The sequence below is a fragment of the Lagenorhynchus albirostris genome, chromosome 15, assembly GCF_949774975.1.
Source record: "Lagenorhynchus albirostris chromosome 15, mLagAlb1.1, whole genome shotgun sequence".
NCBI lineage: Eukaryota > Metazoa > Chordata > Mammalia > Artiodactyla > Delphinidae > Lagenorhynchus > Lagenorhynchus albirostris.
In genome coordinates, this window is record NC_083109.1 from 48,714,275 (window position 1) to 48,775,222 (window position 60,948).

The 60,948-nt window shown below is 47.7% G+C and overlaps 1 protein-coding gene across 1 annotated transcript; it reads left to right on the forward strand.

Moving 5' to 3' along the window:
• The first annotated feature begins 21,592 nt into the window (after positions 1-21,592).
• On the forward strand, positions 21,593-59,312 carry BFSP1 (beaded filament structural protein 1). The gene is made up of 8 exons (XM_060123115.1): positions 21,593-21,966; positions 26,747-26,807; positions 38,601-38,696; positions 41,117-41,209; positions 44,728-44,835; positions 53,366-53,586; positions 56,126-56,211; positions 57,996-59,312. The coding sequence occupies exons 1-8, from the start codon at positions 21,593-21,595 to the stop codon at positions 59,159-59,161; spliced, it is 2,205 nt and encodes a 734-aa protein (XP_059979098.1). The 3' UTR covers positions 59,162-59,312.
• Positions 59,313-60,948: the final 1,636 nt, after the last annotated feature.

The following is a 60,948-nucleotide window of genomic DNA, read 5'->3' on the forward strand; positions in this document are numbered from 1 at the left end:
ACTATTTTATAATGTTAAAAATTGAACAACTATGACGTGTTTTTCAGATAATAGTGCACTATTGATACTTGAGAAATTGGAGTAGGTAGTCTCACAATAACCCCAACCAGTGGTTATTCATCCCCCTTGGGCCAAACGGTCCCTTCGAGATGAAAAGTAAAACAGTCCCTTCGAGATGAAAAGTAAAAAGCGGTGTATTTGTAGTTATATTATTTTCACTTATGTTAGTCTGAACATAGAAAATGGGCAATACTCAACAACTATCTTTGACTTACAAAAACAGGACTTTCTTATGGTTCAATCTAATACACACTAACCAAGTAGGAGTCCTAGCAGCCTGGCCTTTTTAAAGTATGTTTGCGTCATCTCATCTATTTTTACCAACTGAATTTCTCATACGAAAAAGAGGAGGTAAATGTTAAAAAAATGAAAGTGTGTTTGGAGGCGAAACATTGCGTTCACAGTGGGATGCCACTTTGCAAGATTTTTTCAGTTAGATTTGACAGCTGGGTCCCTACTGTGTGGCAGCTGTGGCTGTGTTTGCCACCAGGACAGGAAGATGAATAAGTCATGGGCCCTGCCACAAGGAGATCACGAGTGCAAACAGATCAATGCCAAGGACAACTCCGCCCAGGATCCCTTGGGAATTCTCAGACTCCTACTGCAGGGGCAGATCATAGCAGGGAGATGTTACTGGAGCTTAATGGGTGAGGTATCAGGAGAGGAAGTTCCCCACATGATTTCTCACTGAGGCTGGGAAACACAAGTACGGAAAGGTGGTGAGAGGGGCTCACTCAGAGACAGATGGTTGGAAGGAAAGAACACCAAATGTTTTTACCAAAAAACTAGACTCCGTGGACTAAGATACCTAGGTAGATATAAATGAATTTTGTTTGTTTGTTTGTTTTTGCTTTGAGGGGCTGCTCTGCTGTGCTTCCTACCTTTCCTCTTTTCCCTTCTTCTGGGGGTGGGAGGAGGGGTGTCAAATGATGGTCCAGACAGAGACACCCAGCTCTGCCCAGTGAGGAGCTCAAAGCAGGCTCAAAGACAGCTAGACCAGAAACAGCCAAGGGACAGAGGTTGTGATGTGAAATCCGGGGCCTTTTGCTATAACTGTTTTGCTTTGGCCTCTATTTTGCCAGTATTTCCATCATCAGTCTTCCAATGCGGTGTTTGATACCGCTGTCACCAGTTCCAGCTTTGACTGGCCGTGTAACCTCCTGTACAACATAACTCTCTGGGCCTCCTGTCCTCACCTGCAAACTGAAGGTGTTGACGAGTTTAACCCCTTTAGCTCAAAAATGCACTAAAGAGAAGATTTATTGAGTACCCAGCACAGTATTGGCAATTTGTAGGGTAGCCTATTCTAGTAATACTAAGGAAGACCCTCGAATTTTGATATATAAACTCTAGGCCTTGGGCTCTTGACACAGGGCCTATTTTTACAGCAAAATCAATAAGTTGCTGTAATTGTCCAGGCGGTGGCCTGATGGGGTTCTCTCAGCCACCCACACCTGGGGGAAGGGAGCTGATTGGCACAAAGGGAGAAAATAGGATTCATGTCACATACTCTTCATGTCAGTGAGAGGCTAACATATCACGTCTTACAGTCATTTGTTTATTTTTATTTTTTGGTCAGTAAATTCAGGCTCAGTCATTAAGAGGTGGTCCACTCGCAAGATTTTCCACGCTGGAGTTGGAAGGAATCACTTGATCATTTATGTTTCTCACTCCTGTGGGAAACCTTTCTTGCCGCCCCATGAGCCAGTGAGTCACTTCCTGGCTTCAGACCTCTCCGGCTTCCTTTGTTTCCCAGCCCCGGCCTGGCCCTCCGGAGAGGGGTCTGGGCTGGGAGGCAGGAAGGGGTCAGGCACCAGGCTGCACACCTTCAGTGGCTTTCAAGTCTCAGAGAAGGACTCTTGATGCAGGAGAAAGTATGCATGTGGTCTGATAAATGCTGTGTTGGATTCCAGATTCAGCATTTTTTTTTTCTTTTTCTTTTAAACAGCTCTAGGAAAGAAGTGCCCATAGAAGGTAGAGCGGGGTTCAGGTTTATTTTATGACTCATGGAAATTTCTAAAATGATAAATATTGGCTTGGCAGGAGCCTGACATAAGAAACACTCAACTAAACCAGACTCTATGGTTACAAGAAACAAGAACAGTGTAGTCAACAAATAAACTGGAGCTCCACTCCCAAGCTTTCAGAGAAAAAACAGGAGAAAACACTTCCTGGATGTTGCACGGTGGCCTTCCTGGCCAGCCGCGATCTCATTTGTTTTTCCTGAGTCCAGAAACTGAGATGGTTGCCGGATCTTCCTGGCTAGGAAGCCATTTCAAATGCCTTTGGTTTTATACTTTATTTAGTCCAGACTCTTTTTGGCTAATATAATGAAAATACTTCATGAGGGTATGGTTAGAAATATTTTCCCCTTAGGAAAAAAAAATTTTTTCCTTCCTGAGTAAAAATTCCTCCACCTCTCTGTGTAGAAGAAACTAGGCATTCTGGAGAGAATATTGGGAATGCAGAATATCAGCTTGTTTCAGAGAAAACTTAGAAAGTCTGAGCCATAAATAATGGTTGGGCTTCTCCTGAGTAGAGTTTTTATTTCTCATGAAACAAAGTCAGCATTACCTTAACTTCCATCGGCTGATTTTATTTTCTAAAAAAAAAACAAATATGAATATTCATACCCAATGGAAAGGCTGGTGTAACAACTTAGCAGAACGTAGTAATGAGTAGCTTAAATCTTCATTGCAGCTGCTTTATCCTGTGCAACCATTGTAAGTTTATTAACAGAGCAGCTTTACTTACTAGTAGTGTTCTTTAAGACTGACTTTCCCAACACACACACACACACACACACACACACACACACACACACACACACACACTTTACAGTCTGGAGTCATAGTAAATCCATGGTGAGGAGGACCAATAAAGAAATAAAGTGAAGCTGTGCGGCATGTCCCCCCCCACTCCCCCCCACAAAAGGAAATAAAGTGAGAAAGGCTCAGACCACAGTTCCATGCCTCAAATAAAATGGATTAAGGGACTGTGAAGCCTGTGAGGGGCCCAGGCCAGGCACCCAGAAGAGGCATCAAGTCTGAAAAGATGTTTCTGTCAGTCTGCCAGGTCAGGCCGATGACCCTCCTACAACCAGTCTCAGGGGATGAAGACGTCCATCCTTTGGAAGAGGAGGCCATGTTGGGATAGGTGCAGACCCCCAGGGCCGAGACTCTGGAACACGTTGCAGGGGAGGTCGGAGGGCAGAGAAATGGATAAAGTCGCTCCCCGTGCTCTTGTAAAGAAGCCACCGCCCAGCTGGCCTGGAACACAAGTGCAACCAAACACTGCATCCGACTGCCCTTTGCCCCAGCTGCTGGGAAGCTTATCTCCAGCTTCCCGGAGAGAGAAACTGCGAGATTAACCAGGGGGTGTGCCAGGGGCCCGGTGTGGGTGCCAAGGACCCGGGACTTTGCCTTTGGAAGGCTTGGTCCTCTGTACTTTTCCTCCCTTTGCTTCTTCGCTCATCTTATAGTATTAAGCATTGCAGCCTGCTGGGGGGCTCTCCCCACCCCCAGAGGCCGTGGCAGGAGTGTGTCTGCAGGTGGCCACGGTGATGCTGGCAGCAGTCACAAGCCGTGACACAGGTGGGCCCTGGGTCATCTGCTGGTTGACTCAAAAAGCAGTAAAAATAGTTACAGAGCAGAAATCGCCTTGTTGCATTTTTTTTCCTGGTTATTAAAAAATGCAGGTTTTTTTTAATTCTGAAAATGTATAAGAAAGAAAATAAGTATTCCCCCCTCATTGCCCATTGCCTTTTAATCCAGTCATTTTAAAAGGTGACTTGAAAAAATTTTAATTACACAGATTACCTGGGAGTACTTTCTCTTACTTAAAAACAACAAAACAAAACAGAAAATTTCAACTTCACTCCCCTGCAGTTCTTTGCCCCTCACCAAAATGAAACCCTATCATTGGTTTGAAATGTGTCCTTCCAGAGTTTGTACATTTACACACCACCACCACCCCCCACACACGATTGATCTATCAATAGATACAGTTTTGTATTCCTGTGATTTTTAAAACCATGGCTAGCATCGTATTCTGTCATCAGCATGCGCCCCTGTGCCAGGAAGCCATCCAGATCCTTGTCCCATCACTTCCCTTGGTTCTCTGCTCAGATGTCACCTCCTCTGTGAAGCCTCTCCTGACCACCCTGTCTAAAGTTACCACACAACCCCAGCCTTCCGATGCCCTGTGCTTTTTAATTTTTTTCCATCTTAATATTATTTAATTCTATGGAAACATTTTTTTATGACATTCCTTTTTTAAAATGGGAGAACTCTGTACAAGCAAGCATGATCAAACATCTGTGAGAGCTGGTTAATACCGATCTTATTGTCTCGAAGTCTCTCTAGTAGTGTTCAAGAAATTATGTTTACGGTCCATCTGAAGGGCAAAAGCACTGGAGAGGCAAGAAAGGACTCGGGTAAAAAGCTTCAGAGGATTGCAGGGGGTGTTGTAGCGGGGATTGCAGGGGGGTTGTAGGAGGGATTGCAGGGGGGTTGTAGGAGGGATTGCAGGGGGGTTGTAGGAGGGATGGCAGGGGGGTTGTAGGAGGAGTTGCAGGGTGGATTGTAGGGCAGATTGTAGGGAGGATTGCAGGAGAGATTGTAGGGGGGATTGCAGGGGGATTGCAGGGGGGTTGCAGGGGGATGTAACTTGCTGCTTCAAAAAACTGTGTTGAATTCTGGAGCATCTCCATTCCCTAACACACCTTCCAAACCATTCATTGGGGTAGTTTTACCCAATGCTTAAAGACTCATATTATACGCAGTTTGGGGGCTTTTATAAATTCAGAAATAAATATAAAGAGTAGAGCGTATGGAAGGCTTCTGAGTAGGGCTATAAGAGACTCAATACTGCTAAATAAGTCCCCAAACGAAAATGTTTGGTCCACGCCACCCCAAAACCTATGTGTAATAAGAGAAAATGCACAGCAAGAAGCAACGGTTCCCTCTGCTTCATTCTTCTCCATAGCACCCATCACCCAATCTGGCACAGGGCTTTTCACTTGTTTATCTTACTTACTTTCAGTTTTCCCGCATCTGACTATAAGCTCCACAAGAACAAGGATTTTTATATATATTTTCACGTCTGTATTCTCAGTGCAGAAGAGTGTTGGCACATAGTAGGTTGTGAATAGATATCTGTTGAATAAGTGAATGAATCAGATTCCAAACAGTTGGTGGGGAGACACTGGCAGCAGGCATCTCGTGAGCAGGGGCTCCAGAGCCGCAAACTAAGGTCGGCAGAATGAGAGTGGGGAGGAATCAGGGTCCGCCAACCAGCCCTGACCTGCCTATCTCTAGACCCCATCATATTTGCTTAAGCTATTGGCGGGTGCCTGCTATGTGCCTCTGAATGTGATTGTAGGTGGCCCAGAGGGTGGAAAGAGAAGAGGACTTAGGACAGAACCTGCGGACCCCCACTAATTCAAGGATGTGAATTTGAAGAGGATCCCTTCAAGAGGCTAAGAAGGAGTAAAGAAGTGGAAAACCCGGAAGCAAGTGGAATCTTGGAGCTAAGAAAAATGCTTCAAGAAAGGGCATGTGTGACATGGAAGCAACCTAAGTGTCCATCGACAGATGAATGGATAAAGGAGATGTGGTACATATATACAATGGAATATTACTCAGCCATAAAAAGAATGAAATAATGCCATCTGCAGCTACATGGGTGGACCTAGAGTAAGTCAGACAGAGAAAGACAAAAATCATATGATATTTCTTATATGTGGAATCTAAAGAAAGGCTACAAATGAACTTATCTACAGATGTAGAAAACAAACTTCTGGTTACCAGGTGGTTAAGGGGAGGAAGGAATAACTTGGGAGATCAGGATTGACACAAACACACCACTATATATAAAATCAATAACTAATAATGACCTACTGTATAGCACAGGGAACTCTACTCAATACTCTGTAATGGGCTATATGGGAAAAGAATCTAAAAAAGAGTGAATATATGTATACGTATAACTGAATCACTTTGCTGTATACCTGAAACTAACACAACATTGTAAATCAACTATACTCCAAAATAATTTTTAAAGAAGAGAAAAAAAAAAGAAAGAAAGGTCATGTGGTAAACAGGCTCAAATGTTGGTGAGGAGACCTGGGAAGGGAAAAGGGGTGTTGGACTAGGAACTCCAGGTGGAAGTTCAGAGTGTCTTTTGATGATTCCTGTTTTCTCTGTAAAGCAGCAGGCATGACCATCCGTGGTGGTTAATTTTATGGGTCAACGTGGCTCGGCTGCAGTGCCCAGTGTCTTGGTCAAACACTCCTTGAGGAGTTGATTGCTCTCCCTAATGTGGATGGGCTGTGTCCAATCAACTAAAGGCTGTAACATCAAAAACTGAGGTTTCCTGGAGAGGGATTTCACCTCGAGGCTGTAACAGTAGAAATCCTGCCTGAATTGCCAGCCTGCAGACCTGCCCTGATGGATTTCAGACTCGAAGCTGCAAATCAACTCTTACCTGAATGCCAGTCCGCTCTACGGATTTCAGGCTTACCAGCCCCAACAATGGCATAAGCCAGTTCCTTACTCTCAATTCATCTCTGTCTCTCGCTCTCTCGCTCCCGCTCTCACTCTCAATATATATATAATATTAGTTCTGTTTCTCTGGAAAGCCCAAACTGATACAGCATCCATTGAGAACATGTTCAGACATTTGTCCAATTATTTTCTTAGGCTGAATTCCTGTAAGTAAAGTGGCTAGGTAGAAATTCCTGAGCTATCCAAAGAAATATGCAGTATGTTGTCAGTCTGCCTTCTAGAAATGTAACATTCCTAGGAATAGTGTATGGCTGTCCAGATCCTGGACCCACATCAGTGGTAGGTAGGTACTTAATGATCTTTTTAACCTTCACCAATTAGCTGGGAGGTACCACTTTCTCATTTTATATTTGCAGTATTTGATGAATAATGAGGTTGAACATCTTTTCATGTTTTTTGACCATGCACCTTCCTCCTTAACATTTCATATCAAACTCTAAAGTATAATTATTTGCTTTAGAAACCTGGGCTGCTTATATATGGCTTTTTCTTTTCATTTGAAAATATCGCACATGGTCACACTCTGTAACAGATAAAATTCTCAGTTGCTTTTGTTGTTTGTCCACTTTTCTATCGGATATTTGTCCTTTTGGATTGATTTGTGATCTTTATGTAGTACTTTGTCTTTTATCCAATATGCAAGCCTTCCCTCCGTTTTTGATTAGCATCTAACATTGTTTGGGGGTTGTTGTTGCTCTTAGGTTTTTTTGTTTTTTGGGCTTTATTTTTTGTAGCACAAAAAAGTCTATATAATATGTGGTCAAATCATTCAGTCTTTTTCTCTGAGGCAGTTATTTATTTTGGAAATGTTGGCCATATATACGGACTTTCCTCTTTTCACATGAAAAAGACACAAATGATCAGATTATGTAACAGATAAATTTCTCAATTTAGGAATGGAGTTTATAGGTGTTAATTACCACTTTAGTATCTGAACCTTTGACTCGATGCATGGGAAAGTCTTAATACGTTATTTTTCCTAAAAACTTGAGTGGTTTCAGTTACTGGGGAGGCATGTTATTGCAGCTGTTAAAACTTTGTGATTTTTGGAAAAAGAGGGATTTTTTTCCTTTTTCGTGAAAACTTAGCTATTGCACAGCACTATGAAAAACATTAGATACATTTCTAGCTTCAGGTGGTAGGTACTGAGGAAGAAGTAAGTGATTCAAAGCAGAATTAGGGTTTAAACTCCACATTTTATTCCCAGTGCTGTGTTGATTTGAGGGAAACTTACAAATTTTTTTTGTTACATTATTTCTTCTCTTAGTACCTCCATTAAAACCAGCATAGAATGAATACAGTTTTTTTGTTTTGTTTTGTTGCATTATTATCGCTGTAGGGTTGACCTGTTACATATGTAGAGGAACTTCAGCTCATGTAATGATCAGAAAACAACAATGCAGGTTCTAGAAGCTCTACCAGTGCCCCTCCAGTGTTCCCGGAACACGTTCCTCTAACCCTGAAGGCTGCCCTTGGAGCTGCCTTCAACCAGAGATGGACAGGGAGTTGGTGGATAAGAACCCAGCTTCCTCGCCCCAGGTGGGATGTCTCTGTGGGGCATCCTGCTCTGTCTCCGAGAGGCCCCAGATGCAGTGAGCCCCAGTTGCCCATGATTCACTGCCTTCCCTTCCTGCCCCACATCTCCACCCATCTACTGGTGTCTTGGATCCTCTCCCAAATACACTGCAGTCATCCCTCAGTATACACGGGGTGTTGGCTCCAGGACCCCTCCCCAAGTGCTCAAGTCCCTTCTATAAAATGGTGTTGTGTTTGCATGTAAGCTACGCACATCCTCCCTTACACTTTCAATCGTCCCCAGATTACTTATAATACCTAATAGAATTCTGTGTAAATAGTGGTAAATACAATGTAAATTGTTGCCTGAGCATGGGCAAATTCAAGTTTTGCTTTTTGGAACTTTCTGGAATTTTTTTCCTTTTTTTTTTTTTGACCACACTGTGAGGCTTGTGCGATCTTAGTTCCTGGACCAGGGATCAAACCTGCACCCTCAGCAGTGAAAACATGGAGTCCTAACCACTGGACTGCCAGGGAATCCTCCCCAATTTTTTTCCCCCAAATATTTAAAAAAATTATTATTTTTTATAAATTTATTTTGGCTGTGTTGTGTCTTTGTTGCCATGTGTGGACTTCTCATTCCGGTGGCTTCTCTTGTTGTGGAGCAGGGGCTCTAGGTGCGTGGGCTTCAGTATGGCACATGGGCTTCAGTAGTTGCAGCACGTGGGCTCGGTAGTTGCAGTGCACAGGCTTAGTTGCTCGGCGGCATGTGGGATCTTCCCAGACCAGGGCTCGAACCCGTGTCCCCTGCATTGGCAGGCGGATTCTTAACCACTCTGCCACCGGGGAAGCCTTTTTAATTTTTTTATAAATTTATTTATTAAAAAAATTTTAATTATTATTATTTTAAAAAAATGTATTTCTTTACTTGGCTGTGCTGGGTCTTAGTTGCAGCACACAGGATCTTCGTTGATGAGTGTGGGCTCTTAGTTGCAGCATGTGGGCTCTTAGTTGTGGCATGCAGAATCTAGCTCCCTGACCAGGGATCAAACCGCAGCCGCCTGCATTGGGAGCACACAGCCTTACCACCAGGGAAGTCCCCCCAATTTTTTCCCCCAAATATTTTTAATCTGCGGTTGGTGGAGCCCATGGATGCAGAGCGCCAATGATACTTGTAATTGAACCCTTGCCTCAGGGTCTGCTTCTGGGGACTCCAAGTCAACACAAGTGCTTACAGTAAGTCAGGCTACAGGCAAAAAATAACGGCTGATATTTATTAAGCACCGACCATCGTAAGCACATAATTTAACCCTGACAACATGTTTTGGGAACTAATACATCTCTAGCTTACAGATGAAGCGTGTGAGGCTGAGAGAGATCATCTCTTTGCTGAGATCACATAGCCAATGGGTCATGAAGGATTTAAACCTGGACTATTTAACTCAAGCAGCCATGGTTTTAATGTACATGTCCTATGACACAGTGTATCAAGTTACTTCAAATAACTTCACTGGTACATATTCAATCAGCTTTGGGAGGGCATTCTGCTGATAGCTGAGCTGATATATATATATGTATATATTTTAACAAACTATCAGCAGTAATGTTGCCTAATTTGGATTGTCTGCAATCATCCAAATGAAATCCGAGTCACTGCAAGCAGCTTTTCTTTTTTTCCAACCACATCAAGAAGTGTTCTCCTGGTTCTTCTAAAACACGTCTGTTTTTGCAGCTAACCACTGTTTCTGCTGTTTTCGTCAAAACTAGCGAGCTATTTGCTGTATGATAAAGGTCTCCACTTATGCCCTAATAACCAACTGAATGGATCCAGGATTTTAGCTGGTTGTGTGAGGCGTGTTCATTACTGGTTTGAAAGACAACACTTCACGGGCTTTAGATGACCTTTATTTGAACTGAAATGTTCTTCCAGCCACTGATGTTATTAACTTTTTTTCTGTTTCAAGGCAAAATATTATGCTCTCCCCCTAGTCCCGCTGCTGGTCTTCAGAAAGAATAAAACAAATGTTTTGTGTTTTCTACAAAACGTTATCAAATTGTTTCCCAAGTTAGGTCATTGCAGCTGCAAAATTCTTGTTTGTAGAAAACTTAGCCAAGAACAACAGAGCCTATGGTCAGCTATTATTTCAGGGGGAAAAATAAATCTTGAAATTAGCTAGGGATTGCTATCTCCCTTTCCACTAAAATAAAGACCAATTCCTCCAGCTGGGTCTCAACTATTGTTGAGATAAATCTCTTTCTTCCTTTACAGAGCTACACTTTAATTTACTGGCTGACTTCCCCAGTTTTTGAAATGGCCCCATAACATTTTGGGAGTTATGTTAACTTTATAAGGCAATTTATCATAAATTAATTTTCAGAAACTTCTTGAGCCAACTGGACATCAAAACAAGCCATTTTCTCAGGCTATATACTCTGATTCTAGTCTAATTTTTTTTTTAAGCTGAGCATTTAAATTTAGGGTACCATTTTACATAACATACTTGGGAAGCCTGATTCTCTTCTTTGAGTTTGCAGAGTCTGAAGAAAAGACATCAAAAGTTTCTCTCCCTCAACATCTGCCACTGGAGAGATGGATCTATATTATTTCACAGGTAATGCCATGGCAGTTGAACACCTGACTTTCAAGGGGCAAATGTCCTGAACTGTGTTTATGGTGTTTGTCAATTCCTCTGGTATAAATATTCCCACCTGGCTGATTTCAAGCCACCAGTGCAGTGTCAACCAGCTCCCCAAATTCCTGAAAATTTAACAACTGGGTCTTATTAGGTCCTAAGAGGCAGCTGCAGAACAGCACTGCAAGTGACTCAGCAAACTAGTGCCCCAAATGCAGCCTTGGGAACATCAGCTTGTTAGCTCTGAGATGCCCTGGAATTGTTCTTAGCGTCACACGGACATCACGTAGAAATCCTGGCAAAGCAGCATCTTCAGATCCAGTGTGTGTGTTACCTCCAAACTCAGGTTGCCTTGCAAAAATAATGTGGACTTCCCTGGTGGTGCAGTGGTTAGGAATCCGCCTGCCAAAGCAGGGGACATGGGTTTGAACCCTGGTCCAAGAAAATGCCACATGCTGCTGAGCAACTAAGCCCATGCGCCACAACTACTGAGCCCGTGTACCACAACTACTGAAGCCCGCGTGCCTAGAGGCCATGCTCTGCAACAAGAGAAGCCACCACAACAAGAAGCCCACGCACCGCAACGAAGAGTAGCCCCTGCTCGCCGCAACTAGAAAATGCCCACACACAGCAACGAAGACCTAACACAGCCAAAAATAAATAAATAAAATAAATAAATTTATTTTTTAAAAAATTGTATGTCCATGAAGAACAAGACATAAGTCTCTGGGTGTTAATTCAAGCTCTGGGCAACATCCCTCAACTCAAAGCAGCTAGATCGTATCATTAAGGGTGGCCCCCTTGCCTTCGAGCTGTAGCTGCTACTTGTGACATACTTCAGGAAGCTGAGAAATATACCCTGGGGCAACCTACCGCTGTGTGTGTCCCTCACTATTTCCTTTCTTTACTGGAACAAAAAAGGGGGCTATTGGCTGACCTCTGGGAGAATGGGAAAGTACCAAGCCATTCTCTTAGACAATCCCAGCGTAAGACTCCAGGTCACTTCAGCCCTAAATCCAGCCGCATTGCTCCCGACTGAAGCCACGCAATCCTCAGAGCACGACTGCCTGAACATCATGGACCCAGTGTGCTCTAGCAGACCAAGGCTTGGCCAGCCAGATTTGGAACTGTTCACTGATGGGGACCAGGTAGGCGATGCCCTGGGTACGCAGTGATAACCCCAGAGAAGACTGCTGAGAGGAGAGCCTTGGCCCCAGGGAGCTCAGCCCAAAAGGCAGAAATCTTTGCTCTGACAAGCACCCTCTTTATTGCTGAAGGAATGTGGGTGAATATATACACAGACTCCCGCTCTGCATTCTCCATGGTGCACGCTCATGGGGCAATCTGGAAAGAGAGGGGCCTCCTTACTTCAAATAATAAGGACATAAAACACACTTCTGAAATCCTGTCACTGTTAGAAGCATTTCATAAGCCCTCACAAGAGGCCGTAATGCACCGCCCAGGCCACCAAAGAGGCGAAACTCATATAATAAGAGGAAACCAATTAGCTGACCAAGCTGCAAAGAAGGCGATTATTAAGCCGTGAGAGGGTCACTTCTTCCTCAGCTCCATCTGTCAAAATACCAGCCGGTGTATTCAGAAGAGGACAAAGAAAGGGCTAAAGAGTGAGGATCCACTCTTGATCACACCTCGCCCGGCTGGAAATGTAGTGCATGAGGAATTGTTTTTTTATCCCGAGGCTTGGACCCCATCCTGAGGCACATTCATAATAGTACCCATTACGGGAGAGATGCCACCTCACAATGGATTCAGAAGTATAAAATGGGGCCTAACCTACAAAGGGCCATCCAACGAGTCACTCAGAACTGTATGATTTGTGCTAAAACGAATGCAAAGACCGCTGCTTGATACAGCACCCCCCATGGGAACTCAGTACTTTATACAGGAACCTGCCCCACGGAGAACCTACTGGCAGGTAGATGAGCTGCAGGAAACTGAAGATACTTGTTAGTGTCTGTGGACACTTTTTCAGGATGGGTGGGAGCATATTCCACCCAGACAATAAAAACCTCTGAAGCAGTGAAAGCTCTCCTTAAGGTAATTATCCCCCGATTTGCATGGCCCAACACCCTTCAAAGTGACAATGGGCCTGCTTTTCTCGGCACTATAACCCGACAGGTATCTAAAGCTCTGCATGTTGGTTGGAAACTACATTCATCCTGGAGACCACAATCAACAGGAAAAACTGAGAAAATGAATCATACATTTAAAAAGAACATTGCTGGGAATTTCCTGGCAGTTCAGTGGTTAAGACTCCACGCTTCCACTGCAGCGGGCACGGGTTCCATCCCTGGTCGGGGAACTAAGATCCCGCAAGCCATGTGGTGCAGCCAAAAAACAACCAGTAAAAAGAACATTGCTGGGCTTCCCTGGTGGCGCAGTGGTTGAGAGTCCGCCTGCCGATGCAGGGGACACGGGTTCGTGCCCCGGTCCGGGAAGATCCCACATGCCACAGAGCGGCTGGGCCCGTGAGCCATGGCCGCTGAGCCTGAGCGTCCGGAGCCTGTGCTCCGCAACGGGAGAGGCCACAACAGTGAGAGGCCCGCGTACCGCAAAAAAAAAGAGATAGCACAGAGCAGAGCATCCTGGGTATCCTTATACCAAGTGCTGGAATTTATGTTTATGTTCAAGTGCTTGTCTAAGTGTTGTGACAGGGCCATAAAAAGGGGAGCCATGGTTGCCCAAACCTGGCAATACTTCCTGACCCAAGTTGATCAGTTCCATTCCACAATCACCCCCACATCGCCCCCATTCAGCAGAGCGGTTGTCACCCCTTTTCCCGCAAAATGGTGGAATGGACATTGACAGTGGGGACTTGTACCAGAGAGGAACAAACCTGACTCCATATTGAATCTATTCCTTTAGCTCTAAACTTTGTGCTCTGTTGCCGGGGCTTGGTCATGCAGGCTTTGCACCTTTTGTAAAAGAATGTTGCTATAGCCTGAAATATACAGGAGAGCCCATTCTCAAGGCTCTGACCTTTAAAGGTATTAACACTTTTCCATTCGTATAGAATTTAAAAAGTTGCAGAAAAGAAAATAATTGTCTTGTTGGAGGTTTATAGGAACATTGTGACCAGATGTATCTGGACAGCTGCAAGAACAAATGATTCCGGCACCAGGAAGTGGGCAACAACCAGCCACATCCCCTCCCCTTTTAGTATAAAAGAAGCCTGAACTCTAACTGGGGTAGATGGTTCTTTGGGACACGAGTCCACCATCTTCTCTGGCTGCTGGCTTTCTGAATAAAGTCACTATTCCTTGCCCTAACAGCTCATCTGTCAATTTATTGGCTGTTGTGCGGCAAGCAGTATGTGCTTGGACTCAGTAACACTATATGCCTTCCAAACAATGGCAATCTTCTGCAAACCAGCTATTATTAGAACTTTCATTAGAAAACTTCATGTGGAATTTAGGTCTGAGAGTTGAAAGTTAGGGCTTAAAGTGTACAGTCTTAGTATCCCTGAGTGCAGAATCTGAAAATAGATGATAAAATAGTTTGGGATATCATCTGTCCCAATTTTAGGTCAAAGCTGAGAAGTTGGTAAACTTCAGAAGATAGAACATCTTCTCTTGTGACATAGTTCAATTAGTTCCTCTTGATAGCAATAAGGAAGTAGATAAAGACCCATAAAAACAGTGGGTATACCAGATGTAGGTTTAAATCTGTGACTGTGTAGTTCTATTAGAAATGCCTCCATGGGTGTTTGTGCCTAATTCCTTGCGATCCATTTCCTACTGGTACAAATTGGGGTCTGGAACATCTTCCTTTTAGGGCAAAATGAGCATGCCAGTTGGCCAACTGTGGCTCGATGATACATCAAACCACTTGGAAATCTATTTCCAAAACAAAAGTGGGTGGTTGAGATGTAGGCTGACCCAACTTGAGCATGGCAGTAGGTCTGTTTAATGATATCTTAAAGAGAAGCACAGAGCAGAAATATGAATAGCATGGCTAGAGTGAAAGCCACAAGAAATTATAACTGTGAAAGAGACTTCTCCAGACTTGGTCCTGAGGATGGTGCCTGCTGGGATCATGACTCATTGCTGCATCCCTGAGGTCACAGGCATGACCACTTTTCATGCATAACCAGAGTGAGGATGAATGAGTAGGTGTGACCGTGTCTCAACGACATTCCAAGGCTGTGCCCCGTCGTCTGGTGCTCAGGGGAGGTGAATCCAGATACATCTCAACACCCCTTCATCACTAGTGTGTTAAACTCCTGCCTTGGTCATCAGTGAAATCCTGGTTACCGAGCCCATGATACCATCTGGTGAGTCAAAGGAGCACTTTTGCATTTTCTTGCTATCATTAAGAAGCATCTACTCTCAGCAAAAATTTTCCAGAGGTGGTTGGGATTTTGGAAGGTAGCTTTTTCTTTTGTTATAATTTCAAACTTACAGAAAAGTTTCAGGAATAGTATAGGGTACTCCCATTTTACCCTTTACCTAAATCCACCAATTATTTGCAATTTTCTCTACTTGCTTTACTATTCCATGTTTTATTTATTATTCACATTGATTTATATGTATGTCTATTCCATATGCATATATGTTATTTATTTTCTGAACCACTGCAAGTTGGCTGTTGTGCCTAATCATCCCTTGAACCATCATGTATTTCCTGAGAACAAGGTCATCTTCTCATACGCCATTGAACAATGATCAAAATCAGGCATTTTAACACATAATATTGCCATCTATTCAAATTTCATCAATCATCGCAATAATGTTCCAGGACAGCTATTTTTGTTTGTTTTTTCTGGTCTAGAATCCTATTCAGGATCATGCAGTGCATTTAGTTGTTATGCCTTTTGTTGGTCCCATCAGTCAAAACCCACAAGGAATACATCTGTCATCAAATTTGATATTTGCTTCAGTTACTGTATTGGGCCCTGAGAAAAGCAGGTGGATACTCAGTGCCCTCTGGCTTTGATAGTGAGTGAATCTGTGGCTTCACTTTCCAGAAGGTCTTCAGCGTCCACAACGTACGTGCAGTTGGAGAGAGAGCCTTGCTTTTGAGTGTGTTTCTTCCTTTGTGTCGACGCATCACTTACAGAGCAGCCAAGCCTGCTTTACAGCTGATGGGGAGGCCAGTCTAAGGCAGCCGGCATTGGGGGTGGTCAGAGGTTTGCCCTTTCACTCCGGGGTTTCTGGCCACCTTATTCAACACGAGCCTTTCCAGAGTGACTCGCCTTTTGAGTTGATCCAGTTTGGTTGCAAGGCTTCAAGCTGTGCACCTGTGCACCCAGCTGCCCCCTCTGCTGTCTGCAGTGGCCCTGGGGGCCAGGAGGCACTCTTAGGGCAGCGTGGCCCTCTTGTGGCAGACATGTGTATGTCCTGGGAAAGGATGGACCGTAATAGGAGACCATGCAGGATCAGAATGCTTGGGCAGTCTGTCTACTAGATTGCTAGGGCTGCCACAACAAAGTTCCACAGACTGGGTGGCTCAAGCGATAGAAGTCTATTTTCTCACAATTCTGGAGGCTGGAAGTCCGAGATGTCAAGGTGTCATCAGGGTGGTCTCTTCTGAGGCCTCTCTCCTTGGCTTGTAGACGGCTGTCTTTTCTTTGTGTCTTCGCGTGGTTTTCCCTTCTGCTCCTATCTGTGTCCTAATCTCCTCTTCTTATAAGGACACCAGTCATATTTCATTAGGACCAAACCACATGACTTCATTTTATCTTAGTTACCTCTTCAAAGGCCCTGCTCCAAAATACAGTCACATGCTGAGGAATTGGGGGTGAGGACTGCAACATATGAATTTTAGAGGACACAATTCAGCCCATAACAAGCAGCAAGATGGTAGAGATTCCTTAGCTCAATTCCATCTTTTCAGAAAATGGGTAAACTGAATTGTTCAAGGCCTCACAGCTAGTAGAAAGCAGGGACCCCTCCACTACCCTTTATGTCTATAAAAAGCCCAGAGCCAGCTCAGAATGTATCTGAACTGAAAGGGAAGGCTTAAACCTCTAGAGTATGAAATTGACTAAAAGGCAAACCATCTATGCCTATTTTTTCAGCGGACAAAAGTGTTAATTAAAAAATTTTAAAGTGTCATGTATTGAAACAACTTGAAATGGAAATAAAAAGATGTGATGAACATAAAACCTGGCATATTACACTAATTTCTAATTATCTGTATGTTTTTATATGACTATAATCACTAGGCATCTGGTGTTTTGTTTTATCTGCTTCCCTTCATGTTTGTTATAAACTTTTTCACTTATGTCATCACATATTCCACATGGTTAAAATTGGTCAATGGTTATAGACCATTTTCTCCTATTGTTTTTGCACAGTTGACTAAACCATTTCCCCTCTGTCCCTCTCCCTTTCTTTGCTTTTATGTAGCTAGTCGGCTATAAAGTAAAGCAAGGAATAGTTCTTAGATGTCTACACCGCAAAGTGCTTAATGTATAAGGTGATCACACTTTTCACAAATGTTTTTGAAAATAATCTCAAACTATGTAAGGATGGTACAAACAACACCCGCATACCTTTTACCCAGATTCACCTATTGTTATTATTATGCCCCATTTTCCTTCTCTTTCTCTTTCCATACATTTTAATGTTTATGTTTATGTATATATTTATACATGTAATTTTTAAAAATCATTTGAGGGTAAGTTACATACATCATGCATTTTACCCCTAAATAGTTCAGAGGATATTTTCTTTTCTTTTTCTTTTTTAATATTTACTTATTTATTTGGCTGCATCAGGTCTTAGTTGCGGCACGCAGAATCTTTTGTTGCGGCACGCGGGCTTCTCTCTAGTTGTGGCACATGGGCTCCAGAGCGCACAGGCTCAGTAGTTGTGGCGCACGGGGTTTAGCTGCCCTGCGGCACGTGGGATCTTAGTTTCCCGACCAGGGATCGAACCTAAGTCCCCTGCATTGGAAGGTAGATTCTTAACCACTGAACCACCAGGAAAGTCCCCAGAGGCTATTTTCTAAGAATAAAGATATTATTTTACTTAACAGTGGCATAGTCATAAACTTCAGTAAGTTTAACATTGATACAGGTGTAATCTATTGTCCATCTTCCGATTTTGCCAAAGGAGCTAGTGATGATCTTACAGCATCTTTTCTCCTCCAGCACAGGATCCAGTCTAGGATCAGTAGTGCATTTGGATGTCACATCTTTAATCTGGAATCTTTCCACATCTCTTTTTGTCTTTTATGATATTAACATTTTAAAGAACATTGTTCCCGTCTATTTTTATTAATAATGTTCCTTATTTTGGGTTTGTCTGGATGTTTCCTTATATGGTTAGATTCAGGCTATGCGTCCAGGGCCAGGATGAGATGTTTGTTGTGTCCTTCTCAGACAAACCACGATACTCTTGAGAGTGGGTGCCACCTACACTTACACTGAGATAAAGGGTGTAAACGTGGATGGTCTCAGGTAAACTGGGAGGTATGGTGACCCTCGTTCTGTAAGTGATTATCCCCCTTCTACCAGTGCCCATACTGGGACCAGATGGACTTGCTGGCCCACCTCCCACTGCCTGCAGCTGCCTCTCTTTCCCACCGGCTTCAACTGGCCATCATTCTACCCTTGGCTGTGCCTGGCAACTTGGTCTTGTTCAATTTCGCTGGAGAATAACTTCCAGTCTCCTGTCATGATGGGGGTTGGGTGGTTGCCTGACTGTGCAGGGTGGGGTAGGAGATGTGAAATTCTAACTGCTCCTATGCAGACTCTCAGGCAACCCTCTTGTGTTTCAGCTGTACTGTAACAGAGAACAAACCTGACTCCATATTGAATCTATTCCTTTAGCTCTAACCTTTGTGCTCTGTTGCCGGGGCTTAGTCGTGCAGGCTCTGCACCTTTTGTAAAAGAATGTTGCCTATAGCCTGAAATACACAGGAGAATCTATTCTCAAGGCTCTGACCTTTAAAGGCATAACACTTTTCCATTCATATAGAGATAAAAAGTTGCAGGTGGAGAATAATACTTCTTGAAGGTTTATAGGAGCATTGTGACCAGACCTACCTGGACAGCTGCAAGAACAAAGGATTCCTGCACCAAGAGGATTGCAACAACCAGCCACCCTCCCTCCCCTTTTACTGTAAAAGAAGCCTGAATTCTAACTCGGGAAGATGGTTCTTTGGGACACGAGTCCACCATCTTCTCGGGCTGCTGGCTTTCTGAATAAAGTCACTATGCATTCCCCCAACAACTCTCCTCTCCATTTATTGGCCTGTCGTGTGGTGAGCAGTACGAGCTTGGACTCGGTAGCGCTACCCTTCACCTCCATCTTCTGCCATATCTGGTACATCCAACTCCTAAGATTTCTGAGGTTCTCTTGCATGAACCAGCTGTTTTCCTCTCCCATCCCCCCGAGACACTTAGGTTTCTTAGCTTGCTCCACTGTGCTTAGTCAGTCTCCTGAAAATTTGTTCACATATCTTGTCCACTGTATTCTTTTCTTCCTTATTTTTGTGGAGTTTTAATCTAAAAACATTCTTTGCTGCCATTTTCGGTGGGGCTTGGGGGAGGGAGTAGAGATCATGCCCATGTTCAATCCACTACCACCAATGGGAGGCCTTCGAACTTACCCTTGTGGGACCGTTCTTGCCATGCCCGCCTCGATTTGGCCTCACCATGTTCGGGGAGCACAGGGCTCACACCTCGTTCATGCTGTTCTGCCTGGAATTCCAACTTCCCTACCTGCCCATGCACCGCTCACTGCTGCTGCCTTGATACAACCACAGCGTTTTATTACCATCTCTATTTTAGAACTTATCCCAGATTTCCTTGTGTCTTCATTCGTTGAGTAGGAATTTGTCTCCTGCCCCTTAAAGGTAGGGACTTGACCTTGTTCAATATTTAACTCTTCCAGATGATGCTTTGTGAGTAGATGTTTTCTAAGTGTTTGTTCCACTGGATTAAAAGGAAATAATATTTTTTCTTTTGTTATGTTCCTGGAAGTTTATGTTTTTCTCAAACGGGATTTCTGTGAGTGGTAGACTGGGTTGCTGGTCCCTCCCAATGCTTCACTCCATTGTGACAGAGTTCCACACCCACACCCTCGCCATGGCCTTCTGTGAACCATGCCTCTTGACTGAGGCTGTGGCTGTGGGCTTTGCTTTGACTAATGGGATGTTAGCAGACGCGATGCCAACAAGGGCTTAGAACGATCTTGTGTGCCTGGGCTTGCTCTCATCTTTCTGTCACTGCAAGCTCTAGGAGGATGGCAGACATTTGGAGCAGAGATGCACGAGCTGATCAGAAGACCTGCAGCTTGCAGAAGAGCTATCCAGCTGAGCTGCAGACCTGGGACAGAGTGATAAAGACTTCTTGTCTGCTACTTAGTTTGGGGGTCATTTTGTTCTGTAGCAATAGCTGACTGATACATGATGTCAAAGGGAATGAATGGTTTTTTTTAATAAATTATTCTTGTCCTACGTTGGTTTTGCTCTCTAGGAAGCCTGAAACCAATTTACCATGCAATCAGCATGGTATATGTGCGCCATACCATAGAAAATACTCATTGGTGCTCCTTGATTTGATCATAAAATCTATTTTTAAATGGCTTAAGACAGCAAAATAGAATAATAACCACACTGCCAGCACAACTTTGGCCTTTACATAGATTCATTCCAGACTGAATCCATTATCATAGTCCTTTTGGAGAAAAAAATAAATTCTGAGAAACCAACAAAGATCTGTGTAATTTTCTTGATCTTTGATAACTATGACTTTAATTTGTAGTATACTATGTGCAATCCATAGAGTCAATTAGATGGCACTGCTAATCCTTACTTTTATGAAAACAGGCTTTTGATAATGATTTTTAAAACTGGAGATAGGACAAAATATTTATATTGAGGAACATCCTGATCAGATGCTATTCATTTCTTTCAACACCCACAATTTACTTTTAAGTTTGTCAAAGCCTAGCTTTGTTATTTCCATAATACAAATTAAAATGAAACATAGTGGCCAAAAAAAAAATTCCTTCATATTATGTAATTGAGAATTGGCCAATTTATCAAATCTTTAAGAATTTTTTCTTTGGTTCAAATAATCTATTATGCCAACGTCCTGATGGAGCTCTGCTTGTATCTCCTACTCTGGAAACGTTTTCAGAAGCCATGAGAGTCAGGATAATATTATAATAAGGACAACTTTTCTGAGTTATTGTACAAAGAAGAGATTGGTTACAAACATGCACAAGTATCAGTAAGAACTTACTTGAATAAACCTCACAATTTACCCAGAGGTGCCATTTGATTTTGCATCCACGGTTAAGAACCCCTAATATAAGGAGGGGTCCTGAATGTCATGTTGCAATTACGAAAAAGAATTGCTTAAGTAATCAGAAAAGAAAATGGTATTGTTAAAAAGTTCTGGCATTGAGAGCTTGACTGAAAGAGAGAGAAGAGACAAAGCCAGGGGTCCTTGGGCTCTCAGACTAGTCCAAGTTTAACAAGCTCCCTTGGGCTTCCTTCACAATTCCCAGTGGAAGCAGTCAAAAGAAAGGCATGCCTCTCCTGTCCTCCTGACCCTCCATTTACTCACAAAACAACGGGCTTTAACAATCACGGAACAAAAACCACATTGCCCAATGTAACCTTCCAACCCCCAGAGCTGTATGGGCCGCTAATCCAGCGCACAAAAGCAGGCCGACCGCTCTTTTGTTCTGCCCGAGGCTGGGCGCAGCGCTGAGCAACAGCTGATCGGCTCTGGAACGTCCCAGCGGCGTGCCAGGGGCCTCCGATGTTTATTTAGCGCGCTGCTGTCTCGACGAGGGGCCTCTGGGAGCCGGCTGCACGCTCGCCCGCAGAGGAGTCATGTACCGGCGCAGCTACGTCTTCCAGGCCCGCAAGGAGCAGTACGAGCGCGCCGAGGAGGCGCCGCACCCCGCCGAGCTGGACAGCCTGGTCGAGAGCCGGGCGGCTGCGCCGAGCCTGGCGCAGCTGCAGGGGCTCGGCGAGCGCGTGGCCGCCCACGTCCAGCGGGCCCGGGCGCTCGAGCAGCGCCACGCCGTCCTGCGGAGGCAGCTGGACGCCTTCCAGCGCCTGGACGAGCTGGCCGGCCCCGAGGATGCCCTCGCCCGCCACGTCGAGGGCAACCGCCAGCGCGCCCGGGATTTGGCCGCCGAGCGCACCCGGTTGGAGCGCCAGGGAGCAGAGGCGCAGCGCGCCCTCTGCGAGTTCCGAAGCAAGTAAGCGCAGCCGTGGGAGTAAAGAGGCAGCGCGGGCCGGGAGAGCGCTGCCCCCGGAGGTGGGAGGGCCGTCTCCGGGCCCAGGCGACCGGTGACTTCATCCCGGCAGAGGCACGCACGTGCTGCATCTCCCTAAGATAGGACTAGCTTCCATTTTGGTGGCACGTCACGGTTTGCATGAAATCGTGTAATTTGCTGTTAATGTCTTTTAGAGTCTAGATCTAAGTTACGTGCAATGAAATGCACAAATTTTAAGTGTGTAGCTCAGTGAGCTTGACGAATGTATTAACAGATACCCATGTAACTACTAAAACAAGCAAGATATTCCTCTACCCCAGAAAGTTACCTTCTGCCCTTTCCCAGCCTTTGCTTCCCTCTCCCCAGTCCCCCCAAGCAGAGGCACCCAGCGTTCTGATTTCTGTCACCATAGATTACTATTGCCTGTTCTGGAATCTTCTAGACCTATTCTTATGTGTCTGGCTCCTTCCGCTCAGCACAGTGTTTTTGAGATGTGTCGATGTTATTTAATCCTCACAGCCTCATCCTGTTATAGACGGTACTGCACCCAGTTTACAGATGAGGAGACTGAGGTTCAGACAATGTAGAGATTGGGGGCAAGGTCACTCAGCTGGTGGATCGCTGCACTGGGACTGGAATTCAAGTCTTGAGCATGCTAAGTCTAACGGCCTTCACTGCATCACAGCGGACACCTGGACATTGCTTCAGCGTGTGCCTGCTAGTGTCTGGCCCCTCAAAGTGTGATCCATGGACCAGCAGCATTGCCATCACCCAGGATCTTGTTAAAAATGGAGACTCTTGGGCCCACCCCAGAGCTCCTGAATCAGACTCTGAAAAAGACCCCCAGGTGATTCGTCGTTTAAGTTAACGACCTTGAAGTTTCAGAGGTCCTGCTCCTGGGCAATGTCCCCCCTTTTGACAGACTGAATAATGTGTTAAAATCACCCAAAAAGCTATTCAAAGAAAAAAGATGCTCAGCAACTTGTCAGCATCTTTCCAGGTGATAAAAGGGTGTGCGCTTTGATTCAGCTGGGCACTTCAGGGAATTTACCCTCTGATACTCACTCCAGGAGGTGTCAAAGGGCATGTCCACCAGGATATCCACTGCAGCGTGATCTGCAACAGCAAAGGCCTGGGACCAACCTGAAGGCCTGTTAATAGGAGTCAGATTATAAAATTGTGCTTCATTCATGCAATGGAATACTGTGCAATTGTGAAAAAAAGTAGTGTGTTATCATCTATTTTAAGAAGACGGAGGTCAGAGTAGAGAGGTTTTGCTTGCATAAGAAAAAAGACGACACAAGCACACACACAGAAACCTAATAACACTGGTTACCTCTGGGAATAAGGAAGTAGGAGCAGAGGTGAGAGGGAGACTTTTACCTTTTTCTGTCATTTAAAAAAGTCTCTAACCATGTAAGAGATTTATCTGTTTAAAAATTATATAAATTAATTAAAAAATACAGATGTGCAGGCCCCATCCTGGACCTCAAGTGGGGCCCAGGGTTTTTATATTTAATGAGCTCTACTGGCGATTGCAGTGAACAGCCAGGTTTGAGGACCTCTGGTCTAGGGTAGCCAGAGGGTTTTCTTCAAAAGTGCGTTGTGTTTGAGTTCCACATTCTCAACCCCAGTCGTGGGCAGGGTATTCAGCATTGAGTACTGAGCATATTTATCAGATCATGAGCATTGATTCCATTCCCATCAGTCCTTCTGTTTTTCTTTTCTTTTTTTTTTTTTTTTGGCCAAATTGCACATGTGGGATCTTATTTCCTCGACCAGGGATCGAACCCGTGCCCCCTGCAGTGGAAGCATGGAGTCCTAACCACTGGACCGCCAGGGAAATCCCTGTTTCTGGTTTTGATCCACAGAAATAGGTTTGCAGCTGGAAGAATGCACCTGAAAATCCCTGTGGCCCTTCAAGGGAAAACTGAGGCTTGCAGAGGGCCTGTGGGTGGCAGGACTGGAACTTGGATTTTTCACCCTAGGCCCATACCCTTTCCAGAACACTGTGTCTTAGAGAGAAGCTGTTCTTGGACTCCTGTGGAGTGAGGCCCAAACGTAGGACTTCATTCATACTAAGCTATGTTCCCTAAAGAGAATGGAAGTGAATGCTGTTTGACACCCAGGGCAGTTCCATGGGTCATCAGAGTACCTCCGATCCCCAAATGGCCTTTACCTGGTCCTTGGGCCACAGTCAGCTGTGATCTGGCTGGGCCGGCATGACTCCCAGGAGCCCTCGTTGGAGGAGTGGCCATGATGAATCCTGCTGATTTCACTTGGCTCTGAGTTGTATGTCCATCGTGGAGCCGACCCTTCAGGCGCTGTGATTTATTTGATAATTCTCTTTAATTTATTCCCTCCCATTGCCCCCTTGGAGAAGTTTTGATGTTTTAACTTGAGTAGTGGGACTTGAAAATCATTATAAAAATCATACCCATCTACATGCATGGGTACACACACTGAGTTTGGTTTAATTCCAGAGGTGAGGTGATGATTAGCCAGAACCAGGTGAAATTAATGCAGAAATAGGAAGGTGTATGCAGCCTTGTTAGGTATGTTCTTTACCTGGGTAGTTGAATGATTTCAAAATCAGGTCTTCAGCACATCAAACAAAGGCTAAATAAAATAAAAACTAAATAAAATAAAAACAAAACTACCAAAATACAATGATGAATAGAGTCAATTATCCAAATCGCTGAAAACCAAAAATAATCCTGTAAAACAATCAGGTAATTGAAGCCAAAGTGGTTTTTTCCACTTTATGAATTCACTTTTATATTCACTTCTATGAATATATGAATATATCATGAATTCTTACAATGAACTCTTTATAATGAAATCACTCGTCTGTAATAAAATAGGCTTGTCTAAGCATGAAAATCGCATTAATATGTTGTTTATTAAATATGTTTTTAAGCTACAGAAATTCTTGGATGTTTCTAGCAGGAAGAAGCAATGAGAAAATTAGATTTTGTTAACAGTTTTATTCTTAAAGCTAATTAAACATTAAAAAACATCATTTCTGGCTCCATTAGAGGCACACAGAAAAGAAACTGTTAAATGTGACATCCTGGTGTGAAAGGTAAAACTGATGCAAATATATTTTGCTTACTGGTTATAGCTGAGCTGCTTAGGTGGCTCTAGAACTGGAAACACTTAGAACAGTGTTCCTATACCTCATGTTCTTCCCTGAAGTCAAGACTTTTCATTCTGAGGCACGATTTCCCAGCACCTGTCACAGTATAAAGTCCTTGACTTGACCCATGGCATGGATGTACAGGGACACAGAAAGCGATGCTTTGTGGCATCCCTGTTTCAGGTGCAGGAGGAAGGGATGCAGAAGGACACACCTGCACCATCTTGTACCGCAGATACCTGGAAGGGGCCACAGACATGCTTACATCCCATTGGTCAGGACCACACTGAGCTGCAAGGAAGGCTGGGAAATGCAGTCTCCCTTCTAGGCAGCCCTGTGGCCACCAAACATGACGGGCTCTAAGTCCTATTAGAATGGATATTGGGGACAGCTTGCAGGGAACGAGGTCGGGGGTCATTTGGGAAGGGGCTTTCTCTTTTTCTTCAGGGGGTGAAATTCCCCCTAGAAGGAAACTCATTTTGACCAGAATGATTTCTGGGGTCTCTCTGCTTCCTTGATCTTTACCATTTTTTTTAGAAGTCCAGGGAAGAAGTCGACTAGGAGAAAAAAAATACACCTGCTCCTAGTATCTGCTGCTGTATTAATCTTGTGTATGTTTAACTTTGAGGGTGTCCCTGCTCTACCCAGGCAGCAAGGTGTGGCTGTCAGGACACAGTTTTGTTGTCAGACTCACATCTGAGTCCTGCACCCCTCTCTTAGTTTGGAGTCCTTGAAGCCGAGCCTGAGAAAGTCGCTTATTTGGGAGGTGGCATCAGGGAGCACCAGTTGCCGAGTGAGGAGGTTATAGGCAGCAAGGGAAAGGAGCCAACACTGAGTGCGTCACCCGTCAAGTTACCTGCATGGCCACTGGAGGCCACCTGCGGGGTGGAGAGCACACCTCAGTGATCCCAGCTGAGGACCAGGGAGCCAGGGTGTGTACATACCCACTCGCCCTGTCAGAGCTTGCAGGCTGCTCCCAGGGGCACTGACTCTCTGAGCCGTCCAGCCTGCCCTGCCTGCCAGCCCACAGGAGGCCCCTGGTGTGCAGGGCAAGGCCGCACAGATGCGGGTGAAGTGCCAGGAGCACCTGCGGAGGCCTCGGGCCAGTTTCTCAACCTCGGTTTCCTCGTCTTTCCCGAGGGGATAACAGGAACTGCTGTATTCCAGGATTTTGTGAGGATTAAATGGCGTAACCCAGAAAAGCTGACACGTGATGATAAATACAATAGTATAGGGTATCCGGACCAGGTCAGGTTAGTGCTGTTTGATGTAACAGATCGTTAGTACAGCCTCCCAGTCTCTGTGCTGCCGCCGCACTTGGGGTACAGGTGTGCTGGGATCTGATTCCTGCATCTTCGAGTGGCTGGGAGGGGGCACTGGGGGGCTGGGGCTGGGACTCCGGGCCAGGAGGCTCCTGTCCATCTATGCGGCCACTGGCGGCACTTCCTGCATGTGCAGGGATGTGCAGAAGGTTGGGAAGGAGTGGGCTCCAAAATGCAGCCTCAGCTCCTGCTTCCCTTAATGAGAGGGGGTAGGACTCAGGTTAATTGAATGCTGATTGTGTGACCACACATACCGGATCACGGAAGCTGCCCAACTCTCCCTTCTGTGTCCCATCTGCAGGTATGAAAATGAGTGTGAGTGTCAGCTGCTGCTGAAAGACATGCTCAAACGGCTAAACAAGGTGAGCTGAGCCCGTCCTTGGGTTTGAGTAGATTCATGGCAAGACGGAGCTAAACGGCGGAACGGTTGTTTCACGCGCTGCCTCTTTGTGTTCTTCCAGGATTCCCCTATTTCTTTTGCTGTCATTCTCCTTCTTTCTTAAAAAATTTATTTTAATGAGGTATAGTTGACTTACAATGTTGTGTTAATTTCTGCTGTACGGCAAAGTGACTCAGTTATGCACATATATACATTCTTTTTCATATTCTTTTCCATTATGGTTTATCACAGGATACTGAATATAGTTCCCTGTGCTCTACAGTAGGACCTTGTTGTTTATCCATCCTATATACACTAGTTTGCATCTGCTGACCCCAAACTCCCACTCCATCCCTCCCCCACCACCTCCCTCCCCCTTGGCAACCACAAGTCTGTTCTCTATGTCTGTGTGTCACTCTCCTTCTTGACTTTGTAATTTCAACTAAATCTTTGTGAGTGAATGCACACACCCACACACACTCCTCTACCACAAGCTAAATGAGCTCGTGAGAGATCCCTAGACGGTTAAGCTCATTGGTTTGCTTGGCTATCAAAACGGGCCAGCGTTACAGGGACTGGCTGTTGTCTGCACCTAACTTAGGAGGGAACTTGCTCCGGACGGTGGTTATCTGGATGCAATGCTACCTTATCCTGTTGGCTAAGAGTCTTGAGATTACTCCTCCCCAGGGAAAGTCTCAAGAGAATAGAGGACGAAATTTCCTTTTACCCTCAAGCTCCTCACACTTGAAGCATGAACAGTCGCCACGTGCGAGGCACCAGGATTCTTAGCTTCTTGCTGGAGACCCTCCTGCAGAGGTTGGGTGGAGTTGTTCTTTGCAGGGGCAGTTTCCTTCTTTGGATCCTCCATCCCCATCCTAACTGATTGGATTTTCTGCTGTAGCCAGGAGAACTTGACTACCAGATAGCAGAATAACTGTGGACCACAGAGGTTGGACGAAACCAGGGATGGCAAAGAGCTGTAAGCATTATCCTTTTCTGATTATTTCAGAGCTCAGATTTCAGAGGGGAAGGACCTATGGGAACTGGTTATTTAAAGGGTTGCTTGTTCAGGGTACCTGGCTGCCTTCCCCCTTCCCCGTTCCCCACCCCTAACCTCATTGCTGATAAAATCGATCACCCTTCCCTGCTGCGCCCAGATGTGGCCTTAAGATTCTTCTCCACCTGGTTGCTGTATGATCCAGCAATCCCACTCCTGGTCATACATCCGGACAAAACTCTAATTCAAAAAGATACATGCACCCCAGTGTTCATAGCAGCACTATTTACAATAACCAAGACATGGAAACAACCTAAGTGTCCATCAACAGATGAATGGATAAAGAAGATGTGGTATTTATATACAACAGAATACTACTCAGCTATAAAAAGGAATGAAATAATGCCATTTGCAGCTACACGGATGGACCTAGAGATTATCATACTCAGTGAAGTAAGTCAGAAAGAGAAAGACAAATATCGTATGATATTGCTTATATGTGGAATCTAAAGTATGACACAAATGAACCTATCTATGAAACAGAAACAGACTCACAGACATAGAGAACTGACTTGTGGTTGCCAAGGGGGAGGGGGGTGGTGGTGGAGGGATGGATTGGGAGTTTGGGGTTAGCAGATGCAAACTAGTATATATAGGTTGGATAAACAACAAGGTCCTACTGTACAGCACAGGGAACCGTACTCAATATCCTGTGATAAACCATGAAAAAAATGTGAAAAAGAATGTATATATGTGTATGACCGAATCACTTTGCTGTACAGCAGAAATTAATGCAACATTGTAAATGAACTATATTTCAATAAAATAAATGAAAAAAAAATAAGATTCTTCTCCACAGGAACCCCAGGCAACTTCAGACAGTCAGGGTTAGCTCAGGGTTAGCTCGGAGTGTTTGCCACTAATTTCCTGGCTTCGTCCAACGTCTGTTGTCTAGCATTATTCCGCTAGTCGGTGGGAAAGTCAGAACTACACTCTAGGGACACTGAATATTGCTTTGTGTATGTTACTGACTGTATGATATTTCTGTGACCATCTCTGTGTGACCATCTAATGTATTGTCCAGCTCGGGACACTGTGTGAAGCTGATGCTGTCAGTAATTACGCAGGTCGACTGTTAGAAGCTGGACTGTCTCAGGCCAATGGAACAGATGGGCACACAGAAGTGAGCACAGAGATGGCGGGGAGGGTGTCCTGCAGCGGAGCCCTAAGCACACAGCTCATGACTGGCCGTGTGCTGAGCTGGGTTTCAAGGACCCAAGGCCTGCTGGAAGTCTGCGTGGAGTGGGGCCTTATTAGCATTTGCCCTCACTCAGCTCTCAGCTGACACTTGTGGCTCACCCCCATTTGTGTTTTTGGTGGCGATTCCAGGCTGGCAGGTGGGGCTGCCGTCTTGTCCATCGGCCGAGGCCTTCAGGAACAGGGGCACCTGACACCCTGCGCCTTAGGTGCCAGTTCAGCCCCTCCGCAGCTCACCTCGTTTTGCTTTGTGACTCTTTGTCCTCCCTGCAAGCAGGGCTTTCTCTGGACTGGGCCCTAAGGTTGTTGCTCACGTGGTACCATCCTGGGCATTCCTTGAAGAAGAGAGAGAAAGAACTTAGTCCTTTTTACCTTTGGTGGCAAGTGACACTGGATCTAAAAACAAGCTCAAATCTTCTGGGGTTTTTTTTTTCTCTCTTATTACAAAAGCAATGCCTATTCCCAGTACAAAAATAAGACAGTAGAAAGAAAATGAAAAATAAGGGAAAGGCATTCCACCATTTCCCCCCGTCATACTGTGATGTAGCGTGTGGACAATTGGGGTATGAGTCCCGTGAGAATGTTACGAAGGTTCTGGGGAAAGATGGGACCAAGCACGCGGGCGGGCGGGGGCAGCACATCGGCGTGGCTGTTCCCGGGTCCAAGGAAAGACACTTCTCCCCACAAGAACTGTGCCATCCACAACAGGAGGGTAGCCTGCTAGCAAGACCCTTCACACTGTCGCTCAGTATCCCTCTCTGAGGCTCAGCTTCTTCGTCTGGAAAATGGGAACAATGCTAGTTCCCACCACCATAGGAGCAGGTGTCCGTCTGCATGCCTGGTGAGAGTTAAATGACATAATAATGCACGTGACCTGCCTGTTACAGTTGTTATTACAGGTCACGCGATGTGATGGACGCCAGCTTAGTTTTCTCGGGAAGTGGCTGCGTACCCCTGGTGGAGTGGGAGTGCGTGGAGGAACACCTTTTTTTTTTTTTTTTGCGGTACGCGGGCCTCTCACCGCTGCGGCCTCCCCCGTCGCGGAGCACAGGCCCCGGACGCGCAGGCCCAGCGGCCATGGCGCACGCGCCCAGCCGCTCCGTGGCGTGTGGGATCCTCCCAGACTGGGGCACGACCCCGCGTCCCCTGCATCGGCAGGCGGACTCTCAACCGCTGCGCCACCAGGGAAGCCCAGGGAACAGCTTTTTAATAGCTGTGAATTTATTTTTATGACTACCTTTTCTCTATAGCAGGTGACATTAAAAAAAAAGTTTCTTTTTAAATGCATGTCAATAAACATGAATCAATTTGAAAAAAATACGGGGTGAGTAATAGTAGAAGATTTTGGATGTAGCAGAAATCACAGGCACAGGATGCAAATACAGTGAATCGGGAGGTCCCTGCACTAGCTCACGGGAGCCTCGGAACAGCCTTTTGGATTTTGTTTATTTTACCCTCAGATAACCCGGTCCGATCGCCCCTCTGTCAGGGGGGAACTCACCCTTGCTGAGGCTAAACGACTTCAGAGACCCGCAGCCCACCCGCGGCAGGTGTGGGCAAGAGCCAGGTGCTCTGTGTCCAAGGCTCATTCTTTCCCTCCCAAGGACAGTCAGGGAACCGCTGTCTCTCAGGAGACAGACGCAGAGCCGGAGTCTCTGGGTGAAGGTGGCCACTTCCCATTAGATGTTGGTGCCCTGTCCATCCCCCCAGGCCGCCCTCAATGTCACATAGAGATGCTGAGCCTGCTGGCAGCTTCCTGCATCTGTCTGGCTTGGGAACGTCTGCAGTGGCAGGGGGCACAGTCCAGAAGTGTGGGCATTAGCACCCCAGGGGCGACCCTCCGCCACTGGGGGACAGGAGGGGGTGACTGAGTCCCTGGCTGGCCCACCCTTCGTCCCGACAGTTCAGAGGTGAGTTTCCCAGTCTCCTGGGGGACTGAGCCCATTGCCCACAGTGGGAACCCGCTCATTCCACACCTTTATTGGCTTTGTTCTTTTCCCTGTGTCACTACCCCACCCCTTCCAGTGCTCCTGGGATTACCTCTCAGATAAGGGACCCTTTCCCAGTCCTTGCCTCGGGGTCTGTTTCTGAAAACTCAAATTAAGACAGCCGCTCAAGGGTCAGCCAGCTGGACCTTCAGGTTCTCTGTCCACTGAGATGGTCACTGGAGAAGAAGGAGGTGAAATGGTACAGTAGAATTCACATCTTGTTGGCTGTCGGTCATATCACTGATTTTAGTTGACAAAGCTTTGAATATCTACAGACGTCACATCATCTGGGTTTTGACTGTCAACGCAGCCTAATGTCCGTTTCCTTTGGTCCCTTTGGAAGGGATTGATCCCTGGGTGTGGCCGTGTGAAATGGGGTACACTAGGAATCTCTGACCCAGTCTTTGAGTCTGGCTTGGAAAATATCACAATGTATGGACAGGACTGGTTGCCACCATGTTCATAAAGCTGCCGTCTATGTATACTGCCCAGGTAATTAAACCTCCAGAGCAGAGTGCCTGTATTAACAGCCAGCCGCTCCTTGCTATGCACTTGGAAATGAAATAAATTCCTCAACATACTACTTACATACTCGGGCCAAAGTTATTCAGATTTTCAGCCTTTGGATGTGGTAAGCATTCCTGGTGACTTTTATTTTATCTTTGTCTATTGACATTTTTTTTGTTTTTTATTCTTAATTTTTTATTGAAGTATAGTTGATTCCCACTATTAGTTTTAGGTGTACAACATAGTGATTCAGTATTTTTACAGATTATACTCCATTAAAAGTTATTAGAACTGATGACTTTTTTTAAAAGAAAGTATTTATTTTGGCTGAGCCAGGTCTTTAGTTGTGGCACGCAGGATCTTTAGTTGCAGCATGTGGGATCTAGTTCCCCGACCAGGGATTGAACCCGGGTCCCCTGCATCGGGAGCACAGAATCTTAACCACTGGACCACGAGGGAAGTCCCTAGAACTGATGACTTTAAAATATTTGGGTTTGGCTAATCTCTAGGACTCATCATGTATATTGCCAATTTGAAAATAATGTAGGTGCTAGTCAAATGCTTTCACCAGAAAACAATTTTAGAAAATACCTAAAGCTGCCGTATGTGCTTTTCCATGTAAGTCGTGTATCTTAAACATGCCTGGAAAGGAGCAAGAGGCAGGGGAGTTCAGGGGGGGTGAAAGGATGGGGCACGAAGCTTTTGATTTCAGGGCTACAAGCCTTCATACGTCCAGGAATTCCTCTGAGGCTGGAAATGAACTTCTGGAGAAGAGGAGAGCCATCTGGGGAAGAAGAGTGTAGGAGGAGGCTAGCGGTGGGCGGCTGGAAGAACAGAAGGCAGAGGAAGCGTGAGGAAGGATGCAGAGGGTGAGAGTGGAGTCGAGGAAGGCAAGGTGGTGGGAAGAGGGAGGGTGGGGAGTGGAGGGACGTGCCCAGCTCCTCCAGGTCAGCGTGAGCCCTGGAAGGAAAGCAGCTCTAACATTTTTGGAAAGGTTTTTGGCGTCCAGGATTGAAGTAGGTGTTTCTTTATTTTTTTATTTTTTTGCGGTACGCAGGCCTCTCACTGTTGTGGCCTTTTCTGTTGCGGAGCACAGGCTCCAGACGCGCAGGCTCAGCGGCCATGGCTCACGGGCCCAGCCGCTCCGCGACATGTGGGATCTTCCCGGACCGGGGCACAAACCCGTGTCCCCTGCATGGGCAGGCGGACTCTCAACCACTGCGCCACCAGGGAAGCCCAGTAGGTGTTTTTTTTAATCAAACCCTAATTAACTAGAAATCTTAATGAATTTGAATACCCATTCTTTAGCAGTTGTTTTTTTTTGGTTTTTGTTTATTTTTTTAGTTGGGCTGGATTTGGGGCTGCGTGTGGATACAGACAGTTGGGTTTTTAATGGATTTCCAGCACCTCTGTGACTGGGTTGGCAAGGCTGATTTTTCAAGGGTATATAGGACTCTAGTTATTTCTTCAGTTACTTTCTCAGAAATCGTCTAGGCTAGCGGTTCTGAAACTTCCTGTGCATCAGAATCACCTGGAGGGCATGTTAAAACACAGATTCCTGGGCCTCCACCCCAGAAATTCTGATCCGGTAGGTCTGGGATCCACCAGATTTTTTACGTTTCTAATCATTTCCAGATGGTGTGGTCCAGGGACCACACTTTGAGAACCACTGGCCTCGATGAAACCATACACAGTATCAGGGCTGGAGTGTTTTCTAAAATTAGAATATTGGCCCAGAGTCTCGATTTGGAAAAATCTAGACGCTTCGGCTGGTGGAGCTTTGGAAAATGCAGCTGACAGCATCCAAAAGCATAATAAAAACACAAGCGTCTACACATTTCTGAGTTCTGGTGCAAACAAAAGAAAACCCTTCCAAACGAATGCTTCTCCCCATATCAGCAACTGCACATTCCAGCGGCAGCAACGCACCTTTGGGAGTGTCACTCTTTTAAAGGTTGGCTGATGGGACCTAAGAGTGGTTGTTTGGCTTGACCCTGAGAGGGAGGTGGGGGATGAACAGCAAGCACCTTGCAGGACAGGATCAGGACTCAGCCCTCAACTCCTGACTAGTAGAGGGAAGATCGCATTCCCATTATCTCCAGTTAACCTCTGTTAACTAGCTGAACGGCCCACTGGTGCGATATCTCCCCGTCCGTAAGGTGAGACTCCAGTTTCTGAGCTGCGTTTGTCAGAGTCCTCGGGTTCCATGGATTTGCTGAAGGGCCTCTGAGGGAGGAGGGTTGCCAGCCGATCGGGGTTCCTGTCCCCCGTCCTGTCCTTCGAGAAGCACATCTCTGCTTTCCTTCTGTATGTTGGCTTCCCTGGGATATTTTGTTTGAAGGATGACACATGTGGCTTTAAAAAGTGTGAGGACCAATGACCTTTAGGGTCCCTTTTATTTTTTTTAAAATTAATTAATTTGGTTGCACCGGGTCTTAGTTGCGGCTCGAGGGCTCCTTAGTTGTGGCATGTGAACTCTTAGTTGCGGCATGCATGTGGGATCTAGTTCCCCGACCACGGATCGAACCCGGGCCTCCTGCATTGGGAGCTTGGAGTCTTAACCACTGCGCAACCAGGGAAGTCCTAGGGTCCCTTCTATTTCTAAAATCTTGAGTGTTCGATCCCTTCATAAGTAATAACACAGAAGGTCCTTGAAACCTCACTTTCAGTTCTTCAGCTCCAGTAATTGTGTATCAGTTGTGGGTGAATTTTTCGTAAAAATTAAGATGTTTGAGAATTCTCTGCCCCATTCCATCCTCAGCAATCTTGAGGGGCCGAGGGTGGGGAGAGTAGAAAAGCATCCCGAAAGTGAAGGTGAAGCTCAGGTCTCCACCCCGCACTGCCTCCTCTCTGACCCGGATTTAGCCACGCCCACTCAGCAGTGTCCCATCCCCAGAGCTGAGAATCACTTTCACAAGGAACCACCGTGCCTCAAGGGGGTGGGGCTGATTTTCCTTCCCGTCAGTGTAGTCCTAGTAGGATTGTCCGCAAGACGACAGTCATGTGACCATGTGGGCCAATCGCAGCTCTCTCTCAGAGATGTGACTCCTGGGGGCAGAGATGAATGCCTTTGGAGCTGGGTTATCCCAAGGGCTGTGCCGTGGACCCCAGCTGCTTAGATTGCTGGGACTTCCCTGCTTTCTGTCCTTCCCAAGGCCTGTAAATTACCCAGGATCTATCTGGTTCCTCAGCCCTTTCCCACTGCTGGAAAGACACCCAGGCTTTCTTTCCTTCACCATGTCTGTCATGAAGGGGCTTCCCAGGCTTATGTGACAGTCCTGAGTAATTCAGAAAGCCATTCAACAGGACCTCCGAGGGGCATCCCACCTTCCCTGGGGCGTTTGCACAACAGCATCAGTAATGCTCTGCTCTCCCGGGGGCTGGGGGGGTGGGGAGAGTCGGACAGCACAGGTCTTGAAACAAGGGCAATACTGCTGTGTTTTCATTGTACTCTGTGTGACCATCCCTGTGACACAGGATTTGAGGAGCCATCATTAAGCCCCCAGGATGGTAAACTCCTGAAGGCAGAGCGTATCAAAAGTCAGCGACTGGTTAACTCATTTATCAAAAGAATGAGCCCAGAAGCTAAAACACCCAAAGACGGATTTCACATTATTTTAGTTCAGAGCCCTGTACCTGGTGACATGCATCCCTTTTAATAATTTGGTTCATTCTTTTACTTCTGATTTAAAAATAATACTTCAGACCATGGGTGGGTCCCTTAAAGGGTGTGATTTTCACACACGCTGTTGCTTCTCTCGATGGGCAGCGGAGCTTGGACAGCGGAGGCCCAGCTCCAGGGCTGAGAAGTGGGTGGCACCTCAGGGAAAGCATGCAGGAGAGTCCAGGGGCTGCGGGTGAGGAACCGGCTCTGGGTCTTGGGGTCCTTCCCTTCTTCCCTCCCCACCTGTTTGCCCAGCGTTGGCATCCCTGGTATCCATGAAGGGATTTCAGAGTCTTCAGGGGAAAGGATTTGGTAACTGGAAATTAGAGGCTGAAAGGGCTGTGGGATTCACCCTAGAGCAGGAGACACTGAGGAAGACAAGATGGTCCACGTGTCTAAAATCAGTCCTCTAGACCTTCCGTGTCCAGCGCAGGGGCGACTAGCCATGTGAGGCTGGGGAGGGGTCAAAATGCAGAGAGTTCAAATCGATGTGATGTGTTGTGAGTGTGAAATACACACCAGGTTTCAAAGACCTAGGCTGGAAAAAAGGAAAATATCTCATCAATAGCTTTTAAAATGTTGATGACATGATAAAATGATAAGATTTTGGGTATATTGGGTGAAATAAAATATATTGTTAAAATTAATTTCACCTGTTTCTTTTATTTAATGGGGCTACTAAGAAATTTTAAATTATGCCTGAGGGTTGGACAACCCTGTATTAGAATAACATTTAATTTAAAAAATTTTATTATTATTATTATTTTTTTTTGGCTGCATTGGGTCTTCGTTGCTGTGCGCGGGCTTTCTCTAGTTGCGACGAGCGGGAGCTACTCTTCATTGTAGTGCACAGGCTTCTCATTGCGGTGGCTTCTCCTGTTGTGGAGCATGGGCTCTAGGTGCGCGGGCTTCAGTAGTCGTGGCGCGTGGGCTCAGTAGTTGTGGCTCGCGGGCTTAGTTGCTCCACAGCATATGGGATCTTCCCAGACCAGGGATTGAACCTGTGTCCCCTGCATTGTCAGGTGGATTTTTAACCACTGCGCCACCAGGGAAGTCCCAACTTATTTAATTTTGGCTTGCATACACCTACACAAAAGGCATGTGTGAAGGTACATCGCTAACGATTGCAAATCGACCCATCTGATCTAGCACAACTCTTAAGTTCTTTAAGATAAACTCTGCAGTTCTCTTGGGTAAATAAAATAGTTTCAGAGGTTTGAGTTGGGTGAGAGTTAGCCGATCCCTGACAATCTTGCTGAAGTTTCAGACCAAATTCACGTGAATGGATATTTATTAAATAAGCCTTTTTTCTGATGCAGTCCCTAAGGTTCATACAACCTCTTCTCCAGGCTCCATGAAGTCCCAGATCTCTGCTGTTTTAGGTGCTAAGGCAACACTTTGCATGAAAAGCTCACTCAAGGCAGGTGATACAATAGGGTCAGGATTCTGGTATCCTTGCTGTCAGCGTCAGACAATCATATCTCCCTATACCAGCGGTCTTTTACAGGAACGATTATAAGGAATCAAGTGCCTTTCCTAAGAGTGCAGGCCTAATGCCTCCCTGGAACCTAAACGCTATTAGGACCAGGATGGCGCGTGTCCCAAAATATCTTGGCCTGTCCACATACCTTGACTGTCTTAACTCTGTTCACGCAGTGGTAGGGAGTATCTTAACTATTTTAGCAAACCACATTTCTACCTTTGTCAGTGAGAGCGCATTGCTAACGTTCATCATGCTTTTTAACAAGTCATTAGGAAGTCAGTAAAAATTCACTTAGCAAGCCCTCAGGTATTGGCAGGTGGGCGTGGCAGAGGGGGCAAGGAACTTGGACCTGTAACATTTCGCTGAATTGTTGAAGTATTTAAGTCAGTTCCCGACATCACAGCACTATCTTATGAAGAGCACAAATACTTACTCATACCTATTTGGTTGATCCAAACAAGATCAATGAGATATGGGCTTCCCTGGTGGCGCAGTGGTTAAGAATCCACCTGCCAATGCAGGGGACACGGGTCTGAGCCCTGGTCCGGGAAGATCCCACATGCTGCGGAGCAACTAAGCCCGTGCACCACAACTACTGAGCCTGCGCTCTAGAGCCCAAGAGCCACAACTACTGAAGCCCATGCGCCTAGAGCCCGTGCTCCGCAACAAGAGAAGCCCGCACGCAGCAACGAAGACCGAACACAGCCAAAAATAATAAATAAATAAAACAAATAAATTTATTGAAAAAAAAGATCAATGAGATAAAAGTTGGTGAATTATCAAAAAGTTTGGTGAGAACATTCAATCTTCTGTCCTAAATGTTATTTCCAACTTGAAAGGAACAAACACTATTCACCACAGCAATCATGCTAAAACATGAATTTTATGTTGAAGATACATGGCCTCAAGGTGTCAACAGTCCTTGGGAGAAAACTATTAAAATTAAGGTTTCCTGTCCCATAGGTTGTCTTTTCACTTCGTTGATGGTTTCTGTGCACAGGTGTTTTGAGTTTGATGTAGTCTCACTTGTAATTTTTTGATTTTGTTGCCTGTGCTTTAGGTGTCATGTCCAAAAAAATCATTGCCAACACCCACGTCAGGGAGCTTTTTCCTGTTTTCTTCTTGGAGTTTTTGTTTCCGTATTAAATTATTTAAATCTTTCATCCATTTAGAGTTCATTTTTGTGAATGGTAAGATAGGGGTCTAGCTTCATTCTATTGTATTTGTTTATTTTTAATTTTTATTGGAGTATGGTTGACTTACAGTGTTGTGTTAGTCTAGCTTCATTCTAAAATAAAGGTTTCAGTGTTAAGGGAAAACTGTTTCTTAGTCTTAGAAACTCAACTCACTGATGATAGGATATAGAACAAATACAGATGTAACTTAAATTTTAAGGTTATCGGTGTATAAATGTACTCTTTCCCCCTGATCTTTCTAGATCAAGGCTTCTCAACCCTGGCACTACTGACACTTCGGACTGGAGAATTCTTTCTTGTGTGGGGTTGTCCTAAGTATTGTAGGATATTAACAGCATCGGTGGCTGCTACCCACTAGATGCCGGTAGTAACACCCCCACCTCCCGCCCGCCCCTGCACCCCCCCACCCCCCCACCCCCACCACGTGGTGACAATTTAAAAAGCCTCGAGATTGTGCCAAATGTCCCCTTGGGGGCAAAATCACTCTCAGCTGAGAACTACTATTCTAGACCAGGTCCAATGGGCTAACCCAGTGCTTGGCTAGAAATGCAGAATCTCAGACGCCCTCCCAGACCCACCAAACAAGTCTGCATTTTGGTAAGACCCGGCCGATGTCACACCCACGCCCGTGCTCTCCGCCCCCCGCCCCCCGCGGCCCCTCAGAGTCGATGCCTCTCATTGCAGGAGGCAGATGAAGCCCTGCTGAGTAACCTGCGCCTTCAAATCGAAGCCCAGTTTCTGCAGGATGACATCAGTGCGGCCAAGGACAGGTACAAAAAGGTAACCATGACCCTTCTGTAGCCCTTCCCCCCAAAAAACCAGTTCAGGGCACTCGTGGCTGAAAAAATGGGGTGGCTGGAGTGGGCTGCCCTGTGTGCAATGCCCCGAACCACGCGGGGCTGGGCTGGTCGCTGGACGGCACCTAGTGAGCCAGACCTGCGGGGCTGTGGGAGGGGTGGCAGTGTGTGGTGTGTGTGTGTGGGGGGGGGGCGGTGTGTGTGTGTGTGGTGTGTGTGTGGGGGGGGCGGTGTGTGTGTGTGTGGGGGGGGTTATGGGTCGGGGGGAGCCGGTATCTGTGCAGGACGTCACAGTCCACAGAGTAATTGCACACGGATCCGTCTTGATTAAGCTGTAGCCTGTTGACTGGTTCAGCTCAGAAAATGGAGAAAATGCAAAAATCATAATTTTTTAGCGCTGTCTCTGAGGGAACACATGGCATGCAGGGGCCTCCTCGCATGTAGCGCTGTGCTCTGCCCCCACCCCTGCCAGCTTCTCACAGGCCTCACGTTGGGGGGGTCTTGGTGTTCTGGAAATGTCCAGTCCTGGAGCTGTGTAACCAAGGGCCAGTGGCCTAACCTCTCTGAGCTTCTTCATCTTCGAAATGCAAACGCCAGACTCTCCTTCCTGCACAGCCATGTCATTTGAGCATAGACACCTGTGGGCCTGGCCATGACCCTCAACCCTCGGGGCTGACCTCTCCAGGGAGCCTGGCCTCCCTCCAGCTGCAGTATCTGTGTCTCTGCCTCAGGACGGATGTGCACCAGGCAGCGGAGGGCAGGTCTGCCTCACAGGAAATGTTGGGGAGTTAATGCTGAGGGAGCAGCCTCAGCCAGGGACGGATGGAGTTGGTGGACACATACCCCAGCTCCCTGTGCACCGGCTCCCAGAGAGCCCGCTAGGACTGGTGCCCACAGGGGTCATTCACCTGAAAACACAGCGTCTCACCTCCCCGCTCCACTGCTCATGTTTCCTGACATCTTTGCCCAAGCAAACTATTTGCACCCAGATCCTTCCCCCAGGGTCTGTATCTTACTCAGCTGGGGCTGCTATGACGAAGTACCACAGACTGGGTGGCTTATGAGCAACAGAAATTCATTCCTCTCAGTTCTGGAGCCTGGAGCACCGAGATCAGCATGCTGGCAGGGTTGGGTTCTGGTGAGGACCCTCTTCCTGGCTTGCAGACGGCTGCCTTTTTGCCATGCACTCACCTGGCCTTTCCTAGATCCGTATCCATAGAGAGAGTGACTGCCTTTCTTATCAGGGCACTAATCCCACACTGGGGGCCCCACCTTCATGCCCTCATCTAAATCTAATTGTTCCCCAAAGGTCCCACCTCCAAATACCATCCTGCTGGGGGTTAGGGCTTCAGCACATGAATTTTGGAGGGACACAACTTTTGATCTATAACTGTCTGCCTCTGGGGAAAGTCACACTGAGGCAACGTGAAGTAATATGGGTGAAGCACCTGGTACAACCTGGAACTTGGCAAGTGCTCAGGCAGCATCAGAGTCCCTTCCTGTCTCTGTGGGTGCCTGCTGCATTGTCTCACTGAATCCCAAAAAACAGCCTCAAGAGACAGTGTCCTAGGTTCCCTGTCAGCAGAGCCTGAGGTGCCAATCGGTGGGATGGGGGTTAGGAAGGCGCAGGGGAAGGGGCTGAGCTGGAGTCCAGGCTCAGCCTGATCCCATGGGGGCTCTGGAGCGTGAATCACACCACAAGCTTGGTCCCACCTTGAGGCAAGAGGGTCGGTCTTGTGTCCTGAGCCAGGAGTCGTTGGTCCGGGTGGGGGATGGTGTGGCATTGGGGGCAGTTGCATAGCTTCCTGGCAGGATGACCACTGTGTGGCCGAGGGCAGTTCTGCAGAGGGGGCAGCTGTGCTACGTCGGCAGCTCTCGTGCACAGAGCAGGCCCAGGCGATCTGCTGGTGAAAGGGACCAGGCATTGCCTTCAGGTTGTTAATCCCTCTTTTGTGGAAGAATCAGAGGTTTAGGCGGTTTGAATACCTTGCCTGAGGCCACGTGCAGCTAGTGAGTGAGGCAGTCCCCGCCGGACTGGCCACAGCCTGTCCTCTGAAGCACCGCCTGTGCTGCAGTCAGCAAGGTCCTTTGTGCCCTCCGGGATCTCTTTGTCCCCCATCCCTGCTTTTCTGATAACCTTGCATCCAGGGCGCTATGGAGACAGCGGCAAGGCAGCCACGGGACTGAAGGGAAGGTGACGTGAACTAAGCCTCGGTTTATTCATCGAGCCCAGTGTTCTCATGCAGATTAAAGGAGGCATAAAGCGGCCTCCGCACCCATCACCGTCTGTCCTATTTGTGGTGGTGGGACACGTGAAGGCATTCATCCTGCAGGTCACCTGGTACTGGAGGGGAAAATGTGGGGAGCTCAAGTTCTCATGAGAACGCTTTCCTCCCCCAACAGAACCTTCTGGAGATTCAGACCTACGTCAGCATCCTGCAGCAGATCATCCAGACCACCCCGCAAGCAGCCGCCGTAACCAGTGGCACGAGGGAGGTAAGAACGGGAGCCCAGGCGGCTGCAAAACCGCATGTGGGGATTTGTCCTGCAGCCCCGGGAGCCCAGAGACTCAGGGAGAGGCGTCAGGTCGCCTCCACTGCGGGTTCACATTCGAAGTTCACTCTTCTGCTCTTTCACTCAGACGGTGAACGTGAGTATTTAGACATCTGAGGACATAAACTGTGGCCCTGACCATCTTCTTAGGTATTTCCTCTTGAGGATTACGGGCTGTCCTTCCTTGTCTAGTTTATAAGAAACTTCCAGACTGTTTCCCAAGCACTGTAGCACTGCTGCATCCCCACTGGCAACGGATGGAAGTTTCTGTTGCTTTGCTTCCTTGTCAACGCTGGGTATGTCGGTTTTCACTTTGGTTTTGCCGTTTGCTACTCTAATAGGTATGTTGTGTATCTCGCTGTGCTTTTAACTTGCATCCCCTCACGCCTTAATGATGTTGAGCATCTTTTCATGCGCTTATTTGCCGTTTGTATAGCTTCTTTGTTGGACTATCTACCCAAGACTTTTGCCCATATTTTTTTATTGGGTTGTTTGTTTTCTTATTCCCCTTATCAATTTGACCATAATTTTGAATACAGAGAACCTCAGACAATTAGTGACTCTATTTTCAAGGTCAGGCTCTGCTAGTCTGGGGCATGAAAACTCTTGGGAAAGGATAGAGGTGATTGAAGCCGATTTTTAAAAAACTGGGATTTGGATGTAAAACCTTATTCCCAATATGTTCCAAATCCCTTCCTCACTTAGCTCGCTAGCAGGGCAACACGATATTGATGTATTTTTTCCCCTAATGTGGTTTATAGGATTTTGTGATGCATGATAGGATATTGTAAAAATAAACTGAAAAGGATGCATATTAAAACAAAAATGTCATGTGTCCTTTCTTCAGAGGAATGTTACGCTGGGACAGGGTTTTGTAGATTGTTCAACTGAGAAGACTCTGGGTTTTTCTGCAAGGATGACTTAGGACAGAAGTCTACCCAGGCCCACACCCTGGAGAAGCAGTGGGCTAGGGTGTTTGTTTGAACCTAATTTTTTATATCAAAGCTAAAGAAACCCCCAAATTTGCTTTCAGAGACACTTTTGAACCCTGCCAAGTAACATCTAAGAGGCAGGAGAGTTACTTTTTTTGGCCTTGACGGGGATATTCTTGTCCACATTGCCCACCAATGACCCCAACTGAACTGGGGTTGCCACTAAGGCCTAAAAAACAGCTTCTCCTAAAGCATAATTTTCTTTGTCAGAGACTTCTTTCCAGACACTTTAGTTCTGTTTTGCAGACATTTTTCCTTTAATTCATAGGTGTTTTACATCAGAGCACACTTTTAAAATCACATCATCTGTTCCCTTGTAACCCTGTTCTTCTGAGTTGTACGAATGTAGAGCCATCTAGACCTAGTTTAATAGTGTCGGTGATCATCAGAGACCCTCAGCGTCGTCGCCCGGGAGCTTGAGACAAATGCAGCATCTGCAGCCCGACCCCCAGCAGACCCACTGTGTCAGAATCTGCATTTTAGCAAGGTGCTCAGGGATTCGTGTGCACGTTAAAAAGCAGATGTAGAAAGAATCACATTCTTTATTAATCTCAGCTGAAAAATTCTACATACGAGCTAGGTGGTTGCTTTCAGGTTTGCCCCTTTGACTCTTGTTACTGTCCTAGAAAATGCCCGTTGAGTTCGCACAAAGGATATAATTAGCATTGCTTCCTAGGAGCCTGGGGTTAATGTGTCCATAAAGCATAAAGTCAGTGTCCTGTAGCCAGAGGTCCCTGGGGCCACCCCTGTGGTCCAATCAAGCTGGGTTTATTACTCCCCACAGGAGGGGAGGGTATACGCCGTGGATGGGGACCTGCGCTGGTCTGGGTACTGTTGGGGGGTGGGGGGCTGGTCTTATGGCTGAATATCCCCCTATTTTGTACCTTGGAGGCCAAGGTATGGGGTGAGGCTAAGGCTGTGCTTGGTAACTAAGCACCATCACTTGAGTTAGTGGTCATTTCTGTGGTTACACGGTGGTCGCTTGGTCTGAGCTCAGACACAGTTGCAGAGCCGGTCTTGTTTCTGTCTTGTTCCCCTGGGATCCCAGAGTGACATCTTTAGGTGTTGAGGTGGCATCATCTGTAAATTTATAAGGAGGGAGCATCATGCTGGGGGGTGTTGGTTAGTGCCGGCTTCCAGCTGACAGCTGCCGGCTGTCTTCCTTCCTCTACAGTAAGTATCCAAGGGCCTCCTGTGCGCGAGGCACTGTGGGAGCACCTGTGGGTGGACATGGGGAGGATGTAGTATAAGTAGGAGCTGGGTGGTGAGGAGAGGCGGGGCCGGACAAGCAGGCTGGGCCCTGGCGGGGAGGTGGGTGAGGGATTTGCACCGTGTCTGCGTCCATGCTGAGGCTGCAGGTCTCGGCTGGCATGTTTGCACATCCTCCATGTAGTGGTACCCAGAACGTGAGTCCCCTCTGCTCCCAGCTGTCCCCACGTCTGTGTCTTTGGGGCAGGGAGGCGGGAGCCGAGGCACAGAGAAGCAGGGAGGACAGAGAGAGAGAGAAACAGACTGACAGACAGGGAGAGAGACACACACAGAGAGACTGAGAGAATGCACATCTCCGCCGGGAGACTCAGAAAGAAACACACCATCCTTAGGCAGCTCTGTCCCCAGGCCCACTCCTCCTCCCTTGCTCTCACTTTCTCTGTGTCTCGTTGCTCCGGCCACTTTGCAGGCAGCTGCAGAGCAGGGGCACCTTCAGTGGGTGGCCGTGAACGTGCTGGGCTGTGACTCTGCCCGGCAGGGGGCGGGGGGGTGTCTCTGTGTCAGAAGGTGCTGCTCTAGAGAGGCCAGGCTCTCAGGAAGGGGTTTAGATGTTTCTGAATAATGTGGAGAGGCTGGTGGGAAAAGGGCAGCTGCTCTGCAGAGTGTGGAGAGGTTGAGGGTGGACCTACTTCCAAAACATTCGGGGAGCACCAACAGGGTGGCCATGGCCACCTGCTGTGTGCCATGGGGACGGCTCAGCACAGTTGGTGGCTCTGGCTCAGGGCTCAGGCTTAGAAAACAAAGTGAAAAGGCAGTGAGTGGCCACGGTGGGCCTACCTGAGTCAGCTTGGCTGCTGTGACAAAATACCGTAGACCAGGTGGCTCAACCAACAGACACTTATTGCTTACAGTTCCGGAGGCTGGAAGTCCAAGGTCAGGGGGCTGGCAGATTTGGCCCCTGGGGAGAACCCCATCCCGGCTGGTAGATGCCACCCCTCTCTCTGTCCTTTCCTTCCTGCCCGCATGGAAGAGGGGTCCCTGGTGTCTCGTCCTCTTCTAATAAGGACACTAATCCCATCGTGGGGGCCCCACCCTCATGACCTCATCTAAACCAACCCTCCTGCCAAAGGTCCCACCTCCAGATGCCATGCACTGGGGGTTAGGGCCTCGGCCTGCGAACTTGGGGGGACGTAAACATGCAGAACACAGCGGCCCCTCTCCTCCGAGTGTGAGCGTGCTGAGTCTGGCTTCTTTGTGCAGGCGAAGCTCTTGACGGAAAGGGAGGTGGCCACCCTGCAGAGCCAGCTGGAGGACAGCCAAGAGGTGCTCTGCCTCCTGCAGGCCCAGAGAGCCGAGCTGCAGGCCCAGGTATGCCCGCCCCTCCTGTCTGCCCCTCTCATTCAGGTGTCACGGGCCTGCACAGGTGAGCACTCGTGCATCTAGCGCTGTGAATTCTACAGACTCAACACACCTGTGTCCTCAGCCCTCAGAGCCGCAAACAGCATCCCCAGTGGGGTGACCAGCAGTCCACTCCCCGGGACGCCTTCCTGCCCAGAATGGAAAAGCCCTGGGCCAATGGGGGCAGTGGGTCCCACAAATTCGTGGTCCCTGGAGATCCCCCGCAGGCCCCCTTTGAGTCGCTGCCCCTCCCCCACCGAGGGTAAGCTATCCCCACTTCTGCATAACCGATCTGTCTTGCCCAGTTTAACCTTGTTTTTGAAAATAAGAAATGGACATACGTTGGGGTTCTTACCCTACACTCGCATGAATCTGTGCTTCCTGTTTCTCTTCTCATGACCTGAACTCTCTCCTTCGGAATTTGACTGCAGCCCTGGAGAGAGGGGTTGTGCTGGGATTTGCTCCTGCTCAGAACTTGTCAGCGGAAACTTTGCATTTCCACCCCACCCATTTTCTTTTTTCGGTGACGCTTAGTTTGCAAACGAACAGAAAAGCTTTTTGCAAACTTTGCAGGAAAGCGCAGTCCTGTCTCTGTGGCCTTCCTTTGCGGTTAATGAGCTTCGTGGGTCACCCCACCCCCGCCAACCCTGTGATTCCTCCAGTTTTCCTCCTCTCGTTACTGTACACCGGGCCATGCTGATGGGGACGTTGGGTTAGAATACGCTTCTTACGCTGTGTAACCACATTTCCCAAATCCAAAAGTAAGTTGACGTTCAGTTTGACAAGTACACATAAGGGACAAGGGAACAAAAATTTAAAATCTGCCCCTCTAGAAAACCCAGACCATTAAAGGCTATATGTTACTTTGTCTCTATCCCACCAATGCCTGACAAGATCAAACCCTGCTGAAGCCACATGAGATGTGGTGCTTTTGGTGGGTGCACGGTGCCCTCCAGATCTCAGGACTTGAGTCCAGAATCCTGATGCCTGCCCCCCCCGCCACCCGACCCCTCCCTGTGCAGCAACTCAGGGGCCACGGAGAGCAAACGGGGGCCTGGGGATGGTCCCCAAAGGCAAAGACCCCAGCTCAGGAAAGCGAGTACTGCCCTTAAAACGTGTCCTGCTCTTGTTGACAAACCACGGCTTGGGGACCAGACGCACCGTTTTGGTGACTTGGTGAATGTGTGGTTTCCTCTGAGGCCCTGAGAGGATGGAGGGAGGGCCAGGGTGTGTGTGTGTGTGATGTGTGTGCACGTTTTTATATGTGTGCATGTGTGCATATGTATATGTGTGTATATGTCTGTATGTAAGTGTATGTGTATATGTAAGTGTGTGTATGCGTGTATGTGTGTGTATATATTTGTGCGTTAGTATATGTATATATGTGTGTATGTGTAAAATGTGTGTATGTAACTGTATGTGTGTAATGTGTGTGCATGTTTTTATATGTGTGCATGTGTGCATGCAAGTATATATAAGTGTGTGTGCATGTAAGTATATGTGTGTAAGTGTATGCGTGTATGTGTGTGTATGTGCGTGTACGTGTGTGTGTGTGAATGAGTGTTTAGAGAAGTGGATGCACACCCAGTCATGGTTCTAGACACCAGTGTTTTCCAAACCACCAGTTACAACTCATTACTGGGTTGTAAGATGAACTCAGCAGGATTGACTGGCTTGAAAAAAGAAGGAATTCACAGCACTAGCCTAAGACCGAAGAGGAAATGACAGGGTGCATGGCGAGTAGAGGCAGGATTTATTTTGTGAAACCTTTGTTTTAAATATATCTGTATGTGTGTTTAAGTATATAGATTTGTGCAAATACACACATGTACTTATATCTTTGTATGATGTCTATGGTTTGTGATGTAAAATGTAGCTCTTCCAGTGGCCACGGCGATGAGGTTGAAAACCTCTGCCTGAGAGACTGAGAAGGACCCCAGTCTCCTCAGGAGATGAGGGAGCCCAGCCTGATGTGGTGGGCACATCAACCGGTGAAGTCCGGTTCCAGGGTGAAAAGAATGCTTGTCTCTCTGTGAACTCATATGCGTTTATTGACTATAAAAGTAAGACGGGGCTTCCCTGGTGGCGCAGTGGTTGAGAGTCCGCCTGCCGATGCAGGGGACACGGGTTCGTGCCCCAGTCTGGGAAGATCCTGCATGCCGCAGAGCGGCTGGGTCCGTGAGCCATGGCCGCTGAGCCTGCGCGTCCAGAGCCTGTGCTCCGCAACGGGAGAGGCCACAACAGTGAGAGGCCCGCATACCAAAAAAAAAAAAAAAAAAGTAAGACGTTTCATAAAGGGTTAGCCTAGTTTCTGAGAATATGAGATAAAGCTCTCTGCTTGGCCGCCTGTCCCCACCCGTAGCTGCTGCAGAAAGACTGGCTTGTCTGACTCTGAGGTCGTTGTCTCTCTAACTGCAGGGGGCTTCACTGTCTCTTCTGTGCCATCCCCCCGCCAATCCCCTGCCCAGCAGTCTGGTGAAGCCCCTGGAGCCTTTCTGAGAAAAATGTTAAAGGCATATGGCTTCTGTCAGAGGTTTAGGACTATGGGAAGCTGAAGCTAAAGAGGCTTCTTTTGTACTTTGGTTCTGCCCTTGTGTTTTGAAGGTTCTCATTTATACCTGGGGTATCAGAAGAAACATTTCAACAAAGTGTCTTGTTGGAAATGAATAGCCCCAGCCATCAGCTGATGACTTTATTTCTTATCTCATTCATAATTAAAAGTTACTAATTTGAAATTTTATGTTTATTTTACATTCTAAGTCTTTGGTAAAGTCACATATTAAGGACGACTGAAATACTTCCAGAGGAGCTCTGTTGGCGTAGTTGGAGAGAAATGCATTTGAACTAATGTGGTATAAAACTGTAATAAAACAGAAATTTCATGTATTTGCCAAAATTCTGAGTTTGTAAAATTACCTTCATTTCTTTGGCATCACGTACTTACATTAATAATAGTAAAATAAGATATTGACATTTTCCATAAAAAAAAGAAAAATGTCAAAGGCATGAAGTACATAGAATTAAAAGGAAACGAATTATATTGAAACAAAATATTATCTGCCGAATTAGTTATCAAAATATTGCCAAAGCATTTCCTCTATAATAATATATGTGCTTATAATAAGTAAAACCTAGCAGGGGGTCTGATGAAACATGAGTCATATTAGTTTTCTCTTGCGGCCATAATAAATTTTCACAAAGGTCAGGGCCTAAAACAGCACTTCCTTGTGATCTTACGGTTCTGCAGGTTAGAAGTCGGGGCAGGCTTGGCTGGTTTCTCTGCTCTGGGGCTCACAGCCCTGAAATGAAGGTGTCCGCCGGCCTGGGTCCCCCGTATCTGGAGGTTCTTGTTGGGTGGTGGGCCGAATCTGCTTCCTGTCCCATTCCTGTCATTGGCAGAATTCCCTTCTGTGTGCCGCTGGGACCAAGGACCCTATTTCTTTGCTGGCTGTCGGCCAGGATTTACTCCAGACGCTGTCCACCTTCCTTGGCTTGTGGCCCCTCCATCTTCAAGGACAGCAGTGGTGCTTCGAATCTTTCTCATGCATCTAATCTCCCTGATTTCTGCTCTTAAGGGCCCGTGGAATTAGGAATAATCTAGAATAATCTCCCTGTTTTTTAAGGTCAGCTGAGTAAGAAGTTCCTTTGCCGAGTAACATAATGTATTCATGGGCATACAGCTAAGGGGCAAAGGTCATGGGGCCGAAAGTCTGCCTAATTAGCTTGAATCAAAACACGCACGTGGCAGGACCCACCTGAGAGCTTCTGACTCAGTGGGTCTGGGGTGTGGCCCAAGAATTTTTATTTCTAAATTCCAGATGCTGTTGCTGGTCGAGGAACCACACTTTGAGAACATTGATGTAGGGGTGGTCCAACGTTGGGCCAGAATAGTCTACACCTCGGGCACCCGGGTTCCTGGCTCGGGCCCTCCATAGCCTTATTCACGAGATGTTCACGGCTGGCTTTTTGCCGATTTTAAAAGGCTGCTGTGACTTCCCAGTGGAGTAGCTGAGCTGAGCGTTCCAGGGGAGACTCGTCAGCCTAGCCCCTCAGCAGGGCCAGGGCCATGACTGGGGACATGATGGGGGTCAGGGGAGGGGGAGCTCCTTGCAGCCTGAGGGCTCCAGCCGGCAGGGCTGTGGCAGCTGGTTCTGCCTATGGTTAGGGCATCTGATGCTTCTGGAACCCTCCGTCGCAGGATCCTCAGGGGGAGGTCCCTGAACCAGCAGCATCAGTGTCAGCATCACCTGGGGCTTGTCAGAAATGATCGTTCACGGGCCCGTCCCAGATCTACGGAACCAGGAACTCCGGAGGGCCCAGCATCTCGTTTAACAAGCCCTCCAGGTGGCTCTGCAGGCTCAAGTTTGAGAACGTTGGTCCACAGGTTGCCCAGGACCGCACCCACGATTGGAGCTGAATGTGGACCACACACGAGACCCCTGGGGATGGCACTTCTTCCAGGCGGATGAGAAGGGACAGGCGTTCTGGTTCTCTAAATTGCATCTGCTGAGTTTCTGTGACAGGAAAGTGAAAAAAGTCAGATTATTGGGAAAGTATACTCCCAGGTGTCATTTCTCAGTAAAGTCCCTTAGCGCCACCTGGTGGTACGTTTTGGTAAGACAGCGTGTAATCGGCGAAGGACACTTGATTTCTTTTTCCTTTTTGAAATGACCTTGGATCCAAAGGAGTCTGGGTGCCTAAAGGGACTGAGGCAGGAGGTCACCTCTCCAGATGCGCTCCCTGTGAGGCACTGGCCCGGGTCCCTGAGGACCATGCTGTGCAGAGGCAAGCCCTGCAGCTGTGCTGAAACACATCTTTCAGCCGTTTCTGGCCAGCCCCACGCGAGGTCCAGGGAGCACTGAGCAGAGCCTGGCCTGGCTCCTGCTCCGGCCGCCCAAGCCTGGTGGGGAGACGGCTATCAGCCGCATCTAAGCGGTCCAAGCGGAAACACACGGTCACCTAGCTCAAGATGAAGTTCCGGCTGCCTAGAGGCCCACACCTTCCACCTGCCTCTTTCCACCCGCCAGGGCTGTCTGTGGGCTGCTCTCTCCCCCTCTCCTCTCTGGACCCCTCCTGTGGATCCTGGCACCGGTGCCTCTGCTCCCCACTTCTCTCTCTGCGAGTGGCTTTGCTTCTGCAGCACCTGGACCGGCCCCACCTCCTCCTGGAAGACTTCCGTGATGTCCCCAGCACCCTGGGCCTCTCCGTGGGCTCTGTGACACCTTGGGCTTTGTTCCTGTGACCGAGCCGCCTCCCTCTCTGGGCTGTGGCTCCTGGAACGAGGGTTTCTTTCTCCCACAGTCAGTCTGGGGCTGGACGGCCTCTGAAGCCCGTGCCGAGATCACTCCCATCAGAGATGTTGCATTAGCCCCCTTTGAGCTGCTGCAAGTGGGGCTTTTATTGGTTTTCCTGAACACCCCGCCCTCTGATGAATGGTTTAAATTATTGAGCTATAACACCAGGTGCTGCGGGCACAGCCCTTTCCTGCTCATGTGGGAGAAAGCTAAGCTTTGATGAAAGGCAGCTGTGATCAGCTTTCATGCCTTCCTGCTGCCCGGTTCACACTGGGATCGCTGGACCCCAGCCATGCCAGCCTGTGACCCGCAGGCTTCGTTCTCAGGACTGCTCCGTGGAAATGGAGAGTCTTATGTGGGGATTCATCCACTCCGGATGGCTTCTTGTCTCTGAGATTTGAGCCTCAAAGGGGTCCTTTAAATTCTTTACTTCATGGAAGCATTTCCTAGAGTGTGTGAACACCGGTGTGGGTAAGAGCATGTGGTCACACCAAGAATCAGAGACTGTGCCTCAGTATTTGACATCCCAGGAGACTGTTTGAATGGAGATAATTTTTAATGAGGAACAGAAACCTGGTCAAACTCAATTGGTTTATTTTGAAATAATTTTAGACTTCTAAGAAGCTGCAAAAATAGCTCAGAGGTTTCCCGTACTCTCCACCCAGTTCCCTCAAAGTCAACCTCTTAATAGCACAGCACCAAGGTTGGAACCAGGACATTGTCGAGCACGCCATCCTGGTAACAGATTTGCCTGAAATCTCACCTGTTACCCTGCTCACGTGTTTTCTGGTCCTGGATCCTGCTTGCATTCAGCTGTCCTGTCTCCTCAGCCTCCTCCAATCTGGGACAGTTCCTGCCCATCTCTGTTTCTCATGACCTTGATGGCCAGTCCTCCTGTGGGACGTCCCCCCATCTGGACTTCCCTGATGCTTTCTCGGGGCTGAGCTGAGGCTCTGCGTTTGCGGCAGGAACACGACAGAAGTGATGGGTCCTCGGTGCCTCTCACCAGGAGCGCCATGTGGCTGTGTCTTTGTACTGGGGGTGAGACTTGGGTCACCTGGGGTGGTGTCTCCAGCTTTCTCGACTGTGAAGATATTTTCCCCCAAAGGAGCAAGATATAAAGGGGCTGATGACCTTTGGGAACAGGGCGGGCGGCGGGAGCTTCTCACTCTCCCCGATTCCCTCTTTTCTCTCTTTTGCCGGCGCTCTCATCTCTGTTGCCTTTGCCTTTTGGCTTCACGTCTCTGTCTTTCAGAAGAATTGCCTTTCTCAGTTTCTCCACGCACTTTATGAAAGATTGTTTCTCCAGGGTGGTGGCTTCAGACCCTGGGCTTACGTGTCCCAGTGAGTCTAGAACCTACCACCATGTCACTGCTATTCCTGAGATCCCTTCCCAGATGCCCGGAGAGGAAGCACGTGACAGGCCAGCCTGAGTCCTGGTTCTGCGGCTCTGGTCAGGGGAGTGTGGTCACACTGCTGCCCGGACACTTCCTACGTGTGAGATGGGACAGTCTTCAGACATGGGGACGACACAGGCCAGTGGACGGCTTCCCAGAGTGTCTAGTGCATGTACCTCTCCCTCTGTTCCTTCCTCCCTTCCTCCCTCCTTCCCTTCCTCCCCCCCTTCCTGATGCAACAGATCCATTCCTGACAACCTTTGTCGGCTGCGTCTGCCGGTGTCCTCACTAGGGACGTCACTGTTCCACGGCCACATCTGTACATAAAGTGAGGAATCAGGCTGTCGCAGGAATAATCACCCTCTACATGTCCAATGTGCTCGTTTAGCTGCATGTGTGAGGCGTCTTGTGGTGGACATACGTGAGGTTGGATTCAGATACCTATCTAGTCCCCCGTGACTCAAAAAGTGTGACCCGGAGACCAGAGCCATGGGCATCGAGTGGGAGCCGCTTAGAAATGCAGCCCTCCCAGGCTTCCCTGGTGGCGCAGTGGTTAAGAATCCGCCTGTCAATGCAGGGGACACGGGTTCGAGCCCTGGTCCAGGAAGATCCCACATGCCACAGAGCAACTAAGCCCGTGTGCTTACAACCACTGAGCCTGCGCTCTAGAGCCCGCAAGCCACAACTACTGAGCCCGTGAGCCACAACTACTGAAGCCCAGGTGCCTAGAACCTGTGCTCTGCAACAAGAGAAGCCACCGCAATGAGAAGCCTGCGCACCGCAAGGAAGAGTAGCCCCCGCTCGCCGCAATTAGAGAAAGGCCACACGCAGCAACAAAGACCCAACGCAGCCCAAAAAAAGAAAAAGAAAAAGAAGTAACTATCCTTTAAGAAAAAAAGAAAAGAAAAGAAATGCAGCCCCTCCGGCCCCCCCAGACCTGCTGAGTCAGAATCTGAGCTGAACAGTATCGTTGGGGGGTTCAGATGCACGAAGAAGTTTGAGAACTCTTCCAGGAGAAGTGGGTTTGGTTTGCTTGTTCTATTTTGCTTTTGAGAACCGGCCATGCCTGTTAGATCTCTTCTCTTTGGGAAAATGAGGTTGTACTAAGCTTGTAAGTCAGAACGCTGTGGCCCTTTAGGGGTCGTCACAGCTCTTACAGTGAATGTGAGGCCACCTCTTTTTATTTTCCTACCTTAATTTTGATTTGTCCTGCATTAGGAGGTAATTAATGTTTCCCTGAAGTTATTTTATTTATACACATGTGCGAGTGTGCGCACACACACACACACCCTTTAGCTACCACAACATATACGTAACTCTACTGATCGGAAATGAGGAGAAAATTAAGGTGCCGTAGTGACTGAATAAGATCAAGGAAACTTCCCCCCTTAATTATTTCAGTAAAAATAGCATCTTATCTATTTAGTACATGTTCTTCTTTTTACTAATTTTTCAGCTGTCAGATTTATGCTAACTCAGTACATTATGAAGAATGTACTTTGTTCGAGTTGCACATTTTATTCCATGGACGGCAGTTTTCGTTTCAGTTTCTGGGGTTGTCATCTTCCCACTGCCTTTGCGGGGTGGAGACTCTGCTAGGGCAGATTTCCAAGGGTGCTGATGCAAGCGTAAGGAGAAGGGGTTCACATCCCTCTGTGGCTTAAGGATTCCCTGCCGACAGAGAAACAGAGAAACAAACCCACAGAACAAATAAAACTGGATATGCCGCGTCCAGGGTATCCCTGCCGGGTCTGTGTCTTAAGCGAGAGGGTGGGCTGGGTTTCCTTACAGCTGTGTCTTTGCCCACAGACGGCGGCCCTAGAACAGGCCATCAGAGATGCCCACGAGTGCTACGATGAAGAGATTCAGCTCTACAATGAGCAGATTGACACCCTGCGGAAGGAGACTGAGGAGGCTGAGAGGAGCCTGGAGAGGTCATCCTATGACTGCCGGCAGCTGGTGGTCACTCAGCAGACCCTGAGGAATGAGCTGGACCGGTATCACCGGATCATCGAGAACGAAGGCAACAGGTGGGGTCAGGGGTGGGCAGAGCCTGTGGCCACAGGGCCAACCTCTCTGGCTGGCCACTTACTTGTTCCACAGATCTTTGCTGAGTGTCTCCTGTGTTACTGTTCTAGGCAGTGGGGATGTGGCCAGGAAGGGAACCCCCAAATCTGTGACCTCACAGAGCTTGAATATTAGTCGGGGAGACAGGATGCGTGGGTTTGTAGCAGAGGGCGTGTGGCCTGTGACCTGTGCTCTGGAGTGAATCGCAGCAGGGAGAGGGGAGAGGAGGCGAGGGTGACGGGGGAAGTGTTTGAATGTCAAGCAGGGGGTCAGAAAGCCCCCACGGAGAAGGCTCCCTTCAGCTCACAGGCCTCTGGGGACATGAGTGTCTTAACAGAGAGGATGATCAGGCGTGGTTATTGAGGTGCTGCCGGTGAGGGGCCTGCACGATACCTGGAGCTCAACCAGCGCTCAGTGTAGGTGTTATTACTGCTGCTGCCGTCGTGACTCTGACCACCTGGTTGGGTCAGTAATGTGGCTGTCGACAGGCCGTCTGGTCTCCTCCACATAATGGAACTTTGACTTGAACTCCACTGGGAAGTAGATCTCTGTCTCCATCTCATCATCATTCACAGCTGCACCTGCATCGTCTACGGTCCATTTTCTAGATGTATTAATACATCTATATAGGGACTTCCCTGGTGGCACAGCAGTTAAGAATCCGCCTGCCAAAGCAGGGCACATGGGTTCGATCCCTGGTCTGGGAAGATCCCACACGCTGCAGAGCAACTAAGCCCATGAGCCACAACTACTGAGCCCGCGTGCCACAACTACTGAAGCCCGCGTGCCTAGAGCCTGTGCTCCACAGCAAGAGAAGCCACCACAATGAGAAGCCCGCACACTGCAAAGAAGAGTAGCCCCCGCTCGCCGCAACTAGAGAAAGGCCACACGCAGCAGCAAAGACCCAACGCAGCCAAAAATAAATAAATAAATTTATTTAAAAAATACATCTACATCAACTATGTCTACACCTATACCTACACGTAAGTCTACATCTATGTCCTCATCATCTGTACGTGTGTACATCTACACTGCATCTACATTATCCACCTCATCTGTAGCTACACCTACAACATCTTCATCTATACCTACACCTACACCTACCTCTACATCACCTACGTTTATATGTACATCACCTACACCTACACCGACATTATCTGTACCCATATCTACATCATTTACATCTGTGTCACCTCCACATACACTTATATCTACATTATCTATAGCTACACCTACATCTTTATCACCTAAATCTACACCTACACCTATACTTCAACTATACCTAAGTCATCTCTATCTACATCATCACGTACATGCACATCTACAACGATGTCTCCGTTATTTATAGCCACACCTACACCTACATCTATGGCTACATCAATGTCTGTATCTGTAGATATTCAGAGAACAGATTGAGGCCAGCCCCCTCCTATAGGGACTCTGAATCTCTATTAAGTTGAGGTTCTTCAATTCAGTCTTGCTGATTTTGGGGGGTTTAGATTGGGTTAACAGAGAAGCACCCAGACACAGGAGCACTTCCTTCCCTCTCGCTGGGGCTCTGTCTTGCTGTGAGTGCTCTAATGTGTAGGAGGAAAAGCGAGACTTTCTTTTGTTTTCTCTAGTTCTGGTCAACGTATTGTGCTGAACTCTATATTTATGTCACAGTGAATGCTTCATGCACACATATACAAAAATAAGTCTTGAACGGGTATTTAAGCGTCCTTGTGAACATTTTTGTTTTGGGGGCAGGGCTTCATCAAAAGGTAACTGGATACCCCTTTTGTTGGTTTATATATAACTCTTAATTTTGATATAATTTCAAATTGATAGAAATGTTGCAGGCACAGAACAAGGAAATTCTGAATCCTCTTAGATTCACCAGCTATTTATGTTTTGTCTCAATTGCTTTATCTTTCCACTGTCTCTGATTATATATAACTATTTTTTAAAAAAGACCAGTTGGGGCTTCCCTGGTGGCGCAGTGGTTGAGAGTCCGCCTGCCGATGCAGGGGACATGGGTTTGCGCCCCGGTCCGGGAAGATCCCACATGCCGCGGAGCGGCTGGGCCCGTGAGCCGTGGCCGCTGAGCCTGCGCGTCCAGAGCCTGTGCTCCGCAACGGGAGAGGCCACAACAGTGAGAGGCCCGCGTACCGCCAAAAAAAAAAAAAAAAAAAGACCAGTTGGGCATATTATACCCTGGTTGCCCTAAATACTTCAGCCTGGGCTGGCCATTCTCTTATTTTAAAAAAACCTCCAAAACAAAAGAATTACAATTTTTTTTATAAGTGTGTTTCACAGCTTTGACTTGAGCTCAAAGAGATGATTATTCCTTTCCGTCGTCCTCCAGTGTGTACATGTGTTTGTGGTTCATGAGCAGTTGGATCTGGAGAAAGCCTTTTTCATTTTTGCTGGACATTAGAGCATCCCTCTTGCCCGCCCCCCATCTGTTTGGCTCAGTGAATTAAAGCTGGAGATCACCCTCTTTCTGGTTCTTTTTGCCAGGCTGAGCTCTGCCTTCATTGAAACCCCGATCACTCTGTACACCGTGAGCCACGGAACCTCCCTCAGCCCTCGACACGGTGTGAAAGGTGAGTCCCCAACCCTGGCTTCTGCGACTTTCTGTCCTGGGAAAAAGGAAAAATCAAGCGGCTTTCTCCCTGAACTTAGCATTCATACTCCCCGTCCGTCTGGAAATTCAGTGCTTTTATGTGAGGTCCCTTCTCTCCCTCACTGATGTCCTCCAACAGGTGCTGAGTGACTGAGTCAAAAAGTTTACAAGGAGAAAATCAGATGGGGGTTAGACGCCCTCAGGGACGCCATCCGTGAACATGAGGCATTTAACTGGCGAGAAAAAATGCAGCTCAACATTTACTTGGGCAAGAAGTGAATACTGAATTGTATCTATTCACCGCCCCGCCCCCCCCCCCCCCCCCCAGTGAAATGAACTCTTCCATGCAGAGGTGCTTGATCTAGTGTCAGGAGCAGAGCAGATGCTCAATTTTTGTTCGTTCTCTCTCCCATTCAAAACTGAGCAGAAATAGCTTGGTGGGCAAGCGCAGCTTCTGCCTTCAACATTTGGTCCTTTGAGGATGGTTTCACGCGCCTGTGAGATGTCAGCTCACAGCTCAGTCTCCCCAGTCCTGAAGGAACAGAACAGTGCTGGGGAGAAGAGAAGCCTGTGCTTATAGTGCCTTCAAATCCAGGGGTCTCAGAAAGCTCAGAGGGCTTTGCAGAGATGGGGTGCCAGAGTCAGAAGGTTGCTGCCGGGGCAGGGGTCCCCAGACGCCCAGGGCCAGCTCCAGGGGCGGGTGGCTGTGTGCAGGGCGCTGGGCTTGATGCTGTGCGGTCGCTGTCTGGACGTTCTTCACAGTTTTGATTAGCGGGCCCTGAAATTCGGCAGCTGGTCCTGCAAGTAAGCCCTTCTCCACGCCTGCTCCCAGCCACCTGCTTTGTGGTGTCCCCACTGCGTCCCCCCATCATGGCTTCACGGCCTGCTCACTCTGCCCTGTCACTGAGGGTCAGCCCCACGGGAGGCCCTTGCTCTGTGCAACTGAGTCCTCTGGTAGCGAAGGGAGGGAGGGGCTGGAGAAGACTTCGGGATGAAAAAGTTTAAAAATCACTGTGAGCAAAGCTGGAAAGCCTCCCGGGTGAGGCAGGGTGAGATTTTGTGTTACACTTTCAGTTTTTCCTCTTAGCTGATCTGAGGAAATGAATATGGCCTCGGGCACAGGGGATTCCTGTTCTGAGTTTGAGAGCATCACTTCCTCTTATTGCCCAGGAGGAAGGGGACGCTGAGCAAGGGGTGTCTGTGTTCATCTGGCCTGGGTTGTGAGCGGGACAAGGGAGCTACTCCCCATGGCCGAGGCCATTCCGAACCCGTCAGAGGCCCAGGCAGCTCTGCCTTGCTCCTTTGGGGAAGCCTGAGGCGAGAGTGCCCTGTGGACTGGGTTTCCACTGTCTGCTCTGTGGATCCCAGTGTCCCCTGTGAACTCGGGGGGCAGGGGGCTTGGTGGGCACTGGAGCCCTGCTCCCACACAGTGTTACTGCAGGAGGATCACGGATCTCAGTCGTTTGTACCCAGTGTGATGGGAACTGTGGGCACCTCCCTCCCCTCTGCAAGCCCAGAGGGGCCGAGGGACTTGTCCAAAGTCACACAGTGGCCGGCAGAGCTGGGTCCTCAGTGTGGGCTGTGGACGCTTCAGACCCGGGGATCTTTCCCTGTTGCTTTTGATCATACGTAGTAACCCCCACCCCAGCGCTAGACAGGGGGCTCCAGGATAATTAGTGTATTTTTCAACAAATACATTTTCTTCCTCTTTCATTGGTGATGATACTTGCCTCATTGTCCTTTTTTTTTTTTTTTTTTTTAAAGATCTCGCCAGGGCTGTGCAGGATATAACAATAGCAAAACCAAGACAAAAAGGCCTCCCCAAGAACGTTCCAAGGAAAAAGGAGATTATAGCGAAAGACAAAGCAGATGCAGGTCGGGAAGAGGCACCACTGAGAGGTCCTGAAGACGCAAAGCCAGGGCAGGTGGTACCTAAAGAAGAGGGTGAATCTAAGCTCGAATCAGGGGATGGAGAAGCAAGTCCCCCGACCGTGGACGGGGCTCCGGAGGATGTCCCAGACGGAGGGAAGATAAGCAAAGCCTTTGAAAAACTAGGCAAGATGGTCAAGGAGAGGGTGAAAGGCCCCAAAGAACCCGAGCCCCCCGCTGACCTGTACACCAAGGGGCGGTATGTGCTGGTCTCCGGAGATGCCAATTTCGTGGACCCAGGCTTCTGTTCCTTCTCCGTCCCGGCCAAAGGGGGTGTGGTGGTTTCCAAGGGGGACGACTCTGTGCTGCCTGACAGCCACGTGGAGCCCTCTCCCCAGCAGCCGGAGCCCCCTCTGGAGGATGGAGAGGGGCCTCCCCAGGGGAAAGATGGTCTGGAGGATGGACAGGGGCCTCCCCAGGGGAAAGATGGTCTGGAGGATGGACAGGGGCCTCCCCAGGGGAAAGAAGATGGTCTGGAGGACGGAGAGGGGCCTCCCCAGGGGAAAGATGGTCTGGAGGATGGACAGGGGCCTCCCCAGGGGAAAGAAGATGGTCTGGAGGACGGACAGGGGCCTCCCCAGGGGAAAGAAGATGGACACCCCCCTACCCCGCACACTGTAGACAAGGGGGATGAGATGAATGACGAAGAACTGAAGGGCCCCCAGGGGAAACAGGATGGCCAGAAGGAGGAGGAGGGGGCCAGGAAGCCCTGTGTCACAGTCTCTCCTGGTCCAGAGGGGCCGTCTACACCCCAGTCTCAAGGGCCTCAGGTCACTCAGGGTGGGTCCGACGGGCCTGGAGCTTGGACCAGCAGCCTCCCGGCGAGAAGCCCTCCCAGGACGCTGGCCTATGAGAAGGTGGAGGTGATGGAGTCTATTGAGAAGTTTTCCACCGACAGCATCCAGACATACGAAGAGACTGCCGTAATCGTGGAGACCGTGATCGAAAACACGAAGGCAAACAAGAAGCAGCTGGAGGAGAAGTGCTCTTCCAATGCCTAGGCTCGAGGGGAGAAAGTGCCTTTGGGCCACTGTTGGGAAGTGCTTGGATATTTTAGGACAAACCATACAAGACTGAGGGTTCTTGTTTGGATTAGACCATAGTTGGCCTGTCTGGCTTGCCAGTGAAGCCTTAATTAAAACGTTTTCTTTGCTTGCACATCCTTTGTCTAATTAACAGGGGCTTTGGGCTTTTAGGTGGGTTAGCCTTGCTCGGGGGTGCTCTGTTAACAGCCACCAAGCCATGCTCGTTTAGGAAAGAGACAAGCCCTTCATATGGGTCATTGAGAGACTCGTCAGAGGCGCAGAGTCTGGATTCCACAGAGAAACGTGTTAGATGATGGATTGGCTGCTTTTCTCTGCATTTCAAGCACAAACATTTGATCACATGAGGAGTGTTTTGTTAGAAGTAAAACAGTTAAAGGTGTCTGTCTTGGTTTGGGTTCCCCCAGACGCTGATCTCGCAGCAAGGATCTGATGTAGTTTCTGGGGGGAGGGGTGGTCTCAGGAAGGGCCAAGAGGGCAGGGAGATGGCGGCAGGGACAGCAAGGAGATGGGCTACCAGATGGGTCAGTCCTGTGGGCGGCTGGCGCTTGGCCCCCACCACTGGGGGCTCTGGGAGATGGGGTAGAACATGCGCCTCCGAGTCACCTCCGAGCTGGTGTATTGACCCACCAACGCCAGTCAGTCAGAAGGGAGCGCTGCTCCCAGGGCGTTGACTTTGGGGACCAGGAAAGCCCTCGGCCGAGAAGTACAGGTGCAGGCGTTTGGACGTCAGGCATGGAAATACATGGAAATGGTAAGGGTCACGGGATGTAAGTGGGGGACCATTGCCACCTGCCACAGAGTATGTGCTGAATGTCCTTTTGTCTGAGTCACTTAGAATTTGTCACTCAGAGATTGCAATCCTGGGTCAGGCTTCAGAAAGCAAAATCAAATGTCGTCACGTAGTTCCTCGTTTAGCAGTTAGTTAATTAACTAGTCCAACATTTATTAAACATACTCTGTGTGCCAGACAGTGTGGCATGCTGGTAAGGGGAGAGTTTTCAAGTTTATTAATGATCTCAATTACCGTAATATAATATACCATACAACACATTTGTTCATGTTCTCCTGCGCACACACATTTACTCAGGTACTTACAGTGTCACATCCTAGGAAATAGGAATTACTTGAAGCCAGAATCTTTACAAAAATTTTTATGTTGCCTGTAGATATCTCCTTTTTTCTACTAACAGTCCAAAAATAATCTTTTTACTTATCCAATTAAGAAATTACTCCTTCCCCATGTAGATACTCCAAAATACATTAAGCACAGTGAATAAATGTGCTGAAACGGATTATTGCATTTGCCTAAACAAAAGTACCTGGCGAGACAACTACACATTATTAGGGAAAATTGATGGTGTCATAAATTACATCCTATTATTTCTTCATTAGAAATAATACAAAGAATACTAAATGGAGTCTCCTTTCCTTTCTGTTTAGAGCTTAAAAAAATCTTTCTCTGAATTCATTTGAGGTTTCAATTTCAAGAAAGAAATATGCCTTTGTTGTTCTTTCCAAAAGATGAGTGGAGAACCGGCTCCATGGCACAGTTTTGAGGTACATATCATTTAAAAGCTTAAGAGAGAATAATGAAAACCATTAGTGGAGCGCAGAATGTGCTAGGAATTTGGACCAGTGTGTATATTATATTCACTAACAGCCACGGCAAACCTTTTCTTTTCCCCATTAAGTCTTTTTATGTTTTTGGACCATGTGTTCTGTTAATATTCCTATTTAAAAAG

What these genes read in the sequence shown, in the direction of transcription:
- BFSP1 (XM_060123115.1), top strand. Translation starts at nt 21,593, where the DNA reads ATGTACCGGCGCAGCTACGTCTTCCAGGCCCGCAAGGAGCAGTACGAG. An exon ending in TGCTCAAACGGCTAAACAAG is followed by an intron (nt 26,808 to 38,600) that starts GTGAGCTGAGCC and finishes CTCTCATTGCAG; the next exon opens with GAGGCAGATGAAGCCCTGCT. An exon ending in CCAAGGACAGGTACAAAAAG is followed by an intron (nt 38,697 to 41,116) that starts GTAACCATGACC and finishes CTCCCCCAACAG; the next exon opens with AACCTTCTGGAGATTCAGAC.